This window comes from Durio zibethinus, chromosome 12 (assembly GCF_047325235.1).
Source record: "Durio zibethinus cultivar Kanyao isolate XHJ-2024 chromosome 12, ASM4732523v1, whole genome shotgun sequence".
Lineage (NCBI taxonomy): Eukaryota > Viridiplantae > Streptophyta > Magnoliopsida > Malvales > Malvaceae > Durio > Durio zibethinus.
This window is the reverse complement of record NC_143173.1, coordinates 9149872-9221960: the sequence shown is the minus strand read 5'-3', so window position 1 is coordinate 9221960 and position 72089 is coordinate 9149872. Positions and strand designations below refer to the sequence as shown.

The window sequence follows — 72089 nt, the reverse complement described above, 5'->3', positions numbered from 1 at the left end:
ATACACTTTTTGACTTCTCTACCCCCTCTATTACATTAGTTATACCCCTAGCATGATTGGGTAATGCGTTTTCTTCAACATTTGGCTTTGTTTGGGTGTTAAAATTCAGTCACCCATTCACCAATGCTTACATCTTGTATTTTAATGCTGTACAATCTTTGAAAGAATAACCTATTGTGTCATAATGGTATTCACATCAAGCATTGGGGATGTACCATTTAGGATATTGTAGATTGAAAGGCTTAATTGGGATAAAGGCAATAAGGTGGCCTTTTAGGAGTTATAGGTAAAGGTTTGTGTAGGACATACGTATTAGGTTAATAAGGGTCCTTTATTTAGTGTTAGTGGTGTAGGAGCTTTTTTTTTTTTTATTCTAGAGTTGGGTTGATTGATTGGAAAAATATTTTTATAGTTAGTGCTAGAGTGTATTAGGGCACCTTTGGTCAGAAAATCGATTGGTACATTAGCTGTAATTATGGTATATAGAGGTATGATGTTTAAGATATCTGGTTTGCAGATGGGTATTAGGGTGAGTATGTGGGATATGGGTGGTAGGGAATGAAAGATGTAGATGATGGGCTTGAAACTACTACTACATAGGTTTCAAATTCTTTCTTTCTTATAGCATGGGTCTTTCTAGCATTTGAGGCCTCTTACCCATCAATTTTACTATTTTTTATTGTATTCACAATTATCTCTCTCGATATCACCATATCGATAAACTTTTTAGTGGCATTGCCTACCAATTTGTCATAGTAAGGGGCTTTTAAAGTGTTGACAAAAAGTATCATAGTATCTTTTTTTTTATTAATGTGTTTGGACTTGTGTAGTTATATTTCTCCATCTCTGTGCGTATTTCTTGAAAGTTTCGATGGCTCTTTTCTCTATATTCTGCAAGAACAACCTATCTAGTGCTATATCTTTGACATGCTTTATTGTGCTATGAAGACTCTGCTAGATCCTTCCAAGAATGAATCTTACTTAGGTCTACTTGGATGTACCATCTTGTAATGGATCCGGTAAGACTGTCTTAAAAATAGTGGATTAGCAATTTGTCATTGTGTGTATGGCTGGTCATCTTTCTATAGAACATTGTAATATGTGTTGAAGGACACTTCATTCCATCATATTTTTCAAATTCTAGGAACTTGAATTTTGATGGGGTAATAAGATCAGGCACTAGACTTAGTTTATTGGTATCAATGCTTCCATATGCATTATGTCATTCAATTACCTTCAATCTCTCTTCTAACATATCATACTTGCTTTTTATTTCAGTGTTTCCTATGAACTCAGATACCTTTTTTAGTTTCTCTTGTTCTTTAGGATTATTAAGATTTGGCATAGTAATAGGGTCAAAAGAAAAAGATCCAAGATTAACGTTTATTTGGATAGGCAATGCTTGGCAAAAGTACCAGCATATTGTTGATGAGTGGTTGGTGGTGCCTAAGTAACATGTGAACCTTGCATATACTAGTTCTTCTGCTGCTTTTTCTTCCCTTGTATCATGTGTCTCAACAATACTTTTCCCTTTAGACAATCTTACCAATATCTATTTCAATTTTGTAAACTGCTTATCTATATTCTATGACATCCTAGCGAGTGTCTCTTTTATTTCTTCTTAAGCCCTTTCCACCCTATCAATTCGATTGACATTTTCATTCTCCTTGATTCTTGAATGAGCTCTCATATTGTATGTGCAAAGGACTAATCGATCTTGCCTTTTGGGACACGCTATCCTTAAACCTTATGTAAATTCCCAAAAGTCAGAAGCACATGATGTGAATCTTTATTATTGACCTTAAAAGATAATTTAAAAATCCTCTAATACTTAGGTAAGATTTTTAAAGATACCTTTTTGCTTCAAAGGTTTGATTAGAAGTATACTTACAATCACCATCCCTTGTCCTTAATTGGCATGAACAATAATGTTCAAACAGAAGATGCATGATATGTAAGTCAAATTATATTATTGTTGAAAAGGAACTCAAATCTCTTTCCTATATTTAGGTTGGGTTATTTAAGGATACTTCATTCGCCTCAAAAGTCTGATGGAAGTATATTCAAAATAATTATCCCTTTTCGTATGCTTCTTTAAACATACTTTTTAAGAAAGATAGTTACATTCATTTATAAATAATTCAAATCAAAAGAAGTTTTCATTCATTCCAAAAATTCCAAGCTCTATACATTATGAACCTTTCTAAAACTAGAGCCATAAAAGTGTCAAACTTGCTTATATTGCCTATTTACCTTTTCCAAGAAATCCAAAATAAGTTAACTATGACTCCTAATGGGAACAACTCCTTATCTAAGTGATTCTACCATTTTACCATCACCTCAGCCTATTTGACTACCTTTTAGTTATGAGTATTAAAATGGTAACTCTTAGTCTTTCATTACTTTCGAGCATCTATCTTTTGGTTGCACCTTTGTTTCATTCTACTTTTCTTTCTTGCTCATTTTTGTGTACGAGGGCAATGTAGTCTTTGTTTTCTTGCAAATGTAGTTCCAGAGCCTGATCTCTATTTTGAATGCATCTTTCTTCCCTTAAGTATCCAAATGCCTTTTCTTTTCACTTCTTAACTCCTCTTTTAGCTCCTCATTCTCTTCTTAGCCCTTAATAGCTTTCTTTTGTTTGCAATGAAGGCTTTATGTGAATCCTTCTTTTCTTTGACTTTCAAAACAACCTTATCTTCATTCTCCTGGGCCTTAAGTTTCTAGAACTATACTTCCTCCTTGAGTTGCTTTACCTTTTCTCAATGTTTGCTCCTTTTTCTTTTGTCCTTTAATCGAGCTCTCAACCTTTGGTTTTCCAAGTGCAACTCCTTGACATTACTTTGAACTAAGTCTCTCTCCTTTGTCAACTTCTCTACCTATCTTGTTGTGCACTCTCTTCATACTTCAACTGACTAATCTCTTCTTGCAATCTCTAATTTTCTTTCTTCATTTTTTCTATCTCTGTCTCAAACTCCAACCTAGCAATCTTAAATTTTGACAATGGTGGCTTGGTCCACGGGTCAATTGCCTGGACTAACTCCTGATCTGAAGGTAGTATTAAATCATTGACTCACTTGGCCTTCCAAACTAGATACCCCGAGGTCACATCAACTACATATTTGCCCAATTCTGACCAAATGTATGCCCCAAACCTTTATAATGCCATGCACTCTTATTGCACTAAAATTTTAGTATTTTTATCTTATTTTTAGTACAATTTTACTCATATTTTAGCTTTTTCCTTAGGATTTTTGACAAAATTACTCCTAAATACAGATTTATCTCATGTGTAGGTACAAATATTGGAATTGAGGAATTTTGGACATTTTTTAATACAAATTTGGTGGATTTTTGGTGCAAACTGTGCAAATGGTCTAAACTAGTGTCAATAGGTCCCATTAGCATTAAGGGAGTTTTTCTTGACTTTTCTTGCATTATTTTTTTAATAGTATTTTCATAGTTTTTTTTAGTGAATTGTATGATAAAAATGTTCACGAAACGTTTGAAATTTTTTGCAGCAAAAAGAAAAGAAAAGAAAATATATATGAAGCATGCAAGACGGGCGTTGGTGCATGGTGCATGGGAGGAGCACCAAAGTTGTTAGGCATTTCAAGCTGGTTCAGGTGCACCAAGAAGAGTGGCTGATGTGGCACCTTAGAGGGCTGTGATTGGTCTTTATTTCGACTTTGTGACTCATGAAATACAAGTGAAATCAGTTTGCAATTTTGTAAAGAGAAAAGGTGTCAAACAGCCAAACAACTAGACCAAGCAACAGTGCACCAGGCGTGAGCACCAGGGAAAGAGGAAGGCTCTAGAAGCCCCTTTGCAGGGAGACTTTTCTGGATTGTTTTTAGACCTTAGGCTTCTCCCCTCAGAGAGTTAGATTAGGATTTAGATTTTTAGTTCTTTACTTTCCTGCACTTTCTTTTCTGCACTTTCTTTTCTTAGTAGCCAAACATTTTATTTCTAGTATTTTCCCTTTGAATCTCTTTGTAATCTTACTGTTTTTTAAGTGTTTTTAAGTTTTCTTTCAGAATCTTTCAATAAAATTTGCATTTGAATTCGTTTTCCAGTTCAAATCTACTAATTTTTTGTTGATACTCAAATCTGTTTCTGAATCTGCCAGTTCTGACATACCTGCGGTTTTTGAATGATATCTCATTCAAATCTTCCTTGTTTTTGCTCAATTTTTTTTTCATAGTTTCCTAATTCAATTATATACAACATATTAAAAATTCAACCTCAAACTGGCACCACTGCATTCCAGATCAAGCTTGGAAAATCTGGCTGGATGCAGTGACAGTGCAGTTCCAGTTTTGATCCAGCAAGTTTGGCATGGACTTCTCTCCACTTTGGCGATTTGTTTGCACTCTTTTCTTCTTTCTATCTTTATTTCTACTTGTTGGCTTGCTTAATTTAATTTTTTGCAATTTATTTCATGCTTTTAAGTGCTGTTTGATTAATTTTTGTTGAACATGTGCTGTTTTTCCAGATTATGCACTGTTTTTGAATTTGAGTTTGTTGAGCTGATTTCTTTGTTGATTCATACTATTTTCTTGTTGCTTTAGGTAGCTAACTCATAGATCTATGTTGTTCTAGCTTAGATGCAGTTCATTTTGATTTTATAATTGTAGGTTGAATTTTCTCTTTAGCAACATCATGCACTGTCATTATTCACGTCAGTTTTGGCTTACTGTTTTGTTCATTGTTTGATAAATCTTCTCTTTAACTTTGGTTCTGCAATTTAATCTCACATTTAGTCCTTTATTTTGTTTTTCATTTAGCCTACTTAAAGTTTCATTTGTTCAACATTAGGAGTCAAATTAAAAACAGTTTACAGCTTGCATTCATTGCTGGATATCTGCATTTATTCATTGCTTAGCTGTTTTTTGTTCGTAATTTCTGTTACTTTTCTTTACATTCAGTTTATTCAAATTGTTTTAGATCATTTCTTCATATAGGATGTTTAGTGGTTGTTTAGACTCTAGTTCACATTCAAGAAACTTTGCTTTTCCTTTTTTTAGCTTTCATTCCATGTCATTTTATGCATTAAATCTAGTTTTGATAATTCTATGATGTAAGCATGAATTTTGTAATTGCATTTTATGCTTGATTTTCAATTGTGCATTTTATTTTAGTCAGTATTTGCTTTTGCATTTTAGGATTAGATAAAAATTTAATTATCATGCTTTTACTGTTTAGTGAGATTTTCATACATTTTTACATATTGGTTGATTTTATTTTTCTTAGTTAGTTTAGTTTCATGTTGATTCTTTGATCGAACCAACTTTAGAAGGGTATGAGAATAAAATGTACTTAGTTTAGGAACCTCTTTAGCTTATCCTCATGGGATTGACATATTGACATTTTGGTCACTATTATTAGGCTTGTGCCTTGCAAGATTTTCACATCACACTCTATCTATGCAACCTTTTGTACCATAGTCGAACTCTATCTAATCTAGCCCTGGAGTCCATGGAATGAATTGATGGGACCCAAACTATCTTCTGACCATCAATGGTGTATAGCTAGTGGCTCCCCAAATGCCAAGCAATGGAACCTAAGGCTGATCACCACAATTATACAAGATTGAGACATGAGGCATCCACAGTGCCTTCCATTTCACTCAATCCCTTTCTAAGCTTCGAAAGAATACCATCCACTGCTCCTTAGAAAGACTTCTAGGCCACTCTTTTGCATTGAACTCAGCTAAAGCTGCTAGGGACTTGGTATAAAGCAGCAATGGAGTTTGGTCACTACCACAAAAATGTTTCTGAATCCACACATAAAGCAGATGAGCACAACCAATCATCCTTCCCTTTCCCTTCATTCAGCAAAAGTTCAAAGACTTGATGGTTTATGCCAAGATGGTTGGTGAAGAGTTAATCTTTTGCTCCAACTGTACGAAAAACTCAACCATGGGGGCCTCTATGTACTCAAAAACTGGTTATGGATGAACAGCAAGTACACAGATTGAATAAGTAGTAAAAGTGACATTTCGGTTGGAATGTCGATCCCACATAGATTATGTAGAAATTCCTAAGCTAATTATTAGTTATCACTTTACTTTTGCTAAAGTTGGTTCAATCACTCAATGTGCATGAAAAATTAACTCCTACAAAATTAACATAAAATAAAAAAAAAACAATTATGCAAAATAACAAAAATGACGTAAAATCGAATATTTCAAAAGTAAAATTCTACTAACAAAATGCAGGTAACCAACTAAAATCAAATAAGAACACAAATCATGAAAAATAGTGAATTATGTACAACTAAGCCTAATATGCAAGAACAAGTGATAACTAAAATAAAATGCAAAATTGGAAAATCAAGTGTGAACTACAATCACAAAAATCACATGAACATGAAACTGCATTATAGCAACTAGATATGGCATCTTCCATGAACAGGAAATGAACGCTAAACATGAAATGAATGTAAAAAAAATGAGATGAAAACAAAAGAAACAAAACTAATGCTTACATCTGGAAATGATGCCTATGCATTAACATGGAATGAGTGGAATTTGCAAATGTGTTCAAAGCTAGACATGCAAAACTTCCTAAACCTCAATTGGATTTGAAACAACCCCTAAATAGTATATATGAACACTTGATGTGAAGAGGAAGGATTGAATAGAATGTAAAAGAAAATTCAACCAAGCAGATACGACAAACCAGAAATGCAAAGAACAAACACAAGCTGGAAATTGAATTGTGATTCTTATGCTAATCAAATGGACTTCCTCTTAAGCCATCTGAAGAACTAATTGAATAAATACTTGAATAACTAAATGAAAATATAAATTGCAGAAACAAACTTGAAAAGAAAAATCATCCAACATTGAACAAAAAATACAATTGTAAGTTGTATAGACACAAAACTGATATTTACAGCATTTGGACTTCTAAATGGCATTAATAGAACTACATCTAAACTAGAATTTATATGGAAGAGTAAAGAACTAAATGAAAACTAAAATTGTAGCAAAACAATTGAAGAACAATTAAGCAAACTCTTAACAGAAACTAACTTGCATGTGACATGCACTTATCTCACATGAAATTTCAAGAGAAAAAATTTTAGTAACTCCAAAAGAACTTCATCTGAGCTAAAGATGTATTCCACAAAAAGTTTTTTACAAGATTTAAAGAAAAATTGCAGAAAATTAAAGAAAAATCAGATCAACAATCTTGCAAATCTAAACAATGCACAACTAAACAATAAAAGAGTAGATTCACAACTTTTAATCAAAATGGCCACTAGATTCAACTAAAATGAAAGCAAGCAATCAAAAGATAGCAGGTAACAAGTAGAACTAAGGATTTAAAGAGAGAAGAAGGCAAACGGATCTGCAAGGGGAGAGAAGTTCCACGCTAAAGTGAACTATTCATGTCTGGCCTGCAGCTTCACCTTGCATCCAGCTGAAACTTCCAACTCTGTTCTGGAATTCTGTGTTCTGAATTTGAAGTTGATTTTTATATATGTTGTAGCTCTATGAATGAGGAACATGTGGAAAAAAACCTGAATAAAAACAAGCTAGATTTGATAGAGTTCCAATCCAAAAACTGTATGTATATCAGAGGAAACAATTTCACAAACAGCTTGAGAAGTAAAGAGAAATCAAGTGACTTAAGCCGGAAAATGATTGAAAATGTAAATTTTATTGCATGATTCTTAAAGATCACTAAAAAATACACTAGAATATGTAAATTGACAGCAAAATTCAATGAAGAAAATCTTGAAAAAGACTGTTTGGAAGCTAAGAAAATTGAAAGAACAGAATAGAAAAGGAAATCCAGGACAATAGAAAAAAATCTAAACCTAGGCTAATGGTCCTAAATGACCGGCCCTCTCCCCCCATTTATAGTTAGAGGGGACGAGCCTCAGGTCCTAAAAAATATCTAGAAATGCTATGGGTTCTAGAGGCTTCTTCTTCCTTGCAATTCATGGTTGGGGTATGCACGCTGATGTGGTTTGAGCCTAAGTCTTCAATAGATTTTTCAAGCTCCCTCTCACGCCTATTTGCTGGTTCAACAAGTCAAAATAAGAACTAATCACAGCCTCCAAAATGCCAGCTCAGCATCCTTTTCTTAGTGCTCTTGCTACTAGCATGTAACATTACTTATTACTAGATCTTCTATGCAAACGTCCATCACCCATGCATGTCCTTCAATTTTTTTAGCATAAATTTCAATCATTTTATGAATATATTTATAATACATTTTACTAAAAAAAAAAAAAAGAAAATAATACTAAAAAATTATGCAAGAAAAATCAAGAAAACTCCCTCAATGTCAATGTTTCTTATTGACACTAGATTAGGCCATTTGCACAAATTACATAAATAATCCTCCAAATTGTATAAAAAATTACCAAATTTCCTCAATTGCATTATTTGTATCTACACACGAGATTGATGTGTATTTAGGAGCAATTTTGGCATAAATGCCAAGGAATAAGCTAAAATATGAGTCAAATTGCACTAAAAATGATCATGAAAAAAGTTAAAATTCTAGTGCAATCAAACTCCCAAAATTAAGCTTTTGTTGTCCTTAAGCAAAACAAGATTGAGCAAGAATCATAATATACCTTCAATGCCTCATTCAACATGAATGTCTCATAGATTGATTAGTGAATATACCTAAAGCAAAATCATGAACAAGTGATAATATAAAAGAATCCACCTAGGCTAAGATCATTCCTAATTGTGGTTCCACAAGCAAACGACACCTCTCACATATCCTTGCATGAAATTTAGTAATGTTATGCAAAACATGAAACTTTAATAACAATGATCAATAAAGTATACTCATGTTCCATAAGTTTGCTTATCACATCTCTCTCCACTAATGTAGATAAACACATGACCAAGGATCATTTAGGGCTTTAATATGCTTATAATGTTAGGCTAGGGTCAAGGTAAGATAAAAGTCATTTAGGCTAGGTACCCTAACAATGCATCACATGTCTAGGATCATCCATAGTTGAGCTTCCAAGGTAAGAAAGGTAAGCTTGACTAAAGAATCACCCTTCCAAACTTTGATTTTGCCCATTTTTCTTTCTATTCTTCTTTTCTTTGCTTTTATATCACTTTATTGCTTTTGGTTTTTTTTTTCTTTTTTTCTTTTGCAAGCTAGCTTGACTTCTTCTTTTTTTTTTATTTTTTTTCAATTTCCCATTTTTTTCCAAGCTCTATCATTCCTCCCTAATAATGCATAATTCACAAATGGTGCATGAATGTCCTAATACATATAGGGCAAGGGACCGTAAACGTAGGAAATATGCAAAATAAGATTATAGGCTTGTAATGTATTTTCAAAACAAAGAAAAGGATATCATAAGGCTCAAATGGGGTGACTTGGAAATATTATATCAAGATTGGCTCGAAAGGCTCAATCGATCCATAGATAGCCTATATCATTTTCCTAATCACGTGTCCCCTAGAATTTCGCCTTGAGAGATGATCAAAACAAATTTTAGAATCATGAAACACAACTCTAAAGACCAATGAAAAAACAATCTCATGCTTACATAATCAACACTAGATAAAAAAAGTGCAATTCAACTTTCAAAGCATCAACTCACAAATAAAAACCATATTCAAGAATTCACTAAACCTAAGCATCATTTCATATTTCACACATATTTAGTCTTTTCCTAAAGCTATATCCATTTTCAATCTCTACCTATCATTGGCTTCATGAAAAACTCATCAAAGTAAGCATAGTAATGATTCAAGCTGGCACATGTTAAGCTCAATTTCAAGGTAAAACAAAGGAAAATTTGAAATATTTTGCAAAAATTTTGAAAATTTTCCCATACTACCAAACTTAAATAGCACATTATCCTTAATATGTAAGCAACAAGTAATAAAGCATAAGAGAGAGGTGTAAGGAAATTCCCCTATCATCATGAAGGCATGGTGACCGAATGTCCACATCTTGTTTTGGCCTAAACTAATGTATTCATTTTAAGCTTTTATTCATCCTACGAAATAAGAAAACAACTACACAAAGAACTACATCAATATGTACAAGAAAAATCAAAACCAAATGAACAATAGGCAGATGAACAAGTATATATACATCACAACCGAATAAACATAAGAACAAATATGTAGAAATGAGGAAAAAAGTAATATGCACAAGAAAACAAACATGCAAACACATATGTACACAAGCATGCAAAAAAAAAAAAGCATGAAAAACTAAACTTGGGTTGCCTCCCAAGAAGCACTTTCTTTGAAGTCAAATGCCTAGACCATGAGCTCAAGAAAATCAATCTCTAAAATGAATTACTTCCATCACTCCCCCAACCTTTCCTCGATAATAGTGTTCAGTCTATGCCTATTCACTTTAAAAGGAACCCTTTTCACTTCATCCATAATTTCCATAATGCTATAGGGAAAAACCTCTATCACCACAAATAGGCATATCCATCTCCATTTAAGCTTTCCTAGAAAAAGCTTTAAGTGAATAAAATATCAAACCATCCTGACTAGGCTCAAATGTCCTATCCAAAATTTTCTTGTCATGCCACTTTTTAATATTCTCCTCAAACAACTAAGCATTATCATAGGCACGCAAGCAAAACTCGTCAAGCTCAAAGAGCTATAAAAGTTGTTTCTCACCTAATGCATCTAAATCAAAGTTTAAAATCTTACCTTAATATGCCTTATACTCTAACTCTACTAGCAAATGACAAGCTTTCCCATATACGAGTTGATAGGGTGACATCCTAATCATAGTCTTGAAAGTGGTCTTGTATGCCCACAGTGCATCATGCAATCTCCCAGACCAATCCTCGTGAATTGGATTCATTTTTCTCAAGTGTGGACATAATTTCCTTATTTGACACTTCTATTTAACCACTACATTATGGATGATAAGTAGTGGCGACCTTATAAGTTAGCCCATACTTTGCTACCAATGCATCAAAAATCTTATTATAAAAATGGGATCTCTCGTCACTAATGATGACTCTAAGGGTTCCAAATCTAGAAAATATATTCTTTCTAAAAAATTGAGTATTACCCTAGCATCACTAGTAGGCAAAACTACTGCCTCTACCCATCAAAATATAATTTGCAGTCATCAAAATATAGTGGTTCCCATAAGAAGAAATGAAAGGTCTCATAAAGCCTATACCCCTTACATAAAAAAATCTCAACCTCTAAAATTGGGTTCAAGAGCATCTCATGTTTTCTAGATATGCTCTAACTCTCTGACATCGATCACATTTTTAAATAAACAAATACGCATCTCAAAATAAAATGGGCTAATAAAATCTCAATTGAAGCACTTTTGTAACAATACTCATCTTTCCAAAATGTCCACCATAATCAGAAGTATGGCAATGCTTTAATATATCATCAACTTTCTCCACTGAGACACATCATCTCAAAATGTGATCTTTACCTTGCCTAAACAAATAAGGCTCATCCAAAACATAATGTCAGACATCATGCAAGAACTTTTTCTTTGGTGGAATGACAGATCTAGGGGTAAAACTCCACAAAAAATGAAAATGAAATAATTAACATACCAAGGTAATTTATCATGTCAAAATGTCATCAACTGCTTATTAGGAAAAGTCTCACCAATGCTCAAATCACTATCAATACCACCATTATCTAACCTAGAAAGATGGTTAACCATACAGTTTTTTTTATCATTTCTTATCTCTAATCTCCAAATCAAAGTCCTATAAGAGGAGAATCCACCTAATTAACCAATGCTTTGCATCTTTCTTAGTCATAAGATATCTAATTGCAGCATGGTTAGTGTAAACTATGACCTTAGATCCTATAAGATAAGAATGAAACTTGTTAAAAGCAAAAACAACTGCTAATAGCTATTTCTCAATAGTAGCATAGTTTAAATGAGCACCATTCAAAGTCTTGCTTGCATAGTATATGGCATGAAATTACTTCCCTATCCTCTGATCTAGAACAACTCCTATTGCATAATCACTAGCATCACACATAAGCTCAAATGTTAAAGACCAATCACGTGCTATAATGGTGGAAACAAAATCTAATTTCTCTTTAAGCACTCAAAAAGTATGCAAGCAATCATCATCAAATTTAAACTTTATTGCCTTCTCCAATGATCTACATAAGGGTTTAGAAACCTTGGAAAAGTCTTTAACAAATCTCCTATAAAACCTTGCATGTTAAAGAAGACTGTGAACACCTTTAACTATAGTCAAAGGTGGTAATCTCTCTATCACCTTGATCTTAGCTCTATCAATCTTAATCTCAGTAGCAAAAACCTTATGACCTAGCACTATCCCTTATCTAACCATGAAATGACATTTTTCCCAATTTAGCACTAGGTTAGTTTCCTCATGTCTATTCAAAACGATAGCTAGGTGATCGAGGCAATCCTCAAAGCTATCACTTAAGATTGAAAAATCATCCATGAACACCTAAAGGAAATCCTCTACCATATCGAAAAAAATAGCCATCATACATCTTTAAAAGGTAGCTTGGGTATTACAAAGTCCAAAAGTCATTTTCCTAAAGACAATGGTACTAAAAGGGTAGGTAAAAGTAGTTTTCTCTTAGTCTTCAGTTGCTATAGCTATTTGATTGTATTCAGAATACCTATCTAAAAAATAATAATACTCATGTCCAAATACTTGGTCTAACATGTTATCAATAAAAGGCAAAGGCAAATGATCTTTTCTTATTGCCTTATTTAGCTTTTGGCAATCTATACAGACCCATTATCCAATAACAGTCCTAGTAAGAATCATCTCATTATTCTCATTTAGCACTGTTATCATCCCAACCTTCTTAGGCATATACTAAACTAGGCTGACCCATTCAATATCCGAAATCAGGCATATGATCCCATCATCCAACCATTCAATAATATCTTGTTTCATTATTTCTTTCATTGTTGGATTTGACCTTAACTGCATCTTAATGGTTGGCCTAAATTCATCATCCATCAAAATCTTATGTGTGCAAAAGGATGGACTAATACCTCGAATGTTGGCAATGGACTAACCTATAGCTAGCTTGTGGTTACATAGGACATAAAGAAGTAGTGCCTCTTAATTATCAGTTAAGGATGTTGATATGATCATAGGCAAAGTATCATCCTCACCTAAGTAAGCATACCTAAAGTGTGAGGGCAATGGTTTAAACTTATGATTGGTAGGTCTACCACAGAAGGTTTAATTATTGTAGGGAGAGTATCTATGTCTACTAAAAGATTAACACTAGAAAAAAGTACATATCGACTGGTAAAGATCATCAAAATTGCATCATCATCCTCACTCAGATCCATGTCTTTTACCTCTTTAATAAAAGAAGAATCCTTAAATTATAAGATCGGATGCTCTAGATGAAAACTATCATTAACCAAGCTATTAACTTTCACCGTAAAACACTTCTTAGAATCATCAAGATACTTTAAAGCCTTAAAAACATTAAATCGAACCTCTTGATCCTATACTCACAAAGTCAACTCTCCATTTTGCACATCTATCTAGGCCTTTCTATTGGCTAAAAATAGTTTCACTAAAATAATCGAGATCTCATGATTAACCTTTATGTCCAACATAATGAAATTAGTAGGAAAGATAAATTTCTCTACTCTAATAAAGACATCTTTCACAATCTCTCAAAGGTATTTTAATGACCTGTCAACCAACTATAGAGTAACTAAGGTAGGTTTAGGCTATCCTTTTCTCTAATCTTTGAAAGATGAACTAAAGCATCAAGTTAATGCTAGGACCTAGGTCACACAAGGCTCTATCAAAAGACATGCTATCTATAGTATAAGGAATGGTCAAGCTATCAGGGTCTTTAAGCTTTGTAATTAGTCTTCTCTAAATCATAGATGTGCACTTACTATTGAGTGTAACTATTTTATAATCCTCAAGCCTTATTTTATAAGAGATAATGTCCTTTATAAATTTTACATAGGTAGGCATCTACTTAAGCATATCTACAAATGGGATATTAATGTGCAACTTCTTAAACACCTCAAGAAATTTAGAGAATTACCTTTCCTCTTTCTACTTTTGAAATCATTGAGGGAAAAGAATATAAGGTCGAGGTGGCTTAACTCAAAGAGGAGCAGGCCTCGATGAACTAGGTAAAGTAATAGAAGATAGTGTCTATGGTAACTAGGTATGAATAGGTACTACTCCTTTATCTTTTTTTTTTCTCTTTTCTCAATCTTGAATTAAGTCTTTATCAGGCTTATCATCATCAAATCCCTTATTTGCCACATCTTGAAAACATATTCGGACTTGGCCACTAGTTAAATGCCTTTCACTTTTAAGAGTAATTGCCTTACATTGCTCTTTCCCTTCCCTCCTAGGGTTAACCTCTGTGTTACTAGGTAAGGTACCTCGGGTCAAATACTCAAAAAGGTAGCTAGCTAACCAATTTAGGTCTCTAAGTTCTTTATCACTGCAGACTAATTATGTAGTCAAATACTCAAAAGATCTTTAATTGAGGTTTTTTTTTCTAAGGGTGCCATAGATGGATATAAAGGTGTGTAGTGTTGTGAAGGATGCTGTTATTGATAAGGTGGCTTCTAAAAACTAGGAGGGTGAATGGTTTATAAAATTAAGCATGTTATGGTGGTGGTGGTGGTGGTACAGGTGGTAATGGCACTTGACTTGGCTAAAAAGATATAGAATAGTGGTTTGTTGGTAATTCCAAGAGAAAATAGGATTATTCCTCTAACTTGGGTTGTATGTGGAAGAATAGGTGTTGTTGGGCTACCTACAGTTCTATCCTACAAATTGAACTAACTCTTAATGCGTGCTCGAACATGACTCCCCTGGTTGTCTTACCTCATATACCTCACACATAGCTAAGGAACTATTCGTATGAGTAAACCTAGAGTGACTAGAACTAGGCTCTAAGGATGTAACCTTACACTATAAAAACTCTATAGATTTAGCTAGGAAATCTACCATAGCACTTAGCACTATAAGCTTACTAAGCTCGTACACCTCAAATCTCTTTTAAAATGCTGTCTCTCATTAAAGCACAGACAATTATTAGTCACCATATCCTCAATAGGCTCATAAGCTATATCAAAAGTCATACTCATCAAAGCACCTCTTGATACAACATCTAAAAGAGTCTTAGTATTTGGCACTAACCCATTATAAGAATCTAGATCTTCAGCCATTGTAATAGTCTATAGTGTGAACATCACCTCAAGAGCTCCTTGTATCTCTCCTAAGCCTTATACAAGGTCTTCAAGTCATGTTGGGAAAATGTAGTGATCTCATTCCTAAGCTTGGCTATCTTGGCCTGAGGAAAAAAACTTAGCCATAAACTTTTGCACTAAATCATCCAAAGTGGTGATGGAATCTAGTGGCATCGAGGTTAACCAACTCTTGGCTCTATCTCTAAGGGAAAATGAAAATAACTTAAGCGTAATGGCATCCTTATTAACACCACTATTTTTAAATGTATCAAAAATCTCTAAAAAAATCCCAAAGATGAGTATTAGGATCTTTATTCGAATTACCACTAAATTGCAACAACTATTGTATCATCTGGATGATTGTAGGTTTAATCTTAAAACTATTGGCTTATATAGCTAACCTCCTAATGCTAGGCTAAAAACCATGAAGATCAAGCACAACATAATCCCTAAGGGCTCTAGTGTCCTGCTTGGTTATGGTGCCGGTTAGATCGACCTATCTTTCCCTTCTAATCCTTCTATATGCAACCTTAAGGTTAAAATCTAAAGGGATCAACTTACAATTCCTAACTGAGTGCATACATGTGCCATAAGAGCACTAGACCAACAACCTAGAAATGGAAACCTACATATATACAACTAGGAAAAAAAAAGACATCAACAAAGGTCCCTAAATATATACACCTAGAACTGACACAAGCCTAAGCTCTAGCCTAAAGTTTGTACACTAAAAGGAACCAATCTATAGAAGAGTATGGTGAAGAAGAATATTAACCTAGGACTCTTGACTCCTAGTCCTTGGCAATAGCACCAAAAACTTGTTACAGATGAACTGCAAGTATACGGGTTGAACAAGTAATAAAAGTGACCTTTCGGTTGGAATGTCGATCCTACAAAGATTAGGTAGAAATTCCTAAGCTAATTATCAATTATCACCTTACTCTTGCTAAAGTTGGTTCAATCATTCAATGTCCATGAAAAATTAACTCCTATAAAATTAACAAGAAATAAAAAAAAATATTACACAAAATAACAAAAATTACATAAAACTAAATATTTCAAAAGTAAAATTCTACTAACAAAAATGCAACTAACCAACTAAAATCAAACATGAAAACAAATCATGAAAAACAAAGATTATGTACAACTAAACCTAATATGCAAAAACAAGTGATAACTAAAATAAAATGCAAAATTGAAAAGTCAAGTGTGAACTAAAATTGCAAAAATCACATGAACACGAAATTGCATTAAAAAACTAGAAATGATGTCTTGCATGAATAGGAAATGAAAGCTAAATATGAAATGCATGTACAAAAAATGACATGAAAATAAAAGACCAAAATTGAGGCTCATATCTAGAAATGACACAACGCATTAACATGGAATGAGTGGAATTTGCAAATGTGTTCAAAGCTAAACATGCAAAACTTCCTTAACCTAAATTGGATTTGAAACAACCCCTAAACAGCCTATATGAACACTTGATGTAAAGAGGAAGGAATGAACAAAATGTAAAAAAAAAATTCAACCAAGCAAATACAGCAAACCATAAATGCAAAGAACAAAAACATGCTGGAAACTGATTTTTTATTCTTAAGCTAATCAAATGGACTTTTTCTTAAGCCAACTTAAGAACTAATTAAAGAACTACTTGAAGAACTAAATGAAGATATAAATTGCAAAAACAAACTTGAAAAGAAAAATTATCCAATATTGAATAGAAAATATAGTCGGAACTTGTATAAACTAAAAACTTATTTTTACACCTCACGGTTTGGACTTCTAAATGGCACAAATAGAACTACACCTAAACTAGAATTTATAAGGAAAAGTAAAGAACTAAATGAAGACTAAAATTGTAGCAAAACAATTGAAGAACAATTAAGCAAACACTTTATAGAAACTAACTTGTGTGTAAAATGTACTGATCTTACATAGAATTTCAAGAAAAAAAATTCAATATATGATCAGTAATTGGAAAAGAACTTCATCTGAGCTAAAGATGTATTCCATAACAAGTTTTCCACAAGATTTAATGGAAAAATCATAGAAAATTAAAGAAAATAAGATTAACAATCTTGCAAATCTAAACAATGCACAACTAAACAATAACAAAAAAGAATCACAACTTTCAATCCAAATGGCCACTATATTTAATTATAATAAAAGCAAGTAATCACTAGATATGAGGTAACAAGTAGAACTAAGGATCTAAATATAGAATAAGGCAAACAGATCTCTAAGGGAAGAGAAGTTCCATGCCAAAGTAAACTGTTTATGTCTGGCTTGCACCTTTACCTATTATCCAGCCAAAACTTCTAGCTCTGATTTGGAATTCTATAATGTGAATGTGAACTTGATTTTTATATATGTTATAGCTCTATGAATGAGAAACCTATGAAATAAAAAACTTGAACAAAAACAAGCTAGATTTGATAAAGTTTCAATCCAAAAATCATAGGTATATTAAAGGAAACAATTTCACAAATAACTTAAAAAGTAAAGAGAAATCAAGCAATTTAAGATAGAAAATGATTGAAAATGTAAATTTTATTGCATGATTCTTAAAGATCACTAAAAATACACTAGAAAATGTAAATTGGTAGCAAGATTCAATGAAGAAAATCTAGAAAAACACTATTTGGAAGCTAAGAAAATTTAAAGAATAGAATAGGAAAAGAAATGTAGGAAAACAGAAAAAACTCTAAACCTAGGCTAATGATCCTAAATGGCTAGCCCACTCCCCTTATTTATAGGTAGAGACAAGAAGCCTTAGGTCTTAAAAAGTATCCAAAATTTCTGTAAGTTCTAGAGGCTTATTCTCCCTTGCAATTCATGGCTAGGTTATGCACACTAGTATGGTTGGAGCCAAGTCTTCAACATGTTTTTTCAAGCTCCCTCTCACACCTATTTGCTAGTTCAACAAATCAAAATAAGGACAAATCACAACCTTCCAATATGCTAGCTCAGCATCTTTTTGTTAGTGCTCTTGCTACTAGCTTGTAATGCAACCTGCTCACTAAATCTCCCATGTACACATCCATCTCCCATGCACTAGATACGTCCTTCAAAAAAATTTTCTTTTCACATAAATTTCAAACATTTAATGAATCTATTTATCATACATTTTACCAAAAAAATTATGAAAATAATACCCAAAAATTATGAAAGAAAAGTCTAGAAAACTCCCCTAATGTTAATGTAACTTATTGACACTAGTTTAGGCCATTCGCACAAATTTTACAAAAAATCCTCCAAATTGTAAAAAAAAAAAAAAAAAATCCAAATTTCCTCAATTGCATTATTTGTAGCTTCACATGAGATTGATGTGTAACAAGCCAAAATACGAGTCAAATTGCACTAAAAATGATCATGAAAAAGTTAAAAATTCTAGTGCAATTATGTACACTAAAGCTCTCAAAAAGATCACCAGACCATAGATTGCCAATACAAACATAACCATAACTCAGTATTCATTAAAACTTTAAAGCATTGCATCTTATAAGAAAGTCCATGGTATCGCTTCACTAGTTCATTTTTCTTATCTATCACTTGAACCTCAACCCCAATTATCTTTGCTAATTTTTTCTTATACTTTGATGATTTTTGTGCCTTTCAATACACTCTATCAAGCTTAGCTGGATCTAACCATAGTAGGGTAGAGTACTCCATTAAAGTAGGTGTCAAATCTTCCTAATTGAACATGAAGCATCAATACACCAAATTCTAGAACCTTATTGTTGCTTTCAACATCTAATCATCAGGTTTCACCATCAATAATAGGGCAATGTCTCTATACTTGGCTCTAAAAGCTACCTTCTTTTTTGGATCCCATTAACTCTAAATTCCCTTTAAATCTACTATATCATTCTGTCTTAAGTCCATATATACCATTTTCAAAAGGTTTGCAACATACCCATCCATTAAACAGTTTCTTTCTATTCGTTGCCTATTTTCTGATTAATCCCTAACCTCCCAAAATGACTTATTTACCGAGGATCCTACTTGTAATTCTTGGGATGCCATGAAAACTTCTACCAATGAATTATCTATAATGCATATCTCCAATGATTTTATGTCAAGAATGATGCATGAAACAAACAAGAAAAAGGAAAATGCATAAAATGCAGAAAATGCAAGAAAATTAGTCAAAAGGAAAATAGAAATGCAAATGCAAGGTAACAAGACAAGTTAACACACACATTCTTTATTAATCGATTTTCAACCCCCTTTTCATTTTTTTTCATATTTTCACATCTTCCCTTATTTTTTTATTTTTTTATTTTTTTATGTTGTTTTTCTATCAAGAATTTTAATTCTTAATGATTTCCCCTTTCCTTTTTTATTAAAAGCATCAATTCAAATTATTAAACTAACAAAAAAGTAAATGACAAAGGTAAGGAGTGTTCTTTTATATGACTTATTTAAGGTAATTACTACAAAAAAGTATGGCATGGCTTTCCACAAGGCTAGCCCCTTAAAGTTCACGATATGCTAGGCTAGGAATTGACGCATCTAAAAGTTCGCAAATTATTCCTCACATGATCATCCCTTATAGACTAATGATGCACCTCGATCCTCCCCTATTACAGATTAAAGCAAAAAGGGTTCAATTTTAGTGGGAGTGTTTAATTAGCCATTACAAAAGGTTTATACCTCATGAAAGCTTAGTTACTTTACTTTCTCCTAAAAAGTTTAGAGCTTGATATAGAGCTTATGCATGCAACGCATATGTGGGTGTATATGAAAGAACATACAAACCTTTCACATTGTCCCAAAATACTCATATCCTAAATGCTCCACAATTATTAAGACCAAAGTAAATAATAGCAATTTAAACTAAGTGAAATAATTAAAATATGCATGAAATGTAAAACATACATTTATTTTTCATTTTTTTGGGAAACAAGGAAATCAAAACATTTTTTTAATTTTTTTCAAAATTTCAAATTATTTTATTTTTTTTCCAAATTTCCACTTTCTAAGAAAACAAGAAAGTTAAAATCAAGGAATTAAGATTAAACATTGATTAAGACCTTTAAACCAAAATTTAGTATAACATGCAATCAATTTTTGGCTTAACTTTCTAAAAAATGTTCCTAGTGGAGTTGCCAAACATTGCGACGTGCAAGCTTGAGAACCTGATCGTCAAACTTAGGGAATGAAAAATAAATAGGGTGCTAAAAACTGTTTTCAATAAAAAAAATAAAGGTCATCACCAATCTTTTTTATGGTGTAATTGGCCACCCTAAAATTTTATCATTTTAATAAAACATTTAAAAGGGGTTTAAAGTTTTATAAAAAAAAACATTTTTTGGTTTGTAAAAACAAAGTTGGTTCCAAGAGTCAATTACGTGTAGGGAAGAATTAGCACCCCCATAGCACCTGTCAAAGATGGTACCAATTGATTGCATGTTATCCTTAAATTTTGATAAAAAAGGGTCTTTTTTATGTTTAGAAATTAATTTCTTTATTTATTCCAAAACTTGAAATTTTTTTCTTTCTAAATCAATTTTTTCTTTTGGAAACAAAACATTTTATTTTTGGATCAAAATTAAAACATCTTAAGTATCGAGACATCTCTTTTAGTTTTCTATATTTAGGTAGGGGTTCAAAACCATCTCTAACTTTAGTGTTTTCAAATTGCCTTACAAAACTAAGATAACACCTCGCATAAATGATAACCATCAAGAGTCCCTTAAATTTTTCCTTGAGATGTTATTTTATTTAAAAGTATTTTTCTTTGAAAACTTATTTTTAAAAATCATATGCATGGTATGCTTGGACATAATAAAAATGATGAATGCATGATGGTTAAACATGAATGACAAAATATGAATGCATGGTAATTTAAGAATGCATGTAATAGTAAAGTCGATGAGATGCAAATGCATAAATAGGGTCAAAGTTTGGTTTTAAGGTTTGAAGGTTGGTTCAAGTTTTTAGGGTTTGAAGTAGGTTTAGGGTCAAGGTTATGATTTGGGGTTCGATTTAGGGTTTTAGTTGGTTTAAAGTTTAAGGTTTAAGGTTTGGTTTAGGATTTAGGGTTTAGGGTTTAGCATTTAGAATTTGGGGTTTGGAGTTTAAGGCTTTGGTTTAATTTTTAGGGCTTAAGGTTTGGTTTAATATTTAAGGTTTAAGGTTTAGGGTTTGGTTTAGGATTTCAGGTTTAAGATTTGGTTTAGGGTTTAAGGTTTGGTTTTGGGCTTAGGGTTAGTTAAGGGTTTAAGGTATGTTTAGGGTCTAGTTAGGGTTTAGAGTTTAGGATTCAAGGTTTAGGGTTTGGATAGGGGTTTAGGGTTTTGGACAGTGGCTTAGGGTTTGGATGGTGGTTTAAGGTTTAGAGTTTAGGGTTTAGGGTCTAGTTAGGGTTTTGGGTTTTGGGCTTAGGGTTAGTTAAGGGTTTAAGGTATGTTTAGGTTCTAGTTCAGATTTAGGGTTTAGGATTCAAGTTTAGGGTTTAGGGTTTGGATAGCGGTTTAGGGTTTGGATAGCGGTTTAGGGTTTTGGATAGTGACTTAGGGTTTGGATGGTGGTTTAAGGTTTAGGGATTTAGGTTAGGGATTTGGAGTTTGAATTTGGGGTTTCATGGAAAATGCATGTGATAAAAATAAATTACAAGAATGTTATTAGTAAAAATGTAAATATTGATGCATGGAAAATGCATGACTATGGAACAAACTTATTACAAATCTAGAAACTAAATATGCATGCAACAACATGATGAAATTGGATCAAACACTAATGTTTTAAAGAATTTAAAAGACATGTATCATCATTTTTTTTTCTCTTGAAATTCATGCAAATAATCACAAAATAGCCTAAAAATCCACTTTTCTAACATTTTTATTTCTTGGAAAATTGATCAAAAACATTGAAAACTTGAAGAACAAAGCAAGGACACATACAAACATATATAAAACAAGCAACGTTTAGTCATTTTGCATAGAACAAGTTTTGGCCAAGCATAGGAATGACTTGGCCAAAAGCTTCGTGGCAACATCAACAATCTTCCATCATTTTATTTACTCAAATCATTTATCAAAACCTCATAATACCATAATATAAAGACATTTTCATCATGCATAGAATTTTATCAAACATGTAGCAAACTAAACAAAGAGGAAACCATGAAAACAAACACATATAACCAAACACTAAACATATATCAATAAACTAACCAAGATTCATGCAATTAACAAGCAAACTAACAATTTAATCATCACAAACATCATTAAAAGCAAAAAAAAAAAAATTAAAGAGAACCAAAAGGAGGTTCAACCATGGTGATATGGTGCTTGGCCAAACCTCCAAATGGCCAACAATGTGGATTTTGTGTTAATGTTGCTTGATCCTTTTAGCTTCAATCTAAACTATTATTTAGTTGGATGAATTCTTGATTCAGGCTTGGATTAAAAGAGATGAAAAACTATGGATTTTCTTCACTAAAACAGAAAAATTGAAAGATAAACAATATGAAAACAATATGAAATGCAATGGAATGTAATGAAATGCAATGGAATGTAATGAAATGAGAAGGAAAATGCTATTAAGAGTTATACCTCCACAAAGCTCTCCAAGAATTTTTCTTTTTTTTTTCTTTTCCTCTACTTTTTTTACGTGAATTCCCAGTTGCCTCCTTCTCTTTTCAGCCTTTAATGGAGAATAAATATCTCATGCACAAGCCATCCAAGCCCTAAGATCAAATTTCCATGTAATAGTCATTCTTTCTTCTTTGTTTTGTTATGTAATGAGCCATTTTCACCATTGGATCCAACCTTTCAAGATTGTCCCATGGCTCAAAATGTTCATGGCCAAAGATTGCATTTTCAATGCTGCTCGAATCATGTGAAATGACCAATCTACACCTAATTAAAAAGTTTTTGGTTTCTATTCAATTTTCTTGGGAAACTAAGGTCCCTTCTTCATTTTTGCATTTTTAAAGAACCAAAAATTCTCAAATAATATGAAATCATGATATAGAAGTTTTCAAGAAAATCCAACGTCAGAAAGGTCAAATTATGAAATTACCCTTAAAAGATATTTTGGTAATTTCAACCTCTTGAGGTGCAACGAAGGTTTATACTTCACCAAAAATTTTCAAATAATTTAAAAACATGATGTGGAATGTTTTGCGAAAAATCGACCTCAGGAAGGTCAAATTATGAAAATACCCTTAAGGGTATTTTTGTAATTTCATACATTTTAAGGTGCAATCAAGGTTTTTAATGCACCAAAAATAATGAAAGAATATAAAACCATGATCTAGAGTTTTTCATGAAAATCCAACCTTGGAAAGGTCAATTTACGAAAATATTCCTAAGGGCATTTTAGTAATTTCACACCTCCCATGGTATGATCAAGGTTTTCAATGCACTAAAAATCATAAAATAATTTTTAATCATGATTTGAAAGTTTTCATGAAAATCCAACTTTGAGAAAGTTAAATTATGATAACACCCCTGAAGGATATTTTTGTAATTTTGCTTTTTTAGAAGTGCAATCAAGATTTTTAGTGCTTTAGAAACACAAATCTCAATTTTAAGCCATATTAATTTCAAATGATTGTGAATTTTGAAAAATTGACCCAAGTTCAATCCAATTTGACTGATTTTGACCATGCTTGACCTTAAGGCAATCCGGTCAAATTAGTCCCAAGTTTTATTTTAAAAACTTGTCAAATTTTTAAAATGTTAGATTTGAATTGGGTCAAATTCTAATAGCTTCACAATTCATTAAATTCTACCCAAACAAAAAAATTAGGTGTCTGTCTACAGGTATGTGGCAATAGCAAGCAAAATCCTAAAGGTTTTTAACATGGCCACTGGTGAAAAAGTTTCATCAAAATTAACTTTTTATTTTTTATTATAACCTTATGCAACTAGCCCGGCTTTGTCTGTTCATACATTGCCATCCATGTCCATTTGCTTTTTGAAAACCTGCTTGCATTTTATGGGTTTTATCCCTTTAGGTGGTTCCACCAAAGTCCATACTTGGTTTACACACATGGATTCTATTTTGGATTTCATGGCATCATGCCATTTCTCAGAAGCAATGTCCAACATTGGTTTTTAATAGCTAGTAGGATCATTTTCTATGATCAACTCATCCTTGTCCACGAGAAATCTATATCTCTCAGGAGCTTGGCAAGTCATACTTGACCTATGGAGTTCTTATGTACTTTGAGCTTTTGGCTGTATATCTAATGCCTTAGCCATTGGTTCAAGTTCCAACCTTGTGTCAATTTTTGTTTCTTGAACTTTGTCAAGTTCCACTTTACTTCCACCATTCTTTTCAAGGATAAACTCATTTTCCAAGAAGACAACGTGTCTAGAAACAAACACATTTTGTTCCTTAGAGTTATAGAAATAATATCCAATAGTTTCCTTTGGATATCCCATAAGTTTCCACTTAATAGATCTAATTCCTAGCTTGTCAGCTTGTGCATGCTTCACATCAACATCACATCTCTAAATCCTTATGTGTGACAAGCTAGGCTTTTACCTTTCCATATCTCATATGGTGTCTTGTCAATAGATTTAGATGAAACTATATTTAGAAGACAAGTAGCTATTTCAAATGCATAACCCCAAAAAGATATAGGAAGATTTGAATTACTCATCATGGATTAGACCATGTCCAACAAGGTTTTATTTCTCCTTTTGAGAACTCCATTGTGTTGTGGTGTTCCATGTGGAGTCCATTATGAGAGAATGCATTCTATTTTAGATAACCTAGAAAATCATGGCTTAAGTATTCACCAACTTGATCAGATCTAAGTCTTATGATACTTTTACCAAATTTATTTTCAACCGCTATTCTAAATTCTTTAAACTTTTCAAAGGATTCAAACTTGTGTTTCATGAAATACATATAACCATATCTTGTATGATCAATAGTGAATGTAATGAAATAGGATTATCCTCCTCTAGCATTTGTGTTCATTAGCCCACATACATTTGAACGTATTAGTCTAAGAACCACACTGGCTTTTTCTCTTTTTCCAATAAAAGATGATTTGGTCATCTTTCCAAGCAAACATGATTTACAAGTTCCATACGACTTATAATCAAAAAGATTAAAGTATCATTGTTAATGTAACTTTATGATTCTTGTTTCATTGATGTAACCGAGCCTACAATACCACAAGTACGATTGATTTAGTTTATCTAGTTAGCTTCTTGACATTTATATTAAGAACATCATTGTTTAATCTAAGAACATATAAGCCATTATCATACATTCTCATGTCATAAAACATATCATTTAAATAAAAAGAACAATAATTGCCTTTAATATTAAATAAGTATCCATCATTCATACTTAAATAAGAAACTAAGATGATGTTTTGAGTTATGATAGGAACATAATAACAATCATTTAGTTGTAAAACTAAACTACAAGGTAAAGGCAAATAATAAATCCTCATGGAAGAAGCAACAACACTTATGTCATTTCTAACATGCAAGGACACCTCTCCCTTCTTTAGGCATCTACTCTTCTTTAGTTCCTATATGTCATTAAATATGTGAGAACCACATCCAGTTTCCAACACCTAAGAAGATGTGCCAAAAAGAGATAGATTGATTTCAATCATAAACATACCTAAAGTATAACTTTTTTTAAACTTTTTCTCTTTCAAGCTTGCCAAGTAGACCTTGTAATTCCTCTTCCAATTACCTTCTTTATCATAATAGTGACATGCACCCTTGTCTTTCTTGATGTTACCTAGTAGGCTTGATAGCTTTGCTTGCACCCCCTTTCTTATCAACCTTCTTACTTTTCTTTTTCTTGGCCAACTTTTTCATGGCCTTAGATGAAGAAGCTAGAAGAGCCTTAGGCTTTTGATTTTTTATAGACTTTTCGTAATGTCTAGCATATTCATCAATTATAGTAATGTTACTTTCATCTGATGTATATTGAAGTTCAATACAAATTGTGAAAAGCTATAGGAAGATATGACAAAATCAAGTCAACACTTGACTTATGATCCATCATAAAATCCAATTGTCCAAGTTTCTCAATCCAATTGATCATCTTGAAACAAAGCACTTTGACTGATGTGCTCTCTGACATCACTATTTAGAATAATTTCTTAGAAGTCTCAAACCTCTTAGTGAACCATTATTTTGTCAAATAACTTTCTAAAGTGCAGAATGATTGTCGAAGCATCAAATTTTCATGCTGCTTTTGTAATCAGGGGTAATGCTAGCCACCATGATACATGTTACTTGATCAGCATGGTCATTATGGGTTTTATAAACCCACCACGCTGCATCATTAGCACTAGCATCTTGTTCCGATGGAACCAGTTCATTAAGAACATAAAGCATTTTCTTTTACCTTAGGATAGGCTTCAGATTGTGATACTATCATTAAAGTTAGGCCTTGTGAGCTTGTTAGCATCAAGTATGGTACGAAATGACAAGTTATTACTCATCTTTAGCAACTTATAAAATATGAACAATTATGAGTCAAATTGTTCAATACCAATATAGATAAGGTCTAAATCTTTACGTTGGTTGCTTCCACTATTTTAATCAAATTAATAGCCCTCACTATCAATTTAAAAAAATAATAATTTTCTAATGGGCTAGGATCCCATTTATATTACCATAACCTTAAGGTTTATCTCAATAAACCATGATAAATAAATTAGGTAGATAACTTGCTTATCAATCATATCCCCATGTGACTCCTAGATCAATTTGGTGACAACTCCTTGTCTAATCACATCTTATGTGATTCATCCAATCATTGCCTTTATCATTATACAGTCAAGTTTTTCGCATTTAGACAATATAATGATAGTTAAGTAAGATCAATTAACCATAGTACAACCTTATTTTGAATAATGAGTACTTTAAGTTTAGTCTCAACAAGCCCCACTAGTAGAAAGTTAAGTTGGTTATGTTAATGGAAGGCATCAAGACTTAATATTTTCATAAGGGATTTTGAATCATCATAAGTCTCATCAAGCATGCATAGGAATTCATCATATATCCAACACATGTAATCTTCTCATGCATCTCACAATTACACATGGCGTTTATCACATATAAATTCTAACATTTATAATAACAAATCAACATAGCATATATGGTATTTATCCCATAATTAGCATGCGTACTACCAAATCATCATGTTTGGTTCAAATTCATGATCTTACACATCTATTTTTTAAATCAATATCAATATCATTTATCAATCATCAATCTAAGTCAATGTGATGCAAGGCATAGACATGTTTAGCTAGCATGGCTGAATATGTCTAACTATTATCTTAGGAATATGCAATTTGCAATCATAATTTCTTAAACAATAAAAAAATCATAATTTCACTTGGATTTTAATGTAACATGGTTAACATCACTCTAAACTATTTACGAATGTTAATAAATTAAAATCAAGCCAAATTACATGCATTGGGAATTTCCTAGTCCAAATAGGTGTTGTAATGAAATACTTTCTTATTAATTAGAAGTTCTAAACAATTTAGAAAGTCTAATTTAATTTGGATTTTATGTGAATTCTTATTTCTCAAACCCAAACAATTTAGGAATCAAAATTCAACAAGAATTAGCACCAATCTAAGGCTTGGCTGAAAACACATCCAAGAAGGAAAGCAAGTTGCGACTAAAGTTGTATTTATGGAAACTAGGAAGTTCCAGACACCATTTGCTATGCCACCCTTCCTAGCCATCATTGAAGAGTTCTAAAATCCTTCCCATGCTTTCTTATACCTTTGGTTATGATTCTTCAACAACAAGTAACATTTACTTTGACTTTTATAAAACAATCCACTAAACTTGGTGATCAAGAAAGCAAATCTTGAAATCTTGGTGAACAAGTTTCGTATGATTCCCAATATTGATTACCAAGTAGATTTTCATTAAAAACTTAGTGAACAAGCTTTTAAAGTCTCTTAACTTTTAAGAATACTAGCTGCATCAAGAAAACCAATTATCATAATCATGTTAGGGCAACCATGCCATCATATGCATATTATACATGCCCAGCCACCATCGGTATATTTTTGGGGCTGAACTTGTCATCAACTTTTGAATAACCAAATCAACTCTAAATATTTTGAAATATTTACACAATGCTCACCAATATGCCTACTTTTATGTGGTAAGATTTTGCAACAAAAAAAATCCCTAGATTGAGAAACAATTTTCGTAATATCATTATAGCAGAATTTTATTAATAAGGATAAAATGCAAAGAAAAAATTCATTGAGCATGCAGGCAATATCCAAAATCATAAAATTCATACCCAATCATCCTAAGACATCATGCATTGATATTCAAAAAGAATTCAATCAAAACAATATGGAAACAATTAATTTTCAGCCTCTGCATCATAATATCATATTGCAATCAAAATAATTTTAATATCTTGAACAACCAAACAAACTTCTAAATTGTATAATCTATATTGACAAGGTTTTGATACCACTTGAAGGGCATTATGCATCAACATACAGAGTTAAAGCAGTAGAATTTTAAAAATTTTAATTCTCTAAAGCCAAGATCAATCAACAAGATCATACAAACATAAAACATCACAAGCATCCATGGGTTTCAACTTAAATGGTTACCTTGGATGCGAAAATTCCTTTGGTTAAATTTAGTGACCTTCCAAATAGTCTCCCAAGCCAAGAAGTTGTCCAAGTGTTTAGCCTCTAATGGTGATCCACATGAACTCTTATGAAATAACCTTATCCAAGGTTTGATAGAACTCAAAGCCACACTCTAGCTAGTAAGTGCTTTCAAGATCTCTTGTATTTTTTCAAGTTTTGCTAGATTTTCTTAGCTTGTTTTTGCCTTGAGTGAATCATGCTTATTCTTAAAATAATAGTACAAGAAAGGGGTGGCTTAATGTTCCTTTTATAAGGGAAGTATTCAGCCACATTGGGTTTAATTCATGGAATGCATATTTCCATAATTAACCCTATGGAGTCGAATATGCCAAACAAGGGAAAAATATTTCTTTTGTTTTATTTTCTCTATACTTGGTCATACCAAAAACAAATTAAGTCCAACTTAATTTGTTCCAATTTTAATCTTTCATAATTGTCCTATTGTGTGTGACCCAATAGGTTCTTTAGCATGTTGACAATAAACACAAGCATTGTAAGCCTTAGTATTCGGGTATGGATGAAACAAACTTTTTATCTTCATCACTAATTCTTCAATTAGCAAATCTTATGTTTACAGATCATGATCAATGCTAACTTCATTGCCATAACCCTTCATTGGTAAAGAAAAGTCAATATGGCTTGTCAACTTATTTGTGAATGGTCCTAATGTATAATTAATATCCTTTCATCACATAATATCTCAGTTGAACATTGAGTATGGTTTAGTGTCTACCTAATTTTTGTTTAGCCATGTTAAGTCTTATCCTTGACATTAACTCACAAATAAGCTTTAGAACAATTCTAAACTCTTATTTCACTTTGGCCAAAGATTTCTCAAGTTAATTCAATCAAGACTAGTTGATATACTCTCTTAATCACACAAGGTGATGAATCTCATCTTGATTACTTCATACATCTTCATATACCTTATGTTATATCCAATAATACTCGATTAGAACATTCTTGGTTAGAACCATAAGTAAAGTCAAAGTATAACATTCATTATATAAGATCATAAGTAATAGTAAGTCAAAGGATCACTCATCCAACCATCACATAAGAATGTAGCTATAGAGTCAAATGATCACTTATACAACCATTACATAAGAATATAGCTATAAACACTATGTAAATTACAATATAGCATTTTCATATTGGGTTATGTTCAGTGAACTTATTCTTGTAACAAACACTCACATGTTAGCTCAAGTTTATCCAAACTTCAACTTATAGAATCGATTGCTTACTTTATAAGTAAGAGCATAACCATGTGTTATCTCAACAGCTTTTGTCAATGTCGTCTTATTGATAAAGTATCAACAAGGAACTATTTTGGAGCATATAGCTTTTATGCTATGATGATCTCATAATTATAATTTCACTGTAATTCCCTTGCAAAGCTTTGTTTATATTTCAAGGACTTTATCATATAAACATCAACATTGAAATACATTTAAACAAGCTCAATGATAAATAAATAAAATGTTTATAAGATATCAAATGTCAAAGTACTACAAATATGACTATGTCTTAGCTAAAATATGATTCAGCTTGGAGGGCAAATACTAACATTGACTTGATAGGAAAAGACAATTTAGCGCCCATTAATACTCTTAGCCCTTTTCCATGATTTTCTTAGAAACTTATGATCTAATATTTACTATTGTGATTTTAATGTGCCAAAATTCATAAAATAATATTTAATCATGATTTGGAGCTTTCCATGAAAAACTAATTTTGGGAAGGTCAAATTACCAAAATACCTTTTAGGGGTATTTTAGTAATTTCAACATTTCCAAGGTGTGGTCAAGGTTTTTAATGCATCAAAAATCATGAAATAATACTATCGTAACATATCAATCCAGGCACTCAATCGCTAGATGTAAAATATTTTTAAAATTGTGAAAAACATGGGGAGTCGCTACTGATCTTTTTTTGGGTGTGATTGACCACCCAAAATTTTATCTTTTTAATAAACTATAAAATGGGTTTAAAGCTTTATTAAAAGACAATTTTGGTTTGCGAAAACAAGATCAATTTTGGAAGTCAGTTACATGTGGGGAAAGATTAACACCCCTATAATGTCCATAAATTGGTACCAATTAATTATGCGCTACTTATAATTTTGGAGAAAAATGGTTTTTATATGAAATTTAATTACAATTCCCTACATTTTGTCAGAAATAAAATTAGTTAAAAAACCCTTTATTTAGGAATACTAAAAAAATCTTCAAATTAAAGAAATACATTCAAAGTCTCCAACATAAAGGCAGAATTTGAAGATAGTCTTTCCATTTAAGATTTATCATAACATTCTTTCTAAAAATAATAAAATAACATTCTTTATAAATGATAATTATTGATAACTCTCCAATATCTAAGTAGAGCACCAATCAATTATATTTCACAAAATGCTATTTTAATCTTATTTATTCAAAACTAAAATTTTAAGAAAACTTTTGGTGTAACAGAATATAATATAATTAATATTAAGCATCCATAACTAGAGTAAACATATATATATGTATTATAAATGAAGACATTAATAAGAAAAACATATGCAAAATGATGATTGGGTACAAATTTAAGAATCAAGTTTTCAAATACAAAACAACCACTTAGACTCTCCAACATCTAGGCAAAGTTTGGATGTGAATTTTTATATTTAAAATCCCATCCTATTATTTTTTTATTATTTAATAGTTGTCAATTTTAACAAATTTATTTCGAGTTATGAAAATATATGAAAATTATTAATGAAATAAAATTTCTTAAACACCCCAACATCTAGGTGGCATTCGGGGAATAGATTACTTCATAAAAAGTTTTCATGCAAATCCATGTAAATTTAAAATGAATTTAGGGTTTTAATTAAATTTGGATTAAAACTTGAAGAATTTATGAACCTCTCTAAAAGTCTCTAGCATTTAGGCAGACTTTCAAAGCAAGCTCGATTTTAGAATTGTTTTGAAATAATTAAAATTTTATACATTTTTATCATAAAATTTCTTATTATTATTGTTAGTAAAATCATCAAAGTGCAAATAACCACTAAAATGCATGAAATATACTCTAAGGAACATAAGCATGTCAATTTATGCACAAAAAGACTAGACATTCAAAATCCAACATAATTCAAAAATAAGCATGATTATAATACTAAAAATCATTATGCCAAATATTCTTATACCTTAATTGTTTTATTATTATTCCATTATCCACCTTATAAATATTATTATTACTATTATTATATATATTTTTTAGAATCATGCAATAGACTTCATACTTAGAAAACTACGTATATGAAACTTTCTGTACACCAAGAATGATAAACACGTAATAGTGAGACCGTATAGTACATGTGATGTTTTCCTAATATCTATGAATGATTTATTCACTGTTTAAATAGACAAAAGCATGCAAAGAAGCCAAGCAAACAAATATAATAATGGAATAACTTGTAGTTAATGTGAGGTTTGTCTTACATATGGCCTATTTTAGTTCCTCTCATCCTTTATATAATCAATAATAAATACAAGCTAAAACAAACACCATGCAGAAGAAAGAAACCTGAAAATAACAAAAAGCTTGACACTTTATGGTTTGGATTGGACCTCCTACGTGAAACAAAGAGCTAGAATATAAAAACTCAAACTTTTAAACATTTCTTCCCCCTCCAACAACTTATCATACCATGCTTTGGAAACTAGTTTCTATTAAAAACTTGTTTCCACATCAAAAGGGTGGGACTGTGTGGAGAAACGTCCAAACCATGACTGCTTATGAAAAGCCAAGTAGCACAGTTTGGTTACTTTAAGCTGATTTCCAAGTCAATATTTGTCTTAACCTAGGCTAACTAAAAGCTAGTCATGAAAGATGAAAAAGCAACAACTTTAAAGTAGAAAAGCAATGGTGGACAAGTTTATGGAGTGACCGATTGTTGTGGCCACTAGAAGAGGCATGAGCTATTCGACAATTCTAAAAAGTAAAGATGAAGTTTCAACTATTTTGTAAAAAAAATAAAAATAAAAACATAAAACACATACAACCCCTAACTTTATCAACATACATGCCTAAATTAAAGCATGCAAGGCATAACCATGAACATTTTCCAAAAAATACAATGGCAGGTACGAAAATAATGTCACAACTAATGCTGTAAAACGGCAAACATTAAGCTAACTTACCTCTTCTTCTTTTTTTCCTAAAGGTTGGTTGCTCCTCTTTTCTTTTCTATGAAAAGCTCTCACATTTACTAAGCTTCCTCTTAAAAATATTTTTTTCTTCTTTTCTTTTTACTTAGCTTTCATTCTTCTCTTTCGTTTGTGCTTTTGTTTTCTGATTTTTTTTAGTTCAAGCTTTTCTTCCTTGTTTTTTTTTTAGCTTGTCTTCTTTCCCTTTTCTTTCTTCTTTTTTTTACATCCTCCCTCTCTTTTTTTTAATATCCAGCCCTTAAAAAAATCTGATTCTTGATGAATAAAGACCATTGGATAAGATTTCATACAAGAGCCAAAGCTTGTCTTTTTATTCCTTTCAAAAACCCACATTTGGCCATTGGATCAAGATTATTAAAAGATCCAATGGTCCACATTATTCGCTATAAAGGTTAGATTTTTATGCCCTCCAAACTGATGAATAGACCATTTTATCCCTAGTGTAAAATTTTTAGTATTTAGGTCATTTTCTTAGAAATCAATGTTTCCATGCTCATTTTTTTGGGATTTTAAAACATCAAAAATCATGAAATATTATAAAGTTGAGATCAAAAAAGTTTCAAGAAAATCAAAGCTCAAGAAGGTAATACAAAAATATCCCCATAAGGATATTTTGATAATTTCGCACTACTCAAGGTATAATAAAGATTTTAGTGTTTTAAAAATCCCCAAATTTAATTCTAAACTACATTGATTCCTATTAGGTTTTGAATTTTGAGAATTAACCTAGGCTCTATTAATTTTGACTTAGTTTTTGTGAAATTTTGACTTTGTTTGATTAGATTCGACTCGGTTGACTTTGGGTCTCTAAACGGGCAAATTTGTGAGCTTTTTATCGGCTGTAATTGGTCTAGGTCCATGTTTATAAATGAATCCTAGGGCAATCAAGTTGAAATATGTCTCAGAAAAAATTAAGTGTCTACAATTGCCCCTCTTTGTATATTTTTAAGAATAAAAAATAATGCAAAGATATAGACAATAATTTTATCCATATGATACTTTCAAATATAACTTTATTTCCCTACTCTCTATTTTTTTTCTCTTGACATCACCAATAGGAATGATCAGGAGGACATTGCAAGTCGAAAAATAAAGAACATGACCGAGACAACACCATAAGTCAAAAAATAAAAAGCATGACTGGAACAGCACCACAAGTCATAAAATAAAGAATGATTGGGATAACACCACAAGTCAAAAAAATAAAGAATAACCAAGACAATACCACAAGTTAGAATGATATGATAAGGAAAACACCATAAGTTAAAAAAATAAATAATGTGACTAGGACAACACCACAAGTCATAAAATAAAAAACGACTAGGACAATACCACAAGTCAAAAAATAAAGAACACGATTAGGACAACAACACAAGTCAAAAAATAAAAAACATGATATTTTATAAATCGATAGCTAAGGTTTTGAGAATTGCATTAAGGTTAACCTTTTGCCCTTAAGGCCAATTCTCTTAATTAAACCATTATCCCTACTTTGAAAAGAAACATATTCTATTTCTTTTTAACACTTCACAAATAGGATCTTGACACATCTTATCACAAAATGTATGCAATGCATGTGATGATTATGATGAATGGAGATGCAAACAATGATTTGTATCATGTATTCTTATTCATGTTAACTTGAGATTGATTTGATTTTTGCAACTTTTAATAGCTACTTCTAATATTTTTGTACTCTCTAATTTCTTATTTGTCATTTAGTTGTTTGTCTTTCTTTTTACTTTAGGAATGTTGGACTCTTAGTAGACCCATGTGACTCTAATTTGTTAAGAAACCACCTCTGAATTTTTATCTTTCTACATTTTTTTGACCTTATATTTTTATTTTTCATCATCCTTATACCTTTTTTTTCTTTTCTTTTTTTTTTTAGTGATATGTTGGTCTATTATGAACATTATCATTCATTATTCTAATTTTAAATGACAAATGCAATAATTTCATGCTCAAAGTTAAATATGAGATTTGGTTAACCATGGGGTATTTATTTTGATTTTAAAAAGTGAAAGATGAGCTTTCAAAGTACAAAGAATAGATAATTCAAAGATATTTTGAGAATCAAATATTAGTTCTTTAAATGATGAACATTTGAACAACCTTGACCTACTCAGGCTAGATCTTTTCCTAAAAAACTTGTTACATTTGCAATTATTTTGCTATGTTTGATATCATACAACCAATCTTTACCCTATATCTACAACTGATGGAATCTTGCCTAAAAGTCATAGCTCTTAATTCTAGCACCAATTCATCCTATCGTTCTTTGAAGGATTTCCTTCCAACTCCACTTTCATTTAAACTGCCCTTTCAGTTTTCAAATTAAACGATCATTATTTTGGTTCAGACCACTCTTTTCAGGTTTTCAATCTAAACCGTCTTTTTTCTTTTTCTTTTTCTTTCATTTTTTATTTAAGCCACTGTTTCAGGTTTTCAACTTAAACAATCATTCTTTTGGTTTAGACCATCTTTTCGAGTTTTCAATCTAAATCATCTTTCTGTTTTTTTTATAACTCAACTTTCATTTAAGCCACCCTTTCAAGTTTTCAACTTAAACGATTATTATTTTGGTTTAGATCGCCCTTTTTCATGTTTTCAATCTAAACTATCTTCATTTCTTTCTTTTTTTTATTTTTTATTTTTTGTTTTGTTTTTGTTTTTTATTTTTTTAGGCAAAATATTTCTTAACAGTGTTAAAATTCACAAAGTTTGGTAATTCATCATCATCCATTTCTATAAGGATCAAAATTTTGCCAAAGAATACTTTCTTTATCATGTAAGGACCTTCCCAATTGGGTGTCCATTTTCCTCTACTGTCATGTTGAATCGGAAAAATCTTTTTCAAAACCAAATCACCTTTATGAAAGCACTAGGGTTGCATCTTCTTGTCATATGCTTCCATGATTCTTCTTTGGTACATCTATCCATGACTGAGTGTCGAGAGTCTTTTTTCTTCAATGAGGTTTAATTATTTAAAATGGTCTCGAACCTAATCTGTTTTATCCAATTTTATCTCTTTCAAGACCCTTAAAGAAGGAATTTCCACTTCAATTAGTAAAATAGCCTCCATCCCATATACTAGTGAAAATGGGGTAACCTTTGTAAAGGTTCAAATTGATGTTCTATAAGCAAACAAGGCAAAAGGTAACTTTTCATGCCAATTTTTATATGTATCTATCATCTTCCCTAATATTCTTTTGATGTTCTTGTTTATTGCTTCTATTGCACCATTCATTTTTGGACAATATAGTGCCGAATGATAATGCTTTTATCTTGAACCACGCACAAAACTTTTTCATCATTTTACTATTCAAGTTTCTAGCATTGTCGAAGATAATCCTTTCTGAGAGCCCATACCGATATATTGTCTCTCTCTTTATAAATCTATACACCACTGATCATGTAATGCTAGCATATAAAGCTACTTCCACCTATTGATGATGTAACCAATTATGACAAAGATAAAACAATGCCCGTTTGTAGCTTTTAGGGTTATAGGTCTGATCACATCCATTCCCCATATAAAGAAAGGCCATGATGATGCTAGAACATGTAGAGGGACTAGAGGGGAATTAATCTTATTTGTGTAAATTTGACATTTATGACACTTTCAAGCATAAATGATGGAATCATTTTCTAATGTAGACTAGTAATAACCTGTTCTTATAATCTATCTGGCCATCATATGCCCATTAGCATGTTTCACAAATTCCCTCATACACTTCTTCGAGTATCTTTCATGCTTCAATAGTAACTACACACCTTAGTAATACCTGTTCTTATCTTTTCTTATATATGATTTCTCTATCAAGCACAAATCCCGTTGCTAATCTTCAAATAATCTTCTAGTCATTTTTTGAGGCTTACTCGAGATAATTTTGGCATTTGGTATACTACACAATGTCATAGTACTAGGTTGTCAATCCACCACCTCCTCCATAATCGAACAGTGGGATGGCAAATCTTTCAAATGTACTCTGATGGGCTAGATTCCCATATTGTCATTTAAATTGAACATTGCTGCCAAAGTAGAAAAGGCATCAGCAATCTAATTTACCTCTCAAGGAACATGCTAGAATTGGATCTCTTTAAATTTTTTGTTAAACCAGTTATCTACCTTTGATATAACACCAACTTTGGGTCTTTAGTCTCCCATTCACCGTTCAGTTGGTAAATTACTAAGGTTGAATCTCTATTTACTTCTAGCATTTCAATTTTTCTTTTTATAGCCATTTGCAAACCTAAGGCACATGTTTCATATTTAGCAACATTGTTTGTATAATTAAAATCCAACCTTGCAATGCAAGGGTAGTAATTTCCTTATGGGGATATTAGCATTTTCCCAATTCTATGCCTTATTATATTGGATGCCCTATCGAAAAACATCTTTCATGATTTCTTTATAGGTTTTTCATCTTTATCTTGTAAGATAGCCATTAAATCTTCATCAAAAAATTCAAATTTCATAGGTGAATAATCTTCTGTAGTTCGATCAATAAAAAAATCAGCTATCGGATTCCCTTTTATGGATTTTTATATCACATATACAATATCATATTTTGAAAGCATGACCTACCATCTTGCTATCTTGCCTGATAAAGATGGTTTTTCAAAAATGTACCTGAGGGGATTCAACTTAGATATCAACCAAATAGTATGATAAGAATGTATTGTGTAAACCTACAAGTAGTCCAAGCTAGGGCACAACATATTTTTTTTATTTGGATGTACCTCACCTCATACTCCATTAATTTTTCACTCAAATAGTAAATAGCATGCTCTTTCTTGCTATTTTCATCCCTTTACCCTAGTACGCATCCCATCAATTTTTCCTGCACCATTAGATATAAAATCAATGGCCTTCCTATAATTGGTGCTACTAACACCAATAGGCTTGTCAAATACTCTTTAATCTTTTCAAAGGAATTTTGGCATCCTTCATCCCATTTACCAAGATTATTTTTATGAACCAACCTAAGGATCGAATAGCATTTTGAGATAAGTTAGGATATGAAACGAGAAATATAATTTAACCACCCTAAAAAGCTTCTCACTTCTTTCTACGTGCGTGGTTCTAACAACTCTTGACTGGATCAAATCTTTTTAAAGTCTACTTCTATATCTCTTTCGCTAACTATGAACCTTAGAAACTTTTTAGATTTAACACCCAATATGCATTTGGTCTGGTTCAATTTAAACTAGTATCTTTGCAACCTTTCGAAGAGTTTTCTGAGATTAGCTACATGATCTTTTTCTTCCTAAGACTTGGTTATAATATCATCAACATATACCTTTAATCTTCTTCTTCCTAAGACTTGGCTATAATATCATCAACATATACCTCTATCTCCTTATGCATTATATCATAAAAAGGGTGACCATTACCCTTTGATATATGGCGCCAGCATTCTTTAGCCCAAAAGGCATGACTTTATAGCAAAATATCCCCTACATTGTCGCAAACATGGTTTTCTACATATCTTCTCAAGCTATTTTGATCTAGTTGTAATTGAAAACCCATCCATGAACGAAAAGGTAGAATGCCTAGCAGTATTATCCATAAGGATATCAATATAAGGCAATGGAAAATTATCCTTTAGACTGGCCTTATTCAAATCTTTGTAGCCTACACACATCCTAACTTTTTCATCTTTTTTAGGAATTAGGACTATATTAGCTACCTATTCAGGGTACTTGGCTACTTTTAAAAACTAGCATCGAACTACTTCTTCACTTTCTCCTTTGTCTTTAACAACATCTCTAGCTTCATGCATCTTAACTTTTGCTATATTGGTCAGCACTTTGGTTTTAAAGATAATTTATGCTCAATGATATCTGAGCTAAGCCCAGGCATATCCTCATAGAACCATGCAAATACATCCACGTATTCTTGCAATAAATCCATCAGCTTTCGTTTCTCGATTGATGATAATTAAATATCGATCCTAACTTCTTCCTTATTCTCATCATTCCCCTAATTCAACAAGTTAGTGGATTCCTGATGGGGTTCTATAACTTTTTTTTTTATGTTCCGTCCATTTTAACAAATCCTAAAGTAAATCATAGTCTTCTGAATCAATATTATTATCAAACTTGCTAATGTGACTTGAACTTTTGAAATCAAATCTAGCATTGTTATCTTGGTCATCCATAATGTTCATTATTTAAAAACCTAAAAACAAGTACAATTTCAAAAAGATATAGATAGATTTTTGTGAAAGTAAGAAAAATATGAATAATCCATGAAAAAGAAATGGAGAATATGGTATATGTGAAATGCATCACATTTGTACTTTTATTAGGATAATGAAAGTAAGCCCATATATTTGACCTCCACATGCTCTTGCATAAAAGCAATTGGAATTTTTAGAATAGAAAGGCTCAAGGATAATGGAAATAGTACATCATTCTTGGGTCTCCTATCCTAAAACAAAAAAAAAGTACATCTCTTCATCTTACATAACTTCATCATCTACTCTAATCTGAACTTGAGAAAAAACTTCCTCTAATCCCATCACTAGTTCCTCTAATGATCCAAGGTAGACATGTCTGCTTGAACGAAATGTTTCATATAGATAAGGAAACACCATATTTCCATCCATCGATTCTTGCCCTTTGAAGCGTGCCATTTTCTTTTCTTACTTTTTTAGCATCATATTCTCTTTATAAGTAGTAGTAGGCTTGTAGCCTAAGCCCTATCTTTCTTTTTTCATCTATGCTTAGCACCTTCTTAATCCTTTGTAAAGCCTTTCCTAAGCCTCGTCCGACTTGCCAACCCTTGTTCATAGTCTGTTTGATTATCATATTTATAGTCTTCAATAATCAAAGAATCAATATCTTTGACCTTTTTCCAACATAAGTAGCATTTGCTACTTCAAAAGCTCTAAATGAGCATTCAATCACCTCTTCCACAGCCTCAACATAAGAAATGGTCAAGGTTTTTGTCACTAATAAATCTTTCTCACCATCTAGACAAACTTGCTTCCCTTCAATAATAGATTTCACCTTCTAGTGTAAAAATGAAGGAATAGCCCTAGTTGTATGAATCCAAGGTCTTTTGACTAAATAGTTATATGCAAGAGTTATATCCATAACCTAAAATGGGACATTGAAGGTACATAAACCGATCTGTAACTAAATCTCTATATCACTAATCACCTCTCTTCATGCTCCATCGAATGCCCTTACAATCATGTGAATATTTCTCATGTATGAAAGGTTTACTGGAAGATTTGACAATGTTGTTAAAGGCATGACATTAATAGATGACCTATTATCAATCAATACTTTGGCCATAGTGTGGGTTTTGCATTTGACAGTAATGTATAAGGCCTTAACAGTACCTCACCATTCCAGGGGTATTTCATCATCATTAAAAGTAATAAAGTTAGGAGCTACAATATTTTCAACCATGTGATCTACTTTTTCAACAAAAATATTATGTTTCACATAAGCCTGGTTAAGCACTTTTAGCAAAGCATTCCTGTGTAGCTCTAAATTTAATAGTAATGTAGTAAAGAAATATGAGCTAGCAGTTTGTTTAGTTGGTCCACCACACTGTACTCATTGTGCTTAATGATCTTTAAGAACTTACAGGCTTTTTTCTCTGATATCAACTTGTTAATATGGGCCTCAAGGCTTACCATTAGCTGAAAACATTCTCTTTCTCTTATGACTTTTTCTTCCACCTTGTCTTTTTCTTTTTTGGCCTTCTTTAACATATCAAGAGTGTAACACTAACCACTCCAAGTCATTCTTCCTATACCCATTATGTTTGTAGTATTCTTCATTCTTGAATCATTTGGGATCATATCTCGAATCATGACATTGTAGTCATACTTTCATGGGCCCACTTTATCAGTCTAGTAAAAGAATGGATTGGGGATATAAATAGTCATTGGCACTTTTGAAAAGAGATAACCTTCTCAACTACAGGTTTAAATTTCTCATCATAGTATATCGTGAGAGGTTTAGGGAAAAAAAATTACCAAGATGCTCATCACCCACCATATTCACATTGGTCTCTTCATATTCATCATAAAACTCTATAATGGCCATGTCTATCAAGCTTTGCAATATTTGTCGAAAGCCTTCACATATTTGAATAGAATGTCCAACCATCCATCCATGGTACTTATAAACCTAGTCATGATCTTCATAGCTTTTGTTGTCATTTGAAGATATTGACTGAATCATGCTTGCCTTAATTAAACAATTATATACCCATTCAAAAAGGGTCCTCACTTTATCCACGCATCTTTTAATCCTTACATACTTCCCATTACCCATAACATTAATCTTTCCCTTGATGTGATTTGGCAAAGGATTTCCATTGTCATTTGGTTTGAATTTAGTATCAAAAGTTAAAAGCCCAGCATTTATTAGACCTTGTACCTTATGTTTAAGTTCTGTGCAGTTTTTAAGGGAATGTCCTGCCATACCATAATGGTAGTCACACTTGGCATTGGGGTCATACCAACTTGGATAGGGTGGTTTTAATGGTACCACATGAATAGGGGCAATAAGGTGGCCTTTCAATAATTATGGGTACAAATTGGTGTAAGACATAGGAATTAGGTTAAACTGAGGCTTCTCCCAATTGACATTATTTTACGAGTTTCTTTGGTTAGTGGTTTAATGGGTTGGCTGGTAACTAGTTGAGTGGGTGGTGCAAGAGTATAACGGGGTAGTTGAGGGTTAAAGCTTGGCTTGTATGGCAGCTGTTGGGGTACTTGGTAATAATAGGGCTGTTGGGAGATTTGGTTGGTAGTGGGATAATAAAAAAGGTATGGTGGGTTTGGGTTTCATAGAATAAAGGAATAATGTAAAGAATTTTTATAAGTGACTACATATGTCTCATGCTCTTTCTTTTTCAGATTTGCTATCTTCTTTTTGGGTCTTTCAATTTTGCCACTGTTGATGGCATTCTCTATCATTTCTCCTGAAATCACCATATCAAAAAAATTCTTTGTTTCATCTCCAACCAGCTTGTCATAGTATGGTGCATTTAATGTATTAACAAATAACACTGTGATCTCCCTTTTAGTTAATGGTGGTTGGACCTAGGTCGTCACATCTCTCTACCTATGTGCATATTCTTTAAAAATTTTCGTTGTCTTTTTCTCCATGTTCTATAATGACAACCTATCGAGGTTATATCAAGGACATGTTTATGTTGGGGCAATGAAGGCTTTGGCCAAGTCTTTCCATGAGTAAACTTAGCTTCAATCTAGTTTTACATACCATCTTGTTGCTAATCTAGTTAAACTGTCTTAAAAACAATGTATTAGAGCTTGTCATTCTGTGTATAGCCCATCATTTTTTGACAAAACATGGTAAGATAAGCAGAAGGATATTTTGTTCTATCATACTTCTCAAAATCTAGGATTTCAAATTTTACTTGGGATAACTAAGTCAGGCACCAAACTGAGCTCGCTAGCATTAATAACCCCATAGATATCATTACCTTCTACAACTTTGAGCCTCTTTTCAATCTAGTCATACTTGTTTCGTATCTTTGAATTCATAATCGACTCTAACATTTCTCGTAACTTTTCTTGTTCAACCTGATCATCCAAATTCGGTACCAGAGCGAGGGTCAATAAGGGTTAATACTGGGTTAGCATAGATCTGTGGTTGACTAGTAAAGGGATTAATATAAGGATAAGGTTGTACATTTGGTGGCTTCACATGTATGCTACGCAGAGCTTGATCATAGGGTAGGGTGAATCCTAGAGGGTATAGTGGTTCTCTCATACTAACCTCTTCCCTTAGTTTTGATGTACCAGCAACTCATTTTCCTTTTAATGAACTAGATAGCATCTATCTTAGATCAACCATTTACGCCTCGAATCTTTGTTGAATCTCCATTACTCTTTTTCTTATTTCTTCTTGTGCCTTTTCAACTCTTTCAATCCTAGCTGCGTTTTCTCATTCCATGATTCATGTTTAAGAACAAATGTTATATCTGTGCGAGAATAATTGACTTGTGTTCTTTGGCTTTGCTATCCTTGAACCTTTGTTTATTAACCATGAATTAAAGTGCATAATATAATATTATTGTTGTTGATATTTGATTAAATTACAATGTATGCATGGAATGAATGTAATGCAAATTAGGGTATTACTTTAGATTAATCTGAGCAAAAGAAAATTTTATTGACCATAGTAGTCTTTGTACATCATTCAATCATCCTTACATTTAAATCATAAAAACATTTGACTTGAGTATATTATTCCTTAGCCTCACACAAAAAGTTCAATAATCTCTTATTATAGCTTTGGGTTGGTACAATCTTTTGTTTAAGTGCTTTTACTTTTTTTGATCATTTTACCAGCCTTTTGGACAGCCTTGTAAATTTGAGAAGCCCAATGCTTTATGCACTGTTGCCTTCCTAAACTCTCTACTTTTCACATTTCTCGAGCATCCATTTCCATGTTACAAGTATAGGCCCAACAGTCTTCTCTTTTTTGCCATTCAGTTAAAATCTTGTCTATGTGATTCTAATTATTGACCAACTGAAGCTCTAAACTCATTAATTCTTGCTCCAAAGTTTTCTTCACCTTTTGCTAATTAGAGTCCCTATTTTGTTCCTTCTTTAATTCAACCTTTAGCTTCTCGTTTTCTTTTTGGCACTTGGCTACCCTTTTAGAGACTCCTAAAAATTTTTCTTTCCATATGTGTTGTTCTTTGGTGAGTGTAGATATCACTTTATTGTTTTCTTGAGCTCTATTTTTCCAATACTCTACCATCTCTCTTAATTCTTCCATATCCTTTTTAGATCCCTTCAAAAGTCTAATGTCTAATCCCAATCTCTTGTTTTCTTGTTGAAAGTCTTACAAACCTTCTTTTAATACCTTTCATTCCTTAGTCAACTTTTGTATTGCATCATCTTTTATCATCAAATCATATCTCAATTGATTGACTTGATCTATCATTACCATATTCTCTTTCTTCAACTTATTTCCTTCAAACTCGAACACTTGTTGGGCAATCTCTAAAGTCGACAATATTAGCTCTGAAATGGGAATGGGCAACTTATCTGAAACATTGGCTGGTAAAGGCCTAACTTTATTAACCCTTTTCCTTGTCCATGAAAGGCACCCTTCTACAATATTATCAAATCTTGTTGGACTTATTTGGTTAACTTGCTTCCATGCCTTGATGACTTCACGAACCTTTTTCATAAAACCCTATGCCCTATAATCAAACTCGAGTGAACTGAGTCCATGGGTCATAAAGATGAACTGACACGAGTCATATTATCTCTGAACCAAAAGAGATGCTTAACTCACTGCCCTTCATATTCCTAATAATGGTACCCATGACTCATCTCCACAACTATATAAAATGGACATAGGAAGCATCCATGGTGCCCTCCATGTTACATCTTCACTAGTAAGCTCTAGAAGAATGACATCCATTGACCTTTTGTCCAATCCTTCTACCATTCTTTGGCAATAAACTCCTTGATGGGAACAAAATGAATGGAGAACAGCTAAAATGATATCTTTTCTTTTCCCTAAAAGTGACTTTTAAGCCAAATAAAAGGTAGCTAAGTCACATCCAATGAATCATCCCTCACCCTTCCTTTGACAAAAATTAACTAACTTAATTGTCTCTACTAAAATAGTTGGTGAAAATTTATACCTTTATCCAATTGCTAAAAAAAGTTGACCATTTATATGTCCTAATACCTTGGGGAATATCATCAACCCATATACGGCCAAAACAAACACATCTAACCCTTGATCAGTATCAATATGTTTTTTTATATGCCCATACAGAACAGCTAATGGGATACTCTCAGCCCCGTTCTTTTCCTTTTTATGCAAGTCTATCTCTTTGACCCCTATTTGCATAATCTTGGCTAACTTTTTCCTATATTCGATAATCTTCTGCTCCTTCCAATAAATCTTGTCTTGATTAGTAAACTCTATTCGGACGAAAATGAATGTTCTTCAATTGTGAGGGTTAGGTTTTGTTGATTAAATATGAAACAACAATAATATGAATCCCAAAACTGTATTGCAACCTTAACTAGTGCCTTATCAATCTTTACTAACATGAGTAATGCCACATCCCTATATTTCTTCAAAAAAGACTCTTTCTTTTCTACTCCCCATTGCTGCCATATAAACTCCAACTCGGCTACATCATTTTGACTCAAATCCATGTGTACCAACTATAGAAGTGTAGACACATAACTAACTTCTAAGCAATCTCCTTTTCCTTGGATACTTTTTTATTAGCTTTTAACTTTCAAATAATTCTTGTTGCGAGTTGATGCTACAAATGGCTTTATGAGTGCTTCCTTTAATGTCGATTGATCCAAAACAAATACCTTTTATATGATGCATGCAGCAATATTCAGAGTTAAAAAAAAGAATTAGTAATGTTGACAAATAAATAAATAAATAATCAAGCATATAACATAACATAGTAAATTATACACGGTGTCCTAGCTTTAGGTAATTTTTCTCTAAAAAGGATGGCATGGCTATATCCTAGGTTGGATCTTTAGGGTTCATAATATGCTAGGTTTGGATTTATACGTCTAAAGGTTCCTAGACTAATTCTCACATCATCATCAATTATAGACTAGGCTCCTCGATCATCACCCATTACAAGCTACTAATGGAAAAGGTTCAATTTAAGTGGAAGTATTTCGCTAACAAATACGGAAGTTATCACCCCATGAAAGGGTAACTACTTTACTTCCTCTTAAAAGGAAAAGAGCCTAGGTCTATAGCTCATGCATGCGAGTGAATATGCAAAGTGTGCAAAGTGACATATTAATCAAAATATCACAAATAAATCATATCATAAATAAATCATAAGCACAAAATCAAAATAAAGTAATAACTAACATGCAATTTATTTTATCAAAATAAAGTATTAACTAACATGCAATTTATTTTATTTATTAACATATGTATTTTTTTTATTTTTGTTGAAAGATTAAAATAAACAGAATTAAATTAAATATCAAATAAAACCAATTAAATCCAACAATTATTAGCACAAAATTAAAATTTCTAGCCAAACTCTCAAAAGTCCCTAATGGAGTCACCAAGTTATCATAATATATCGATCTAGAGACTCGATCGCCAGACATAAAATATTTTTAAAATCATGAAAAACATGGGCAGTTGCCACCAATCTTTTTTAAGGTGTGATTGGCCACCCAAAATTTTATCTTTTTAATAAAACCATAAAACAGGTTTAAAGCTTTATTAAAAAGACAATTTTGGTTTGTGAAAACAAGATCGAATTCGGAAGTCGATTACATGTAGAGAAGGATTAGCACCCCTACAATACCCATAAATTAGTACCAATTAATTATGCACTAGTTATAATTTTGGAGAAAAATGGTTTTTATATGAAATTTAGTTACAATTCCCTTTATTTTGTGAGAAATAAAATTAGTTAAAAAAAACCTTTATTTAGGAATACTAAGAAAATCTTCAAATTAAAGAAATACCTTCAAAGTCTCTAGTATGAAGGCAGAATTTGAAGATAGTCTTTTCATTTAAGATTTATCATAACATTCCTTCTAAAAATAATAAAATAACATTTTTATAAATGATAATTATTGATAACTCTCCAACATCTAAGTAGAGCACCAATCAATTATATTTTACGGAATGTTATTTTAATTTTATTTATTCAAAACTAAAATTTTAGGAAAACTTTTGGTCTAACAGAATATAATATAATTACTATTAAACATCCATAACTAGAGTAAACATATATATATGCATTATAAATGAAGACATTAATAAACAAAACATATGCAAAATGATGATCAGGTACAAATTTAAGAATCGAGATTTTAAATATAAAAAAAAACCACTTGGACTCTCCAACATTTAGACAAAGTTTGGGTGTGAATTTTTATATTTAAAACCCCATCCTATTATTTTTTATTATTATTTTACACTTGTTAATTTTAACAAATTTATTTCAAGTTACGAAAATATATGAAAATTCTTAACAAAATAAAATTTCCTAAACACCCCAACATCTAGGCGGCATTTAGGAACAGATTACTTCATAAAAAGTTTTCATGCAATCCATGTAAATTTAAAATGAATTTAAGATTTTAATTAAATCTAGATTAAAACTTGAAGAATTTATGAACCTATCTAAAAGTCTCCAAAATCTAGGCAAACTTTCAGAGCAAACTTGTTTTTATAATTATTCTAAAATAATTAAAATTTTATACATTTTTATCATAAAATATCTTGTTATTATTGTTAGTAAAATCTTCAAAGTGCAAATAACCACTAAAATGCATGAAATATACTCAAGGAACATGAGCATATCAATTTACGCACAAAAAGACAAGACATTCAAATTCCAATATAATTCAAGAATAAGCATGATTATAATGCTAAAAATCATTAAGCAAAAAAGATATTCAAATATTTTTATACCTTAATTTTTTTATTATTATTCCATTATCCACCTTATCAATGTTATTATTACTATTATTATATATTTTTTAGAATCATGTAGTAGACATTATACCTAAGAAAACTATGTATATGAAACTTTCTCTACACCAAGAGTGATAAACAAGTAATAGTGAGACCGGACAGTACATGTGATGTTTTCCCAATATCTATGAATGATTTATGCACTAATTGAACAGACAAAAACATGCAAGGAAGCCAAGCAAACAAATATAATAATAGAATAATTTGTAGTTAACGTGAGGTTTGCCTTACATATGGCCTATTTTTGGTTCCTCTCATCCTTTATATAATCAATAATGAAGACAAGCTAAAAAAAACACCATGCAGAAGAAAGAAACCAGAAAATTACAAAAAGCTTGAAGCTTTATGGTTTGTACAAGAACCTCTACGTGATATTAAAAGCTAGAAGATAAAACTCAAACTTTTAAACCTTTCTTTCCCCTCCTCTAACAGCTTATCATACCTTGCTTTGGAAACCAGTTTCTATTAAAAACTTCTTTCCATGTCAAAAGGGTGGGACTGTGTGGGAAACATCCAAACCATGACTGCTCATAAAAAGCCAACCAACATGGTTTGGTTACCCCAAGCTAATTTCCAAGTCTATTTTTTTCTTTACCTAGGCTAACTAAAAGCTAGTCCTGAAAGATGGAAAAGCAATAACTTTAAAATAGAAAAGCAATGGTGAACAAGTATGTAGAGTGATCGATTACTGCTGCCACTAGAAGAGGCAAGAGCTATTTAACAATTCTAGAAAAATGAGACGAAGTTTCAAACATTTTGGAAAAAAGACGTAAACATAAAACACATACATGTCCAAATTAAAGCATACAAAGAATAACCATGAACATTTTGCAAAAAATACAATGCCAGGGGTGAAAATAGTGTCACAACCAATGCTGTAAAATGGCAAACATTGAGCTGTCTTACCTCTTCTTTTTTTTTTCTAAATGTTGGTTTTTCGTCTTTTGTTTTCTATGAAAAGCTCTCACCTTTACTAAGCTTTCTCTTAAAAATACTTCATTTTTCTCCTTTCTTTTTACTTAGCTTTCATTCTTCTTTTTCATTTATGTTTTTGTTCTCTTTTTTTTTTTCTAACCAAAGCTTTTCTTTCTTTTTTTCTGGCTTGCCTCCTTTCCTTTTTTTTTAGCGTTCGCTTTACATCCTCCCTCCCTTCCTTTTAACATCTAACCCCTAAAAAAATCTGATTCTTAATGAATAAAGACCCTTGGATGAGATTTCATCCAAGGGCCAAAGCTTGTCTTTTAATTCCTTTCAAAGACTCACCTTTGGCCATTGGATCAAGATCATTAAAAGATCCAATGGTCCACATTATTCACTGGAAATGTTAGATTTTTATGCCCTCCAAACTCATGAAAAGACCATTTTACTCGTAGTGTAAAGTTTTCGATATTTAGGCCATTTTCTAAGAAATCAATGTTCCCATGCTCATTTTTTTGGGATTTTAAAATACCAAAAATCATAAAATATTATAAAATTGATATCTAAAAAGTTTCATGAAAATCAAAGCTCAAGAAGGTCAAATTATGAAAATACCCTTATAAGGATATTTTCGTAATTTTGCATATCTCAAGGTACAATAAAGATTTTCGTGTTTCAAAAAATTCCCAAATTTAATTCTTAACTACATTTATTCCAATTAGGTTTTGAATTTTGAGAATTATCCTGGACTTTATCCATTTGGAATGAGTTTTTGTGAAATTTTGACTTTATTTGATCGGATTTGACCCGGTTGACTTTGGATATCTAAATAGGCAAATTTGTGAACTTTTTATGGGTTATAAACTGTCTAGGTCCATGTTGATAAATGAATCTTAGGTCAATCATGTTGAAATATGTCTCAAACAAAATTCGGTGTCTATAATATTAAAACATGATTTTGAGGTTTCTGCGAAAAATCAATTTCGAAAAAGTCAATTCACAAAAATATCCCTAAAAGGTATTTTGATAATTTCAACCTTTTCAAAGAGTGATCAAGGCTTTTAATGGACTAAAATACATAAAATAATATCAAATAATGATCTGAAACCTTTCACAAAAAGCAACCTTAGGAAGGTTAAGTTACAAAATTATCTTTAAAGGGTATTTTTGTAATTTCAACCCTTCTGAGGTGCAATCAAGGTTTCTAATACACTAAAATTTATGAAAAAATATTAAAATGTGATTTGAAGCTTTTCATGAAAAACTAACCTCGAGAAAGGAAAATTTAAAAAATATCTCTAAAAGACATTTTGGTAATTTCATTCCTTCTAAGGTGCAATCATAGTTTTTCAGTACATCAAAATCACAATTTTATTAATCGCAAGCTTTAATACTCTTATTCAATTGTGAATTCCAAGAGTTGATATGGGTTCAACCAAGTTTGATCAATTTTGATCAAGTTTGATTTTATTTAACTGTATTTGACTAAGTTTAACCATAGGGCATTTGGTTAATTTAATCTAAAATTCAGTTTAAAAAAAAATCATCAATCTTAAGAAAGTGCTGGACATGAATTGGGCTTGACTTTTAAAAGCATCACAACTGTTAGAACTTGCCCTAACAAAATTAGGTATCTATAACTATCCCTCTTTGTATATTTCTAAGAATAAAAAAATAATACAAATATAAAGATATCAATTTTTTTCAAGACTAAGGCTTGAGGGGTTTTTTTTTGTTATTTTGTTTTATTTTATTTTATTTGGTTGTTTTGTTGTTTTTTATTTTTATTATAATTTAAAAAAAAAAAAAACTTCTTTCATTGAAGGCCCTACAACATTTGAAAATAAACCTAAAAGCTCTTTTCATTAAAGGCTCAACAACTTTTGAAAATAAATCTAAAAGCTCTATTCATAAAAGGTTCCATTACTTTTGAAAATAAATCTCATCTTGATGCTAATTAGACTAGGCTTGACATTTAATCAATGCCAGCTAAACTTGGCTTAATTCTCATCTATGCTAGCTAAATTGGGTTTAATCTTTATAGGTATCAACTAAACTGGCTTAATCTTATCAGTGCCAGCTAAACTGGGTTTAATTCTTGTTGATACCAAATAAACTAGGCTTAATCTTATCGGTACTAGGTAGATAGGCTTAATTCTTACTCGTGCCAGCTAAATTGAACTTAATTCTAATCGGTGCAAGATAAACTAGATTTAATTCTCATCAGTGCTAAATAAGTTACGCTTAATCTTACCAATGCTAGCTAAACTAAGCTTAATTATCATCAATATCAGCTAAATTAGGCTTAAAAAATATTTCTTCAATGCCAGTTAAACTAGGCTTAAATCTTATTAGTGCTAACTACAATGACCTTAAAATTAGGTTGCCAACTAAACTTGGCTTAATCTTATAGGTGCCAGCTAAACTAAATTAATCTTATCGGTGCCAGCTAAACTAAACTTAATCTTAAAATAGGCTTAAAATCTCATCTCTTTGAAAATTTCTTGACAATTACTTTTTCTCAAAACTTAACTTGTCATCATATCTCATCTTTCTCATCCATTTTCTCAATAGCCCATCCTCTTTTTGCAATTTTTTTTTCACTTTTCCAATTTTTTTGACATTTTGACCTCTTGTTGAACTATTTTCTCTTTTTTTTTCCTTCTTTTTTCATGAGAAAACTCTTCTTTTCTTTTGCTTTCTTTATTTTTTTTATACCCTTCTTTTTTAGCTTTTTTTTTTATGATAGAATTCCCTTTCTCTTTTTACTTTTTTTTTTATAGAATTCCCCTTCTTTTTTTTACATTCTTCTCTTTTTTCTTTTTTGATAAAATTCTTCTTCTTCTTTTTTTCTCTTTTCTTGGGTTTTTTTTTAAGAATTTCTTCTTTGCTTTTTTATAAATTAAAATGTTCTTATTTTCTCTCTCTTTCTTTTTTTCTCAATATTTACAGAGTTGACAAATGTAATTATGACACAAACGTCTATTCTGGATGAATGATGCGAATGTAAATGTCTTTATATAAATGCAAGAATCCATGCCATGACAAAACTTTTTCATAATGCAAATACTTAATACAAATGCAAGAGATTTTTTCATGATGTAAATGTCAATGTTTTTTCACGTAGATGACTCTATAATGATACAAATGCAAATTTTTTTTATGACACAAATGTACTTAACTAAGATGTAATGACAAAATTTTAACCAGAAAATTCTCTTTTTCATGATGTAAATGAAAATGCCAACATTCCTACTGGACATCGATGGCCCCAAAAATATAAATGCAAATATGCAAATTCAATTTTTTTTTCAACAATGCAAATGCTCTTTGCAACCATAAAATTTCATTTCAAAAAATGCCAATGCCCATGTAAATGTAAAAATTTTCATGATGCATATGCCCCAACATGGATGCAAACACCAAAAATATTATTTTTTTCAAAATTCTTCTTTCTCAATTCTGCTTATTTCCCATTGCCCATCAAATTAAGTCTTTGACTTCTTTCTAATAGGATTTCAACTTACCCTTTTTTTCTATTCCTCCACCTATTTTCATCTTTATTTTTTTAAATTCCTGCTTCTTTGCTTTTCAAGCAAGCTCTCTTGATTTTTCTTTCAATTTGAACATGCAGTCCTTTTTTATTTCCAATTTCAACATACAATACGCAACATGCATTTTAGACTCGATTGCAAAATCAAGAAGACAAACCACCATTTTTCACTTATAAAAAATCATTTTTCTTTCTTTTTTTTTTTTCAACAACATTAATTCTTCAATGAAAACAATTTTCTTTTCGGAATCCAAACTGGTCTAAAGGTTCTCATAATTTGATAATTTTCTTTTACACCAAATATGAATTACTTACTTTTCATAAAAATGTGTGACTAGTCATTCAAAAATTTTCAAAATGGTTAACAAAATTGCCTAACATAATTAAATTTCTTAGTCAAAGATAGCTAAATTTCTAAACAAATGTGACTTTGAGAGTCTCTTGAAAATTGGCATTCCCTATTAGAAATGAAAGAAACAACAATTTTATTTTTCAAATGGATTGAATGGTTCAGTACATCAAGTTTCTATTTCATTCAATAAAGTTTTACAATTTAAAAGGCATAAAAGAGATGTATACTTTTCCATCTAGGCTTACACATGAAACAAATTTTTTCTAAAAGGTACAAATCCCTTGAAAAACTAAACATGTCTGAACTTTTTTAAGTATCCAAATGTGACATTTTGATACATGTTAAGGTCAGCTATGATGGACTCAAATTTTTAAAAAGTCATTAAAGAATGATAAAATAAGGCTAAAATTTTCAAAATCAATCTTTTTAATGGATTTCAAACTTTTAGGGTCTTGTATTCTTGAATTTTTCAAGGGTTTGAGTAGTTTCTTATTGACCTCTATTATTTTGCTTGGCATTAGAAGTGGCTTCAAAGTCTTCCAAGTTTGCTTTAGATTGCCCTTTTTAAGGGTTTTCACTTTAAAGCCATATCCCCTTTTTTATTATTTTATTTTATTTTATTTATTTTTTATTATTATACCATGCACTTAAGAATTCAAACTTATCCAAAATGAGTTAATGGTCCAAATAGGTAATAAGGTAATAAATGAAAATAATAAGGTTAATAGGTTTTATGGTCATTCTTTAAAGAGAAGCTCTTTAATTTTAAGCATCTATGCTTGATCCAATATAGACTTTTCTAATGGCATAATGTAAGCCAAGGCTCGAGATTTTCAAGAAAATAGATAGATAGGCCTAAAATATGTGTTTAAGGGTAATTAAACCAATAATCATTCTTTCTCATTTGAAGAAATCACTTTGGGATATTTGTCCTTTTCGATTTCCTATAATTTACATTCAATCATTCATTTTCTTTTTGTTTTCCTTCTTTTTTTTCTTTTTATTTTTTTCTTGTTCATTTTTTCATTTTTCCTTTCTTTCTTTTTCTTTTCTTATTTTCTCATTCTTTTCATTTTTTTTCTTTTTCTTTAAGTAGATTCAAAACTTTAAGAATCTTTTATTGGACATTTTCCCTTAACATATATCCTTCTTGAATTTTATCATACTTAACCTTTAAATACATCCCTTTTTGCCCCTTAATGTGAAGGGTGTCCTTGGTCAAGGTTTGTTTAGAAAAACTTTTATCAGGCTCAAAAAGGTAGCAAAAGATAAATTTCTATATTTGTGAAAGGATGATGAAATATGTACTCTTTCATCATCTCAAGCACAATTACTCAAATTTAAAGAATAATTCTTTTCGAAAAAGTTTTAAAGAAATTATTTTTTTCAAAATTTTCTTTATTTGGGATTTTCTTAGTCTTTCTAACTTTCTTTAAACTCTTTGGCTTTCTCTCCATGGTCTCTTTATAAATTTATTGAGATCTTTTATTTTTGGATTCATTTGAATGTCTCAAGTGCATAATGTCATAATCAAAATATTTCTTTCTATTTCTTTTCTTTCTTTTCATTTCATTTCTTTTTTTCTTTTTGCTTTTTCTTCTTCTTCTTTTTCTTTTTTTTGTATGCCTTCCACCACAATTCAAGAAAGATGTCACATTTTGACAAAACCACCCCTAATGAAGGTTAATGTGGAATAAAATCGTTTAACATGTCAAATGATTCTTTTCACTTCACAAAATATTGGGTTAGTCATAACTCAAGTTGTCTTAAACAAGTTCAAAATGTTCAAATAGATATGATAAGAACACAAATACTTAACAAATGCATATATTTCAATTTTCCAATGGTTCTAACCTGATTTATAAATGAATAGTTTCAAAAACACCATTAAACCTTTGTGACATTCATTAAAATAGCATTAAAAACAACTTTGCATAACTTGAGATTTCAAAAATCAATAAGCCTTGTGTACTCCCATAGGTTTATGCATAAATATAATTTAATCAAACGAGTATAAAGCTCAATTACGCCAATTATGTCAAACAATCACCATTACTATCAAGAATTTAAGTGCAAGGTCATGTTTAATTATGCTAATGCTCACAAATTATGATATAAATATTTTAAGAATCAAGTAAGCACCAAAATGATTTCACAAAGCATGATATCATCAATATTGAACATTCATAAACAAAATCATGTTTAAGCATATTTTCTCAAAATTAAAGCATAAATATATCTCAATAATGTACAAAATCAATTTCACCAACCATGAGAATATATTTATATCAAGATCATCTAGCACTCAAGATCAAAAGCAAAAATATATCCAATTTAGTCTTATACTTTCTCAAAATTATGCAATTTATAACATGTTCATCATAGAATTAATTTTGCACAATCAATATAAAGCATAAGAAATTAAACACTTAAAATTCAATATAGAATAGGTAACAAAATTTCAAATTCACTTCAAATAAAAATTTGGCGTAGAGGTTACCCATCTTTCATTCATATAACTCATAATTTTCAATTTTATGAGTTTTGAGAATTTTCTTACCACCTTAGAAACCATCTTGAATTGTAGGATATTTTATGAAGGTTATTAGAACTACAAAAATAGAGTTCAAGCTCTGATACTAATTGTTAACTCAGCTATAAATAAAAAAAAACTGAGAGGGGGTGAATTGAATTTTTTCCAAATTTATTTCCAAAAATAAACTTTCAAATAAATGTAAATGAAAAATTTTAAATGTAAAAGATATATCAAAATAAAACACAAATAAACAACAATGAAAAATAAAAGAGTATAGTAAAGAGATCAAATACAAAGATTTTAAAGGTCCGATCCTTTTACAAAGGCATTGATATCCTCTTCTTTAGCTTCCCTAGCTAAGAATCTAAATTCACTAATTTTTAAAAATTCTTACAAACAACCTTTCAAGGCTAAAGTACAACCTTTCACTCCTTACATTTCTAAGCTAAGGTAGTGACCTCTGATCATTTAAAATGAATTTTTACAAAATATCTCAAAATCATTCAAGAGGATACCTCACCTCTTGATTACAATTAAGCTCTAATATTTTGCAAACTAAAGAAACCTCTAAAAATTTTAGTGTTTGTCTAATGATATACAAATGAGAAACTAAATGATTTAGATACTACATATACAAAGAATATGAAATTTAAGCTCTAAACTTTTTGTTGTTCTTGATTTTCTTGGAGAATTTTGAAGATATGGCTTTATGAACTTTCTCTCATGTCTCTCTTTTCTTAATGGGTGTTGGAAGACCTCGTTATATAAAGAAAAATGAATTTGAGCCTTTGAGATTGAGTTGGAAAAAAAGAAAGCTATTTTTCCTTCAAAATTTAGTCGTTGGAAGTTGTCAAGGGTGAAGGGATCGACCGATACATTAATGGATCAATTAAGTACTAAATTTCATTCAAATTTTGACTATTGTAGGATAATGGATCAATTCATTTCAATAGGGGATCGATTGGGTTAGCTTGGTTTTGCATTCAGGCTAATTCAAGATGAATAGTGAAGTCGGCTGCCTTAAATTAAATCATATTTTGCACTCTGCTCACTAATTTGATTATGTTTTAAGTTTCACAATTCCAAATCAATATCAGTTTGAATATTTAGAAATTAGACTTAATGAGCTTTTCTATCCATATAAAATTCAACATCTAATTCAATGTATAAAAAATTTAGTGAATTTCTAAATTTACCCTAAGTGCAACTATTAGACAATCTGCATAGTCTCTAGAAAAAATTTAAAATCTCTTTTTAGAAAATTTAGTTTTGGTTTTGTTTAATCTATTAGAAAGTAAACTCAAAAAAAAATTTATCCATATAAAATTCAAATATTAAAAAATTTATAAATTAATACAGAAAAATAAATCAAATTTAATGTTGGAAAAACCTTGTTCTTACAAAATATCTTTCTCAAGTTAATTAATTTCTTAGAATCAATATTATCAAAATTGTATTGAATCCAAGATGAATAAGTTCATTTCAATAACAACATGAGGACTTTTATTTAAGTTCAAATAAAAATTTTTAGAGAGTTTTTGTTTGAGAAATATAAAAGCACAAAAAAAAAGGTTTAAGCTTTTTAAAAACATTTTCTAATACAAATAATATTTCGAAAGACAGATTTTTTTAATACCAAAATAATATATTATAAGAATCATATATTAAATAAATCTTTCCAATATCAAAAACCTTTTTATGAAATAATTTTTATTTCAAATATTACTAGTATTTAGGTTTGATTATAAACAATATAATTTAAGAACATATACTCAATAAATTTTTTTCAAAATTTTAGTCAAATTTACTTAGCTTAATATTTTATCATTTAAAAATAAAAATAAATTTAAGACTAACAATATAATATAAGATTAACTACATATTAAATTATTAAAATGCCCTTATCATTGCTTTATGAAAATTTGACATGTGGTATTTTACAAAAATTATCATAATACCCAATTAAATTTTAAATTAATAATAATAAGACTAGACTATAGATTAAATTACTATAATAAAATAAAAATAAAAAATATAATGTGATAAATATAAATATAAAAAGATATAACAAAAAAATAAATTATTATTTTTTTATTTTCTTTAAATATTTTTACAAAAAAAAATTTGTAGATTATAATAGATTAAAAATCATATACTTGATCAAATGATTAACAAAAATACAACACTCAAAATATAATACAAAAAATTAACAAAAAATTATATCTTAATATGTGAAATATTATATATATTAATGTTAATATTTTATTTATTTTATAATTTATAATTTTTATATTAAAAGAATTATAAATATATTCAAAATAATAAAATATTATTAAATAATAATAATTTTTGGAAGAAAAATAATTCACCCTGCGTTCGGAGTGTTACGTTTAGTTAAAGTTTCAAATTTGTCTTGAGAAAAAAATTTATGGAAATAAAAAATACCCTTTTCTCGAATAACACGAGTCTAATGGATTACAATACAAATACTAGTATTTCAATTTCTGATGTTAACAAATAGCCTTTCTTTTTTTCGAATTTTTTTATGCGGAAATACGTGGCATATCGACGTTTTCCATAGTAAAATCCTGGGCAACACCTCTTCCTCTAATCAGGGGAGGTAAAATCCTTGTTCAGATCAACCATGTCGGAATTTCAACCCAAGACTCACCCAAACAAAAAAAAAAAAAAAAAAAAACACTATACTTATATCAATTTCCAATTGAAAACTAATTATATATATATATATTTCAAATTGAAAATTATGTGTTAAACAAGTCCACCCCTATTCAAACCCCAAAACTGGACATCCTCTGTTTTAAACAATCAATGACAAACATTCTAATCTCGCGATGCAACCGGAACTAGTTAAACGATCAAGAGAATGTTTCCCCACACAATATGACATCAACCAGTTGATTAAAGAAAATAACAAAGTTATCCAACAGCATAAAAGCATCATTTTTTCACTCCTTAACTATGATTATAATCCACCAAAAAAAAAAAAAAAAAAAAAAAGCTAGATGAACAGGAACAAATCGTCTACAAGTGTCTTTAAACAACGAACCTAGTAATTCAGCGATGCTAAACCCTAACAGGTGGAGAAATTTGCATAATACAACTTGGTTAAGCTCTAGTACAATTTAACCATTCTGCAAGTAATCAAAGCGCAGAGGTTGGTGACAAAATGGAGCCTGCAATGAAGACAAAGAAGGCGATTTAGATGGAATGTTGAAAATACAATGGTACAACAGTCTTAAAAGTGTACAAATGATATACAACCACTGCCACACTGGCGAAAAGCACAAGAACATGCAGCAAAGGGTAAAAACAGCAACAATCAGGCACAGGCATATACAAGGAAGTAGGACTCCTATGGTTTCCTTTGGCCAACTATGTCACGCAAAATCAATTCCAATATTTTGACAACTAAATCAGTTGACTTTTCTTTTCAATAAAATATGAAGCCAAAAATGGACATCTTGCAAAATTGAAGATAACACTGGTGTGTACCTCTCTGAAATGAAAGCCTTGATTGACAATTCGTTCAGAAACCAAAGCTTAATAACTTGACAACTCACCAAAAAATTTCAGGGGAAAATCCATATTTACAAAGAAACCAGAAATTGCAATACTTGCTACAATATATATATATATATATATATTATAAATAAAAATAGATAAAAATGTTGAAGACAAAGTAAGATTACAAAACTAATGTACCACTGGAATTTCTCTTAACCTATAGACAACTAATTGGCAAAGAGAAGCAAAACGCAACACCATAGGAATGCAAAAGACAAGACAATCTAATTACTTACAGAGGTAATAACCAGCCTACCTGAAATACAGCATGTATAAACTGATCATATGAATGTGGATACATTGTTGGAGCATTTGGCCATTGCATATAGCACCATCACTAGAAGTTGGATTCATTCCCAGGTCACCAAAAGGGGTCACAGCTGGCCTTGGAGGAACGCTATAACTGAGGGAAGCTTGTGTACTTGCAACCTGACCCAGCTGAGGAAAAGCAGAATCATACTGCATGAATGGAAGCTGAATCTTCTGCATATTGTAAGAAGCCAAGCCAAAGCTCTGGTTACACGGAATACTTCTAACATACCTGCATCAGTTCAGAGTAATTTAATTTAGAATTAAGAATAAATCCCCTCCATGGGGACCAAATTATACTCCATATTCTATGCCAACTTATCATTCTTATTTCATTCAAAGTGGCATGTACTTTATCATTATGATCATCATTAGTACTTTTACATTTGCACCTTACCTACATTCTATTTTCTTGAGAAAATGGGGATAGGAGCCATTACAAATTTTCAGTTAAATAAAGAATTTGTAGAAACAAACATTACACAATCCAGAGCGATTAACCAGCTGGATAGCTCCAAATTCCTAAAATACTAGGAGCATTAATCCCACCTTTGATAACTCCGGTCATAATCTGGGTCAATACGATCCTTCTCTCTGTCTCTGAAAATGGCTACTCTAGATGTACCATCCCAGACAGTAATATATTTCTCTGGCTCAACCATGGGGCTCCTGTAATTTTCAAACTCATCTCTTATAAGAGATTTGCTTTTTCCATCAATAGAAATCTGAGGTGAAGAATCATCAGAATCAGGACTGCTAGGGTTACTGATAAAATGTGCCCGTGCCCTGTCATACTCTTCCTTCCTCTCTTACATGCTTCTCACAGGACTTCTTTTGAAACCAATTTGATTAGCTTCATTTACAGATCCATTATTTGTTCTCGGCCTAATAGCAATTTTAATCTGGTCTGGTATATCATATTCCAAGTGTTTGGCTGCAATTTCAGACAAACGAACAGCAGGCCATCTGATTTCACCCATTCTCTTCGCCACAATTATGCTTCCACCATTATCATGAACCATAGATATCAGCCCATAGTGTTGAGCAACACGATGTGCTGCAAGCCGAAGGTAAGAAGTGGGAAAATGTTGGAACTTAAATTGCCGCTGGTCAGAGTTTTGCAGAAATCTCTGGATATCAAGTTCCATCCGCAAGACTAAATCCCAGAAGGAAAAAAAACACAAAAGAGAGAAAGACCATAAATCTACTGAGAAAAAAGGCAAACTTAAGAAAAGAAGTATATGGCATAATACTTTAAACAAACTATGGAATTTTATTCCCTTCTTTGTAAACTAAATGTGGTCTTTTTTGTCTTTTTTTTTTCTTTCCTTCTTTTTATATTCCATAAATATGGTTGATTTGGAAAAAAACAAAATGAAGACACCAGTGATAAAATATAAATATGAGGAATTTAAACCCTAAAACTCTTAAATTGAAAGGCCCTGTAATTTTAATCATTGCAAACTAGGAAAAAACAGCAAATATCAATATAAATAAACTGATATGCATATATGTGAGGAACCAATGAACAGCGAATAAGGGAGACAAGTATACAACTGCAGTATTTTACCAAGCATCCACTAGTTACATAATGAGCGTTCATTAATGAATCTAAACCACTCTCTTTTTCTAAGCTCCCTACCACTCTAGAACGATTCCTGGTATCTATTTTCTCGTTAGAACCTAAACTACGGAAACTAAAGAAATGAAAACAGGAAAAAGCTTCATCATGGCAATTGTACTTTCAGCTACACAGACAAATAATAAACCGGTAATCAAACTAAAATTTACATGAAACCTATAATCTTGTTATCTTTAAAAGTGCACAAAACAACTAAAATGTATATCCTAATAAAATTATGTATAGTAAAAAGATTTCAATAGAATTTTTCATTATTTCAGAAACCAATTAACAGCAAAAGCATTCACCCAACTTTGATTTAGATGTGCTCAGTTATGCATTGCTCTGCATATTAAGCCATCAGAATTAAACAAAGAAAACAAGCAACAAATGTAACTTGATTTTTCTCCCCCTCAATTTCTCAACACAAAATTAAAAATCAATGAAAAGCAAATCCCAGATCCGATAATAATCACTTTTATATGAAAAACCCTACCCCTAGTTAACCCCAACCAAACCAAATCCAATCTAAAACCCATAGACATGATAAACCCTAAACTCACAAAAAAAAAAAAAAAAACCTGATTATACAGAGATCGAATAAAAAAGTAAAATTGAGATTTAAAGCAAAACAAAAATTACTAGTGAGACGATGACGTGGATTTTGAAGTGCCTCAACCAGGAAAGGATCAGGGGCCGACTCTTTGTTGTTGACAGCTTCGGCGGCGGCGGCCGCTGTTGTCGTCGTAGTCAAAGTCAAGTCCATGGAAATAAAGTTTTACCTTTTCTACCTCTGGGCCAAATCTTTTTCTTTTATGTTCTTCCTCTTCTTGATGACGAATGAATCGATTAATGAGGAAGAAGAGATTTTCTTGTTGTCAGCATCTAGGAAAAGAGAGAGAAAGCTTTGGTCGTTTCTCTCTCCAAAGGAGAAAGGAAGAGAGAGGGGCAAATTTTTCTGATTTTATACATACTCGACCCTAATCCCAAATGCTTGCAAATTGCAACTTGACAAGGAAAGATATGGTTTTGCAATCAAAATGTTTTATTTCTATTTTAAGACCAAAAATATGATAGCAGCAATGGAGCAGGCAATGCAAGTTCTCAGACAGGCTCAGTGGCAGGGGCAGCGGCCCGGCCCTACCCCTCAAGTAGCTCATGGTTGTGCTGGGCTATATGAGGGAAATTTTGGATGGTCCAGTGCGGTGGCAAGTACCAAATGGTACGGCACAATGTTTTGGGTAGTGGACGGATTTTATTCCAATATTCGATCCCCTTTTCCTTTTTTTTTTTTTTTTTTTTTTGCAAAATCCAAGTTTATTTAGATGTATAATACTAATTTTTTTAATTTTCTTTTTTATTCCATCGAAATTATTAAAAATTTAAAGAGAGTCAAAATAAGTAAATGATAATGACCAATATTTAATTTTTTTTTAAAAAAAATCTTAATAAGGCTTTATATTTGTACATACATTTTTTATGAAAGTATAATTGTTCTTTTTAAAAGTAAAATCCTGTATTTCATATATTATCACACACATTAATTTTTAGTGTTTACTTATTCAAGAATATTAATATTGATTTTTTTTTTGTCTCTAAACATATTTTTTTACTTTTGTTTTTACAAGCACAAGATAAATAATAAACGTTATAATGAAACGACACCAAATTTAACTTATAAAATTCATAAATGATTATATTATTGGCTTGAATTAGTAATTTATTATAGGAGTTTTCTATTGAAATAATGAAATTATATACTTAAGTTTCCTTTTTTGTAAATTCTAAAATTTTGGATTTAATTGTAGAACTTTTTTTACATAATGTAAGTTGATAACTTGGTATATGACCCCATCGAAATTTTTCTACATGCACCACTGCATGTTAGAAGTCAATCATATATATATATATATATATTTATTTATATTGTATTATAAGATATATAATTATCTTATAAAGTTTATTTGTGTGTAATCTGGTATGAATAATTTATATTATAAACACATAGGATAGTTCTAATAAATAATTTTATTTAATTAATTATTTAATTTTTAAAAATTTTTAATTTTAAAAAGTTAAATTTATACAAATATTTTATAAATTTTGTCCTAATTTAAATCAAAACGCATCACATAACTCGCTCTTACCTCTCTCTCTTTATTTATATATATATATATATATATATATATATTAAATCTAAAATTCAAAGAGCATTCAAAGGTTAAATCTTAAATTTTAGGAACTTTAAAAACTATATCATATCTAAATCAATAGCTTCATAAATTTAAATAAATAAAATTTGTGGCTGAGTTATTGTAGTTTACTAATTTTTTTTCTTTTCTTATCATTTAAAATAAAAGAAAAGAATATCTTTCTCAATTTAAAATTATACATATATCTTAATTTAAAATTATCCAAACCTTTTTTAGCATAATTTAAAATCAGATTTGGATAAATTTAATTTTTAAAATTTAAAATTTTTAAAAATGATAAAGATTGAATATATATATATATATATGTGTGTGCTATGATTTCTTTTGACCTTTAGTATTTTTTTTTTCTTTATAAGAAATAAAAGCAATTAGATTTTGGTCACAAAATTCTTGCATGATAAATTTTCAAAATCAAACATAAAAAAAATTTTCATGATGGTTGAATAGAAAATTTTTATTATATATGGGTGAGTTTGGAATCTTATATCCTTTCTTTATGCTTCTTCGATGTATTTTTTTAAGAGCCTCTGGTGATTGATAAGATGATTTGTTCAGTTTCAATTTTAAGAACCATAAATGTGCAATAATTATGTCGTAAAATTTTTTATAAGAAAACTTCAAATACATTTAAGGAGAAAATTTTAATTATAGCACTCCTTTTCTTCTTCGAATAACAATTTAAATGTATAACGTGTTTGTGACAAGACTTTTTCTCTTTTAAGAGAATTAATATATCAAATTGCACAAGCAGATAAATGACTTTTGGTGATTTACGTTCAAACATTAAAAAATATGTGAATTTTTGTTATGAAAGGCTCCAAGGTATGCTCATAAAGATTCCTGTTTTTTTAGTTGTATGCAATGCTTCTATTGTTGAGTTTTTCAATATATTTTTTGGATAATTTCATGATTGAGATATTGGAAATTCATGTTGATAATCCTTCAATTTGTGTGGTATTAGTTCATTTAAATTTCCGTTTGTATATGTCTTTGATTTATTTTTTTATTTGTTGACTTATGAAAATTAGTACTCAAAATGTTGTTAGGCATCACAAGCATTATTATAATTTTATAGCCTTGAAATTATTACTATTCTTTTAAGGGATACTTATAGACATTAGGATTATTTGGCTCAATTTATATATGAAATGTGAAACCAGAAGCATTATTAATGAGAATTATATAATTTAATGAATAATTCATGAGATGATAAGCTGAATTTTCTTTTTCTTAACATTGTAGTTTTGATTCAACATCTATTGGTGCTAAGATGTCTTCACAAAGGCAAAAACCTAAAATCATAAAGCAAAAGGTCGGTTAGTAGCAAAGCCCAGAGGTTTTTTTGGCATTTATGTTCCAATGTTTAAGTCAATGCTCGAAAAGAGAAAAAAAAAAGATAAAGCTTGGAAATAGATATAAAAGAATTAAATAATTAATACTTGAGAGAGAGAGGTTATTTATACCTGTAGGATAAAAGTGTTGAGCTTAGGTGGCCCAAGCTCTAAGTGGCGGGGCTAGGGCTAATGATTTTGGCCTAACATGATCTAGCAATTAACAACCTAATTGAGAGGTGACAAGTTGACGTTTTTATGTGCCTTCAAGTGGTAAGTTGAGGTGGTCAAGCTAACATGGATCTCGTGACTTCAAGTCAATCCAACATGTTAACTTAAGTCAAAAGACCAAATTGCCCCTATCAAGTTGATGACTCACAGTTAGGGGCAAAATGTTTATCTTGCCCTTTGGACAATAAAATACCCCTAATATTGTATCCCTTATCGTATAGGTTGAGGTGTCAAACTAACGAAAAATATAACTGGTTGATTTGTTGTTAAAATTGAGCTATGAGTTGAATGTGGATTTCTTTTGGAGTTCTTATTATACCGATGGGCAAACTATTTTTATGACTATCTCAACCTCAATCTGTCGAGCTAATCTCTATGACTATGTCAATGTGGATGGGGTGATGTTGGCATTCTAATTAAGGTGATTGACTCGATACTCTATGATATGGTCAATTTTTTTCATTCTAATTAAGGTGATTGACTCAATACTCGTATGATATGGTTGATATAACACTTGTGGTGTATGGGCATTGTGTTTGATGCGAGATTCATGTGCCATGATCGATCTAGCATTCGTACAGTATGGTCGGCATGACACTTGTAGATTTTAGATACACCTATTATACATTCATCTAAATCTACATTTATTGAGGAGAGAGAAATTTAGATGGGAGTAAAAATTTTAGGTAGTTCTTTGAATTTGGATTGAGAAGTCGAAGGGTTATCCTCAATATTTGTATAATGACATGGCTCGATATGGGATGTCCATCTGGCCTAAGACTTGGCTATATGAAGCCTTTCAGGGCTCCAATTCCTTGCTTTTCATCACTCTTTTTGCTTAATTGCTAACCTATTTTTGTTGATCTCCAACTTTTCATTGTTTGAGCTTTTCTTTGTCTAACATTCTCTTTCTCAGACAATTTCAGTACGTCTTTTTTTTCTCATTATGTCATCTGATTCAAGTTTATCTAACTTTACGGTAGAAGTTAAGTGAGGTCAACTCGACCAAGATAAAGTTCCTTCGAATGACAAGGCCTTCTCTGTTATTATAAGAAATGACATGATGATTGTGAAATTTATAGCTTTTCCTAGGCCATATTTGCTTCAAATTTTAAAAATTTTCATAAATTTTGTGCCTTAATGTGTTAAAATCTTGATTTTCAAGTTTGCATGAAGAAATTAGTCAACTTGGATGTAAATGACAAAATCCATGCAAACCATGCAAAGGTGGCAAGAATAAAGCCATGCATGAACCATACAGTCCATGCAAAGTTAGTGGATGACATTAAGCTAAGGTATAAAGAAGTCTACTAAAGCTGATTTGGCCATGCATGAAAGAATTCTCAATCCATGCAAAAGGTGATAACTTTGGCAGCCCATGTAACTGAACTAACAAGCCCAATGATAGAAGACAACATGTTCGGCCAAAAGAGAAAAAATATTGCATGATGACTTCAAATTTCAAAAGATTCTTAAACTAAGTGAAACAAATCAAGGTATCATGCATTTCAAATTTAAACCAGTCAAATCTTCTATGATCTTTGATTAAAATTCAAATTTTGGTTGACTTGGCTAGGACACTTAAGCATGGGGGGCATATGTGACTAATCAATGGAAAACATTTGGCCACAAAAGATCCATATCATTCGAGAAGCATCCTTTCAGTCCATATCATTTGAGAAGCATCCTTTCAGCTAAGCTTCATTCAAATCCAAGAAGATTACATTTTTGAATTTAAAGGAGTTTAAGCATAATGGAAATGTCTAAATCCATCCTCTTAGGCCGATTTCTGTACTATAAATAGGCTATTTTATTCACTTGTAAATCATCCATTGACCTATTATTCACTTTCTTTTCATTCTTTCTCTTTAGTTTTCGAGTTTTAAAAGTTTTTTTGTATTTTTTTTTTATTTTCAGCTAAGGTGATAGACTAACCTACACTATTGTTTTCTCAAAGTTCAGTTTTCAATACAAGTTTGTTTCCATTTTCATTCAAAGATTTTCTTCTTTACTTTGCACACACTTTCTTTTACTTTCAAGCACTCAAGTTATTTCTTTTCAAGTTCACATTAACTTTTGCTTTACTTCTTTACTTGTACCTTGTTTTACATTCGGCCAACTCATCTTCCTTTTAAAGCATTTGGATTATTTCATTTATTTTCATTTACATTTCCAAACTTGCCTATTTATTTTTCTTGCTAAAATCGGCCAGCCCCATTACTACCAAGTGTCCATTTTATCTAACTTGGCATTCTGCCCTTAAACTTTGTTTTTACTTTCAAAAGAAGCTCTATCATATTTTTTTATATTTTAAATATAAAGTTAGGAAGAACCATTTTGGTGCTTGGCCTTACACCTAACACATAATTCTCATGGGAACAATACTTTATTCATCACTTTATTACTTGGATGTGACTTGTGCATTTGTAGGCTAAAAAGCAACAATCAAATTTTTGGCATTATTGTCGGGGATTATATTGTTGCTAGAAGACCAATATCAATAACACTTCTTTCAACTTTGTAATTTGGATTCTTTTTACTTTACTTGCTTTATTCTGTGTTGGTCTTTTTCTTGTTTGCATGCGTAGATGGAGAAGCGTTGATCAAGCTCCACTTGAAAAATAGATAGAACTTTAGGAAAATTTTGAAAAGAGCAAGCAACCAACTCGACGCCAAAGACGAATGCAGTTGAAGGTCATAGAACACTTAGGGACTATGTCTTCTTAAATCTTGAAAGATTTCAACCATCCATTCGAAGACTGACGATCCAAGCCAACAACTTTGAAATCAAGCATTTAATAATCCAAATGGTCCAAACTTCTATGCAGTTTGGCAGCCTACCAAATGATGATCCCAATCTCCAACTTTATAATTTTTTAGAATTATGTGATACTTTTAAATATAATGGGGTCTTTGATGATGCAATAAGACAAGGTTGTTTTCATTTTCTTTTAGGGACAAGGTGAAAAGGTGATCATTTTCTCTCTCTTCCAACTTGGGATCACCTAGTGCAAAAGTTCTTTGCAAAGTTCTTTCCACTAGCTAAGATGCCAAGGATGAGGAACAAGATTACCACTTTTTAGTAATATGAAGGAGCAACGCTATATGATGTGTCATAACAGTTTTGGGAACTGCTAAACGAATTTGGAAAAACAAAAGAAATGAAGTTGCTACCAATCTTTTTTGGCTAGGTGTGATTAGCCACATATTAAAACTTTACCTTTTTAATAAATTAATTAAAATTTATTAAAAAGATAATTTTTAGATCTATGAAAACAATTTGGGTCTGAGAGTCGGTTAGGCGTGGGAAAGGATTAGCACCCTCACGATGCTCATTTAAAAATGATACCAATTAATTATGTGTTATCTTTTAATGTTGACAAAAACGGTCTTAATTTTAGTATTTAAAAATTAATTTTCTTAATTTTCTTTAAAAACAAATTTTTATTTTTAGTAAGCTTGAAAATAAATAAGAACCTTATATTGAAAAATTCTTAAGAATATTCCAATACTCTGATGATATTAAAAGAAACTATCTCACCTAAGGGATTTTAGGAATTGCTACTCGAAATTCTAAAAAATCCTATCCTCAGTAGGTCATATTTATTTCCAGTATTTATTTTTGAAAAATGTAAAATATAATATCTATAAATAGCATGAAAAATAGTATTTTCTGAGACTTATTTATAAAAAAAAATGAGAAATTTTTATCAAAAATTAATCTATATACTCCAATACGTTGGCAGCATTTTAGATAAATTTTTTTACCAAAGATTTCTAAAAAATCATTACTCGGATTTCTTTAGAATCTCATCCTCAGAGATTTTTTATTTGTTTTTTTAAAAACATTAAAAATATCTAATAATATAGTTATCCATAAATACATTTATTTCTTAAAAACATTCACCTATTTATTAAGAAAAACTATTCAAGTTAAAGAAAATGATTATAAAATGAAAAATTTTTATATTAAAAAGAAACTTCTAAATATTCCAATACTTTGGTAATTTTTAGAAGACTTTTCTCATCTAGGGATTTTTTAGTAATCTCCACTTGAATTTCCTAGAGTTCCATCATTAGAAATTCTCATTACTTATTAAAAAATGCATGCTTTTATAAATATTTATTTTTTTATCCTTTTTTAAGAGAATTGTTCAAATTAGCTTAAAATTTCATATCGAAAAGAGTTTCTAAATATTCCAATACTTTGGTAATGTTTAGAAATCTTTCCTCACCTAGGAAACTCTTGGGAATCACTACTCCAACTTCTTGGAATCCCATCATTAGAAATTTCATTCTCTTTTAAAATTATGTAATGCAAACAATAAAATAGAATATGCATACAAAAAATATAACACTTATTATGCTTTTATCCTTTTTCAATTATTTTCCAATTATGACTAACACCTTTGAAAGAAACAAAGTAAATAAAAATTTATTAAAAATTTTTCTAGATACCCCAATACTTTGATAGTATTTTAAAAAAATTTTCTCACCTAAATATTTCTTAAGAAACTCTATTCAGACTTTCTTAAAATTCCATTCTTAGAAATTTCATTCATTTTGTCCATTCTTAATTAATTAATTATAAGCTGATTTTTAAACTTTGATCATATCAATTTCATTACTATAAGAAGTCATTATATATTATTACTAATATCTATCACAATTTTAGAAAAATAGACAAATGAAACCTTTTTATTAAATATTTTCCTAAATACTCAATTATTTTGGTAGTATTTTTAGAAAAATATCATCTCCTAGACATTTTAAAGAATCACTACTCGGATTTCTCTAAAATATCATCCTCGGATATTTCATTCAATTTATTATTAATAAATGAAGAACAAATTTACATTAAAAAAATTAAGGTGCAAAAACTAAATTGCATAGAAATCAAAGTGAACATGGAAATTTAATCAAACTAGCAATGAAAGGAAAATGCATGGGATTTAAATTATAATCAAATTTGAAACAAGATTAGAGAAATATAAATTATGATATAAAACATACATGACAATAAACCTTATTGTAAAAATTTCAGCATCTTTTCAAAACTTTGTAAAGTTGTAAACAATCCAAAAAGAAGAATAAGACATGATCTTAAGCTAGGTGAAACAATACTATTAACAAGTGAAAAAATCAAAATAGAAAAAGAAATTCTAGCCTTCCCATAAGCATTCATCATGCCATAAAGACCAATAGATTCAATGGATATCTTAAAATCAATGACCAAGTCCAACTTAGCACCAAACAAATCAACTTTGAAATGCATTGACCATAACTTCCACAAAGTTAAGCTAAAAATGCATATGGCATGTAAAGGAAATGAAGTCAATTTTGTCAACTCTAAACTATATAAATGAGAACACTACATTAGCTAAAGACAAAAAAAAAAAAAAGCCACTGAAGCCAAGCCGTATGAAAGAATTAAGAATGACAATTTGAAACTTTTTTTTACCTTGGCTTGCTTACTCTCTTCCACTTTCGGCAACTTTCTCTTCTTTTCTTTTTGGCAGCTTCTTCCTTTTTCTTCCTTTGGCAACTTCCTCTCCAACCCTTTTTTTTTGGCATCCCCTTTCCTTTTTTTTTTTCCTTTTCTCTTTCATCTCTCTATTCGGCTAGCTTACTTCCCTTTTTTTTTAGTAGTTTTCTTCCCTTTCTACATGTTTTTCTTTTCCACCTAGCCTTTCAGCCCTTATTTCTTCCCCCCAGCTCCCTTTTTAATAGTCATAAAGAAAAAAGATTTCATTCTTTATAAACATAGACCCTCGGATGAAATTCCATCTAATGGTCAAGGCTTATCTTTTTTTATTCTTTCAAGGAGACACCTTTGACCATTGGATCAAAGTCAATCAAAGATCCAATGGTCCACATTACTTACTGCAAAGATTAAATTTTTATGCCCTCCAAACACATGAAAAGACTATTTTACCCTTAGTGTAAAATTTTTAGTATTTAGGCCATTTTCTTGGAAATCAATGTTTTCATGCTCATTTTGGGATTTTAAAATACCAAAAATCATGAAATATTATGAAATTGAGATCTGAAAAGTTTCATAAATATCTGAGCTCAAAAAGGTCAAATTATGAAAATACATTTATATGGGGTATTTTGGTAATTTCACACTTCTCAAGGGGTAATGCTATGATTTCAAATGCACTAAAAATGATGAAATATTATGAAATTAAGATTTAAAAAGTTTCATGAAAATCTGAGCTCAAAAAGATCAAATTACGAAGATACCCTTATAGGCGTATTTTGGTAATTTCACATTTTTCGGGGTATTGCTGTGATTTCAAATGCATTAAAAATCATGAAATATTATGAAATTAAGATCTAAAAATTTTCATGAAAATTCAAGATCGAAAAGGTCAAATTAAGAAAATATCCCTTATAAGGGTATTTTGGGTAATTTTGTACTTCCCTAGTGCAATAAAAATTTTAGTATTTTAAAAATCACCAAATTTTATTTTAAACCACATTGATTCCAATTAAAGTGTGAACTTTGAGGATTGACCTTAGTTTTATTTATTTTGTCCTAGTTTCATGCAATTTTGACAAAGGTTAACTTTGAGATTTACCTGTTATATTTATGCATGTAAAAAAGTATCAAGCATATAAATCTCATGCAAAAGAATTTGATATTAATCATATGGGTCTCCTTTTTCTTTATTTATTAGGCCTAAATAATGGTTCACTTTATGGGCTCTTTAAGGGGCTTTTTTACCGGCTTCAAATGGACTTTGTTCAACTATGCTAAAATGTTTCAGATAAAATTTGGTGTCTACAACTGTCCCTTTTTGCATATTTCTGAGAATCAGAAATAATGTAAAGACATAAACAATAATTTTATCTAGATGATGTTTTGGAATTTTATTTTTGTTTTTGTTTTTGGCTTCCCCTAAACAAAGGCTTTGAAAATTTAAAAATAACTCCTCCCAAACAGAGGCTTTGAAACTTTGAAAAAAGCTCCCCCAAACAAAGGCTTTGAAACTTTGAAAATAAAATCTTTTGCTTAGAGGTCTTAAAGATTATACCTGGAGATCTTACAAATCTCAAAATCTTTGAATACTCCTCTAATCAGAGGCCATGAAACTTTAAAATTTTAAAAAGTTTTAATTGAAAGACTTGAAAATTATGCTCAAAGGTCTTAGAAATTATGCGCATAGTTCTTACAAATCTTAAAATCTTTGAATGCTCCTCCAATCAGAGGTTATGAAATTTTAAAAATTTAAAAAGTTTTTCCTAAAGGTCTTAGAGATTATGCTCATAAGTCTTACAAATCTTAAAATCTTTGAATACTCCTCTAATCAGAGGCCATGAAACTTTAAAAATTTAAAATGTTTTGCTAGTGGTCTTAGAGATTATGCCCAAAGGTCTTACAAATCTTAAAATCTTTGAATGCTCCTCTAATTAGAGGCCATGAAAATTTAAAAAGTTTTACCCGAAAGTCTTAGAGATTATGCTTGGAGGTCTTACAAATCTTAAAACCTTTGAATGCTCTTCCAATCAGAATCCATGAAAATTTAAAAATTTAAAAAGTTTAACTCGAAGGTCTTAGAGATTATGCCCAAAGGTCTTACAAATCTTCAAATCTTTGAATGCTCATTCAATTAAAAACCTTGAAACTTTAAAAATTTTAAAAATTTTGTTCGAAGGTCTTAGAGATTATGCCTAAAGGTCTTACAAATCTTAAAATATTTGAATGCTCCTCTAATCAAAGGCCATGAAACTTTAAAAATTTTAAATGTTTTACCCAAAAGTCATAAAACTTGTGCCCAAAGGTCTTAGAGATTACGCTTAAAGGTCTTACAAATCTCAAATCTTGGAATGCTCCTCCAATCAAAGGCAATGAAATTTTAAAATT

General features: G+C 30.8%; 1 non-coding gene and 1 pseudogene across 2 annotated transcripts; one reads left to right on the top strand and one right to left on the bottom strand.

Annotated features, from left to right (window-relative positions):
• Positions 1 to 15176: 15176 nt before the first annotated feature.
• Positions 15177 to 15283, top strand: LOC149515647 (small nucleolar RNA R71). The gene has a single exon (XR_016326371.1). It is a non-coding gene; the product is annotated as a small nucleolar RNA R71 (small nucleolar RNA).
• Positions 15284 to 57824: 42541 nt separating this feature from the next.
• LOC111297505 (uncharacterized) lies at positions 57825 to 61666 on the bottom strand (annotated as a pseudogene). The gene is made up of 4 exons (XR_016325839.1): positions 61087 to 61666; positions 59373 to 59979; positions 58771 to 59055; positions 57825 to 58123 (listed from the first exon to the last, which is right to left on the bottom strand). The product of XR_016325839.1 is annotated as an uncharacterized LOC111297505 (transcript).
• Between the last annotated feature and the right edge of the window lie 10423 nt (positions 61667 to 72089).